Consider the following 72089-nt stretch of genomic DNA (forward strand, 5'->3'; position numbering starts at 1 on the left):
AAAAAACTAGCTGGGCATGGTGGCACGTGCCTGTAATCCCAGCTACTCAGGAGGCTGAGGCAGGAGAATTGCCTAAGCCCAGGAGGCGGAGGTTGCGGTGAGCCGAGATCGCGCCATTGCACTCCAGCCTGGGCAACAAGAGCGAAACTCCGTCTCAAAAAAAAACAAAAAAAAAAAACTCCGTCTCAATTAAAAAAAAAAAAATTACTGCAGTGTCTGATACTGCTGTAGGAACAGCCTGTGGGGTATGTGCCATCTTCTTGAATAGCGGATTAAACTTTTTAAAAAAGTGTTCTATATTGTTCTGAGCTAACTAGTAAATTGGGCTGTACGATTACAATGACTAAAACCATCTTGGGCCAACAGCAGATGGACTATGCTGACAACTTTACTTCTTTGTGCCTCAGTTTCATTATCTGAAAAATGGAGCCAATAATTGTGCCACCTTATGAGATTGTTGTGAAGTTAGATGAGCTAGTGTTTGTAAAGTGCTGAGAACAGTGTCCAGTGCAGAGTAGGATGCACAGACGTATGTGCTAAAGAAAGTAAAGGAAAATGAAGTAAAACAAAATGAAGTAAAAAAAGACACAATAAAATAAAGTGATACGAAATAAAATTATAAAATAAAATGCATTTAAGGCTGGAAATAGGCACTCCTATAAGGAGGAGTGTATGTTATTTCAACTACTTTCGTGTGTTTGAATGCATTAACTATTTTTAGATATTTATTGGTCTTTAATACAACTTTGAAATGGCTTCCAACTTCAAGAGTTTTATTGATACTCACCTACTGCATATGCAGATACCAGCAAAGCGGGTCTTGTTTGTGCTAAGTCTTTTGAGACATTTTGCAGGAACCTTATGTGCCCTTTTATGTGCAAAGGGAAAAGAGCACCAAGACTTTGAATCCCAACTATGTTCTTAGAATTTTCTATGAAAACAAGTCTGCAAGTGAGGGTGTTTTATCCTTATTCTGTAAGGCTTTGAGGTCTTTGAGGGTTAATAAAAACAAGCTCCAGTCACCCAACTAGAAGGGGTAGACTAGGATTTGAACCCAGTGAGGCAACTTCAGAAGCTTTGGCTTGTCTCGCACCAACAGACAAGCATTTGTATAACTGTTTAATGCACCAGTGGTATCATCACTGTTATTTCTAGCAACAGACTTCTTCTTACATTTATTTATGGGAAAGCATTTTTTAATAACAGTGGCAAGCAAAAGAGCAAGAATTAAAAACTGAGCTACAGTCTCTTCTAAAAACCAAATTGTCTGCCTCCTTTGGTCTGCGCTCCTTCCCAGAGCCTTCGTCTGTGTATGCAGCACTCAAACACAGTCATAATCACAGCAAAGACCCAGGTTTAGTTCAGCCTTTTCTACTTGATAGTAAACCAAGGTGGGTCATTTGAAGGGCTTCATACATTCTGAAGCCTTTGCTCCAATGTGTTTGTTAAAAAGAACATCAAAACCCCTAGCTACGTTGTTTGCGTGGTTGTAATTGAATACTGTTCAGCTTCTAATAGTTACCAACTAGAGCAGGGTACATACTTTTAAAAACTGCATCGGAAGAAGGAGTGAGTCTTCCGGGAGCCTTTCCATGATAGTAGGACACTGCATGTATCTGTTACGAAACCATAGACTTCCAAACACTTCAGAGGTGCTTTGCTTTTTCTTTTTTTTTGAGACGGAGTTTCACTCTTGTTACCCAGGCTGGAGCGCAATGGCGCAATCTCGGCTCACCGCAACCTCCGCCTCCCGGGTTCAGGCAATTCTCCTGCCTCAGCCTCCTGAGTAGCTGGGATTACAGGCACGCATCACCATGCCCAGCTAAGTTTTTGTATTTTTAGTACAGACGGGGTTTCACCTTGTTGACCAGGATGGTCTCAATCTCTTGACCTCATGATCCACCCGCCTCGGCCTCCCAAAGTTCTGGGATTACAGGCATGAGCCACCGCACCCCGCCTGTTTTTTTCAACATACTCAATGATCAATGACCGAAGCATTTACAGTATTTGGAAAATTCATTTCATTCACTGTGTGAACTAAATTTTTGTAGCCCCCCAAAGTCTCACCATAAAGCTTACTGACATGGGATATTTGACATTGCTATCTTTGTCTCAAATGCAAAGTGACATCATTCATTCATCCAATCTGTGCTTATTGACCACCTGCTTTCAAGGCACCAGGTTAGGACACTGATGTGCAAACTACAAAGTTCATGTGAGTTTCCAAGATACAGATTCTGATTTGGCAGGGTGGGGATTACAACGTGCAACATTCTTAACAAACTCCAGGGTCCAGGCAGATAGTGCTGGTTAGTGGACCGTGTCCCTGTAGTGCTAGAGGATGCTGATGGCAATGAGCCCACCGTTCCAGCTTGGGAGACAGAGAAGGAGCACGTAGGCAAAGGCCAAATGAGTCTACTTCAAAAAATGGCAAACGCATGAGAAACTAGAGAGAACCTGACTTTAGGGACGCTGGGCCTGTGGGATGCTCAGGGAGGGCCTCTGTCTTGGAAGAGGTGACAGTTGGACTGAGAGCTGTCAAATGAGAAGGACACAAACATGGGGAACTCAGGAAGACGAGCACTCCAAAGACTCCAAGGTAGAAATGGAGTTGCGTTTAAGGAACAAGGAAAGTCAGTGTGGAGAGAGTAAGTGAGGAGGAGAAGAGTGTGAAGTGAGATCAGAGACGGAGGAAGAAACAGGATGCGTCAGACCCCCTAGACCACAGTGAAGAGTTTGGATTTTAGTCCGTCCACACTGGGAAATCGGGCCATGGCTTTAGTAGGGCGATAACCTACTTGGTGGGCTTTTCTTTTTCAAGGAGCTCTTTAGATAGTGTATGGAGGGCAATTTCTAAAGAGGTAAGATGGGAAGCTCTACACTAAGTGGATGTCTGATGCCAGGGCCTAGAAGACAGATGATGGAGTTTGGATGGGATTGGGAGTTGCTGAGATGAGGACCCACAGGTAGATGGACATACACCCTGGAGGCTCGTCATTCTTCTATAAACTGACTGCCTTGGGTGCTGCCGATGTGTCAGTGCTGTGTCAGTGCTGTCTGCTGATATCCACCCAGCTCTGGGGAGACCCACTGTGCCCACAGAGGGAGACAAGCGAGAGACCCAGCATTAGAACTCCAGGACCGGGTGCTCCCGATGTACAATGCCACAGTGAGAGCAGGTTGTGATGTCTGTCCTGTGTTGGACACTGTGCAATCCATTTCCCTTGATGTATTGGCTATTATCTCACTTTACAAATGAGTAGAAAGTGGGAGTCGGGAAGGTTAAGTACTTTATCCTAGACTCGTGAGAGGGTAACCTGGGGCCAGTGTTGCTGCCTGTGGCTGGCTGACTCCAAAGCCTTTCTTATTTCTTGGAACCCCACACCTCTTTCCCGGAAAGCCTCATTTTTCTACTGTCCCACAGAAAGACCCGTATACTTAGTTACCATCAAATGTAGGTCTCTGCCCAAGGTCGCTGCCCATCTGTTACGAGCCATGTGCATGAAACTCTGCTTTCAAACTTTGTTTAGTTGAGCCTGTCATGCCAGACAAAAATTGTGTGACCTAGCTTGTAGTAGCTTTTGCCATGAAGGTATCATTTACTGGTGAGTGTATTTTACTGCACTGTTATAGATCTCTTCACTCAAGCAGCTGTCTAATATGTTGAATAGTCTTTCATCTTGTCAAACACTTCCATGCGCCTTTCTACAGCCTTCTCAGCCAACATGTACACACCTAATCAATCTAATGCCACTGTCTCCAGACTTTCAAACCCAAAAGCACTGCCCCAACCACTTTCTTAAAGAGACAATCCCTTTTCATTGAACTCTCTTTATAGCTCTCACAGAAGGGCTTCTTATTAGTGGATGCTTTCAGAGTGGCATAAAGAAAGAAGGAACTGAGATTTTTTTTTTATTGGTTCATGATATTTATATATATTTATGGGGTACATGTGATATTTTGTGACATGGATAGGATGTGTAATGATCAAATCAGGGCATTTAGGGTATCCATCACTTTGAGTGTTTATCATTTATGTGCATTGGGAACATTTTAAGTCCTGTCTTCTAGCTATTTTGAAATATACAATATATTCTTGTTTACCATAGTTACCCTACTCTGTTATCAAATATTAGAACATATTTCTTCTATCTGACTATGTTTGTACCCATTAACCAACCTCTTCATCTCCCTCACTACCCTACCCATGTACCCTTCCCAGGCTCCCGTATCTATCATTTGACTTGCCTGCATTTCTACTAGATCAGTCACGGAATCTCCTGCTACGACAGGAAGACACATGGGTTGTTTCTTCTGCCGTCTTGCGGGCCTACATGTATACACATTGATAAAGCAGGTTTTATCAGCATCGTCTCATGCATTCATTATTTTCCACATGAAGCCTAAGGTCTGCAGAGGAGGCACACGACGTCTTCCATCTCCTAACATCAGGACGCACCTCCCCTCTCAGTCCAATCTAGCACCTTCCATCTCTCCCATCACCTCGCTCTGTGCACTCCGCGATAGTAGTGGGCAGTATTGTATGCCTTCCTGGTTTGGCTGTCTTCCCACGGCCTATAATACCTGCCTCCCCGATCTCTCTGATGAGCTCCCTGATCAACCTCCAAATTCTGTGGAGACATTATCCTTCCTGGAAAGCCCTTTTTTGCAGTTCCCAGAATGCTCAACACCCCAGGGGGCCTTGCCTGCTCTTACATTATACATATTTATAAAATAATGATATATATCTTATCTGTCCCTGAAAGGCAAATTGCAAAAACAGCTCCCATCCTCAGCCCTGCCTGTGCCCACACACTTTGCTATATAACTTTGAAACACCTTCCCACTCTAACTTATGCTGGTCAAGGTCACCCTTGGCCAATGCGATGTTAGCAGATGTGATGCAAACAGAGGTTTGCAAAGCGCTCGTGCTATTGGGCTTGCCCTGTCTCTTGAGTCTCTGCCCTTGCATGAGAACACACTCAGGCTAGCCCCCTGAAAAATGAGACCAGAGCCCCCTCGTCCCATTTCCCCCACCGCCATCAACTTTTGTGAACTTTCAGACACATAAGCAAGGCCAGGTGAGATGAGCAGAGCCAACAAGCCAGCCCTCCTGCTGAGGTTCAGGAACAATCATTTCTTCTTGTTTTCTATTACTGAGGTATTATTGTTTATTAAACGGCATTATTATGGCTATAGGTGACTAATACACTCCCCTGTAAACATATATTATCCTAAATAGCAGACATTGAGTTTAAGTCATATTTATGTCCTCAGGTCCCAACACTTAGTAGGAATTCAATACATGCTTGTTGAATTGAAAGCAAAATGATTTTCAAATTCTATATACATGACAGCAGCTCTAAATCACTAATGCTTAATCTAGAGCTTTTGTTATGCAGCGAAAAACTTAACATCATTTTTCTCTTCGGACTCCAACTGCAGAATTTCCATGAATAGATCGAGCTTCGTTTGTGCCAGGATAGAGGGGAACCCCACTTTAGAACAATCTTGCCAATCTCCTTGCAGGCAGAACTCTCCTGTAAAAACCATGTCTGTGTACAAAACGTTCATTAAAACCTCTTATTTTTAGTGTAAATACATTACTCATATCACTTAGGGGAATTGTGTGCAGCGAACTATGTTGAAGGCAGAGATCACTCATGAGTTAATAGTTACCCCTAAACCAGTTAATCGAAATAGATTGTGAAGAAGTCAGTAGATAAAAATGATGGCTATTTAAAAAAATAAAAACAAAGCAAACACATGCACAGACACACACAAACACTCTCTTTCTAGCCCTGCGATTTAGTGATAGACTGTGGATTTCTCAATTGAACTTTTGTGTCTCAGTATGATATTTTCTGTTTAAATTTCAGATTTGCTGCAAATACATCCACACAAAGAAGGCACTGAACACATAGGTAGATGTATGCTCTGCTTTAGTCTTTCTCCTTAAAAAATTTATGTATGTAAATATAGAGAGAGACACACACACATACACACATATGTATTTGAATTAGCTGGGATGGAAGGAGGGAAGTAACTTCAACCTTTAAGCCCCTTTGACATTCACAAGGTGCTAAAAGTCAGCTGGGGTCTCAGCTCTGACGAATTTGCATCTCTTTGAATATGACGCTTGAAAAACCCCAGCGATAGATTAAATTTTGCCAAGGAGAAAATGAGAGAGAGGCTTCCATCTCTCAGGTCTGCTGGGAGGATCTTTATGGTTGATTTACTTTTTTTAAATAAATGTTTCTTTATGTGTTTCCCTCAGTTCCTGCCCAGGCTGCCTCTATCATACAAGCTGTAACTTCTGCCAGTCCTATCAGCCAGCAAACAGTAAGTCAACCTGGTTCCAAATACAAGGTGAAGGGATATTTCAATCTAAGCTGCATATACCTTCTGTGTTTTCTGATTAAAATTTGCAAGCAAACCTTGGAATAAACTCTACCTGACATGACTTCTCAAATAATTTACGCTCTTTGCAAACCTCGAATGTAGGGATTGATTTTGGTGCCTGTCACTATATTTCAGATGATCAAAAATGGATCAGGGCTTTTAAGTGAATTTAATGACCAAAGATGATTCTTTGAAAAAAAAAAATCACTGAGGGGAGAAGACAAAATTCTATATCTAAAGCTACAGAAAAGTGGTTTTTTTTTTCCCTTTTAAAAGTGTCCCACATTAATCATCAACAAATTTGAAAAATGCAGAAATAAAAAGAAGAAAAATTAGTCTTAAACAAATCAGAGAGATCCATTGTTATGCTTATGTTAACCCATAAGCATATTTTCTTCCAATCTTATCAGTATCTTTGAGTTTTTTTGATATAGGTAAGCATAGAAAGGAAATACAGCTTTGTTTCCTAATCTTTTTATCACTTGCAATAATAACAATGATGATAATTAATGAGAATAAAGATGGCAAGATCTGAGCGCAATTGATCAGGAAATGTTTAAGCTCTGTGAACAAATTGCCTTGCTTCATCGTCAAAACAACCCTACAGGATGGGTTTTTATTATTTTCCCTATGTTTAGCTGTTAAGCAATTTTCTCAAGGTCACATAATCAGAATGTTGTAAAACGGTGACTCAGACCTAAGAATCTTATTCCTAAAAGCTACGCCCTAAATCACTATGCCATGCTATGACATATGCTTTTTAAACATTATCATAAAGTCACTATATATATATATATATATATATATATATATACTATGTACTATATATAGTATATATAAAAATCACATGTGTGATTTTTAGTGGTTGAATAGTACATCAGGAGACTCCATTTACCATATATCTACATTTCATTCTATGCAGATATGCCTTGGGAAGGTGTGTAAGGTGGAAACCTTGTACTATAATGTTGTATAAATGACCCATTATCTTTCAAAGCCATTTCTTTATTTCTGGACATCGAGTGGTCTTGTTTATTTGTTCCTCTAGTCACACTTTTGGCAGAGTTAAAAGAGCACTACATATCTTATCAGATAGGCCTGGGTTTAGAACACAACTCTGCAACTTACCACTGGTGTTTTCTTAGAGAAGTATTTTAATCTCTCCATATCTCAGGCGAAATAGGGTATTGCAAAAAATTAAATAAGATGTCATGGGTGTTAACTGTTTAACACAGCTGCTGACACATGGGGAGTGGCGAATATCTAGTAGTTCTTTTCATGATTAATCATTATTTATAACAGCTCTAATGTTTTGAGCAATATTGTCAATTATGCGACTATAAATTATCTGATTCAATCTTCACATCAACGCAATAAAATAAACATTATTCATTGTCCTCAATAGTTGGAACAGTGAGAATCCCACAGGTTCAGTGATTTTCCCAGATGAGGCCTGCCTCAGTGCTACGGAATCTGATTTCAGAGGCCGCAGTCTGAGGCTCTTTGCTAGGAATTGAGGTCCCGTCACAAGTGGGTTAATGACTGCCAAGGAGTTTATGGGTAAAAGGGAGAACCAAAGAAACTTTAGTTAGGGGAACAGGTAAGATTGTTTGTCCAAGATCTGTCTGCTGAAGCTTATGACTTGAAGAAAGAGTAAGAATGGGAACTAATCATAGGGCTGTTAGTGGAATTCAGGTAAGAGATGAGGTAAATATGAGAAAATGACAATGGAGTTTTAGAAAGAAGTGAAGGGGACTTCACTTCCAAGGACTGTACTGGAGACGGAACTTGCAGGATTTAATGCCATCAGGAAGACAAGGAAGAAGAGACAATAACGTCCCGGTCTTTGTTTATGGAACAGTAGGTAACACCAATAGATTCATCAGGCAGAAAAAAGAATGGTTAGAGAAAAATGGCCAGTTTTGTTTTAGATAAATTGACATTGGGTTCTTAACTGACACCCAGATGGAACTGACCAGGAAGCAGTTAAATGGAGATGTGTGAAGCTCAAAAACAGAAAGCACACTGGTGATCTGAATTTGTGTGTTTCCACTGGCAGGGGCTGGGAATGTGGAGCTACGGAGTGTCAAGGGAGAATGTGAAAAGACGGGAACTGAGAATAGAACACAAGGAAAAAAGTCAGTTAAAGGATGGGCAAAGGCTATGCTGCACATTAGTCAGGATGGGTTAGGCTGTGCGGAGGTAACAAAGCACAACATCTGAGTGGGTTGGCACAACAGAAGCTTATTTCTTCCTTGTGCAAAATGTGATGAGGGTTGGTGGGGGCTCTTCTCTATTTACTGACTCAGGGAACCAGTCTCTCTCCATCTTGGGATACAATCCTCATTTTTTTTTTTTTTTTTTGAGAGGAAGTCTTGCTCTGTCGCCAGGCTGGAGTGCAGTGGTGCAATCTAAGCTCACTGCAACCTGCGCCTCCTGGGTTCAAGCGATTCTTCTGCCTCAGCCTCCCGAGTAGCTGGGACCACAGGCACATGCCACTACTCCTGGCTAATTTTTGTATTTTTAGTAGAGACAGGGTTTCACCATTTTGGCCAGGTTGGTCTCGATCTCTTGACCTCGTGATTCCCCCACCTTGGCCTCCCAAAGTGCTGGGATTACAGGCGTGAGCCACCGCGCCCGGCCGGGATGCAATCCTCTTAATAATTGGCTTCCAAAGCCCCAAGAGAGGAAAAGAATACACACAGACTCTTAACTGCTTTATTTTGAGGAGATACGTATCACTTGTGCTGATGTTCCACTAGCTGCAGTCAGAGCAGGCCATGGCCTGACCCCAGAGGAGGCGGGGAAGGATTGTGGGCACAGAAAGAAGACAGGACATGGTAGCTGAGCATGTAGCATTGTGACCGCCCCCAAGTGAGGTGGGTTCCCGAACTCAGTATGAATTGTAAGCCTCTATTCAGGCACAGTAAGTAAATGATGCCATAGCTCAGGTTGGGATGCCTTGAGACGTCACAGGTGCTGTGCGTTTGTGCTCCATGGGGAGGATGGCCAAGATAGCAGAGACAGGACAGAAGCTGCTAGGACTGTCCTCGCTCTAGAGGCTCTGCACACGGGTCCAACACAGTCTGCAGGAGTGGTGGAAACTTCTTCCAAGGCAGGTTGTCAGTAGAGCCCAGCAGTCTAGGCCACAGTTAAGCTCAAAATAAGATTTTAATTCTGACCGATTGATCCTGAGATGGCAAATCCCTAGAGCAAGCCAAGTTGTCCCAGGGTCACTAAGGAATCAGAGAGCAGGGCGTGGACATGAAGCCTGGAGCTCATTTGTCCTGAAAGGCAGAATCTTACTTCAACAAGTATCCAGTGGTAATTCCAACCATCTCAGACATGGGGGCTTGTGCCGTGAAAGCTTTGAACATCACTCACAGGGGCCCAAGGGATGATATGTGTTCTGCTTTCATCAGGACTGGATTGAGTTTTGAGCAGGGCAGAACGTTGAGGCTGAGGGAGAATCCCAGTGAGAGGGCCTGGGAAAGTTTCCACCTACACCTTCTTGATCCTCCTGCATCTCAGCTTTGGCTCTGGCTGGTCTCTGTTGCTGATGATTTATGCCCTAATCCTTTAGGTACTTATTCCTTGCCCTCTCTGGGTGCTGATTTTCTGATTCTGGAGTGGGAAGAAAACAGTGATGTAGGTGATCTGTGAGGTCCCCGGCCCGTTTAAATCTACTAATCTGTGATTAATTGAAATATTGTAAAATGCAGCACACATTAATGTATGCTGTTAGGCAAGCTGTTATTTTTATTAATCATAGACAGCTCTTTCCCACACTCCCAGTTAATGGGCACCGACTACAGGTTTAGAAATTCATTTACAAGGGGCACTTGGAAGGGGGACGCTGTATCAAAATAAAACTTCTCATGAAGTTTAATTGCAATTCATGGCCGAGTGAGGCAGAGCTGTTACCAAGTAAGAACAATTCTCTAATGCATGCCGAGTTTTAAAATAAAAGTTAACGCTGCTCATAACCGTGGCTGATGATACTAGGGAAACGCAATTGCTCGAAGCATTTGGAGGTAAAGAATTTCTTCTCCTTGCTCCAGCAGAGAAGCACATCATCAGAGCGTTTGTAGATTCTGTTTCTCCTTCCTGCGGAAAGGGTGGGTGTGGCCAAGTTCATTTCCAGCATCCGGGAGGCTTGGTGCCAGAAGCCCCCACTTTGCCCTTCTCATGTAGGCTGCAAGGGTAATATAATTTGTGATAAACAAATACTCTTAATTCCCTTTTACCCGCATTTCTCTTCTCATCACTCCCATTCACCCAGTTCCAGGCCACTCTGGTTTTAGGAAACCCATATTGCACCCTGGACTTCACGCTCCTGCGCTGTGTGTTAGCCAGTTATGCCTCAGCAAACTCTACTGGAGGAAGCTGGAGGCAGAGACTTCTGTAGAAGAGGAAAGTCCTAAGAAGAAAGAGAGAAGAATGAAAGGAAACAAGGGCAACCAGAACTGGCAACCTAAGGAGGTGCATGGTGAGTAGGAATGGGCACAGCACTTCCAAGCTTGCAAGGTCCTTGCCACCCTCCACCCCCAGCCAGCTCCTGCCCACCCCGTGTGGCCTGCAGGGCTGAGATGAGGAAGGAAGACACAAGACTGCAGGAGTTACACGACTTGCTCTAAGCCTCCCATCTACTACTTGAAAGATCTGAGCTTGCAATGTAGGGTCTTCACTGCACAGGCAGCCAATCCCCATTGCACTTATGTTCCCACCATTTCTCTCTCCACTCCCCTGCTCTGAGGCTTCCTCCCTAAGTGGCTTCTGCAGTGTCTGCCTTGGTTACTACTGGATGGCATTGCCCACATTCCCTCTGCTCTCTTCTTCCTCTGCTCTCTTCCTAGTAATGCTACTTACTGCCTGTTTCTATTTGCTGGGAAGTCTGAGGGGTGTAATGATCTTTAATCCTCAGAGCAACTTTACAAAGACCACTCTGAAGTGCAGAAGGATAGTGCACCTGGCTAGCTAGTAAGTGACCAAACCAGAATTTGGTCTGGATTCTGAGACCCTTCTCTTACTTGTACGCTACATACTCTCAAGTACTGAAAGAGAGGTGGCTTTGTTTTGTGACTTTATAAAGCGAGGACCCATCCTAGGTACTGTTTGTCTGGAGATGCAGGATTTGGACCAGATGGGGAAGAGGAAAGAGCCAGCGAGGTCTTGTGGTAAGAACACATAACAGGTACACAAGTCACAGCATACGGGGCAGGGCAGGTGTGAAGCACAGGGGAACAGGAGAGCAAAGCCAGGCGCTGGAGGTGAGGGGCCCCGGGGATCCCATGGAGAAGGAATGCAGAGGTGTACAGCACCACGGAACCTGGAGGGTCCAAAAAGGTGCTCAGTGAGGAGCTGTAGACTAGAAGGAAGGGAGAGGAAAATAAAGGAAAGGAAGGAAAGAAGGAGGAAGGAAGGAGGAAAGGAAAAAGGGAGGAAGGAAGATGGAAGGGAAAGAGGAAAAAAAGAGGGAAACGCTAAAAGGATGAAAAAAGGAAAGAAAGCAGAAGGGGGTATTCTTGTACCACACATTTATACTCAGGTGAGAGTAGAATTTTTCAGACACGTGAAGCTCATCATTGACTATAAGTCTGATTTCCTAGAAAAGCTATAGGGGCCTTTTTTTTTTTTTTTTTTTGAGACAAGTGACACAAGATTCCATCATAAAAAGGTAGGGTAGCATGTGCCTGCAGTCGTGCAAGTCATTTATCTCACTCTTAGTTCCATGTCCCCTGGGTTCTCTGGAGAGGCAGAAGGCAGCCACAGAGACAGCATGGAGGAGTGGGGTGAGCAACAGGAGAAAGCCATCTGGGCCCTCTCTTCTGACCTCTACCATCTGTACATCCTTCCCTGAGCAAGACGTGACACAGGACCTCTTAGAGGTTCAAGCACATCATCTGTATAAGAGGGCGATACAGTTTGGATGTTTATCTGCTTCAAATCTCATCTTTAAATGGGATCCTCAGTGTTGGAGGTAAGGCCTGGCAGGAGGTGTTTGGATTGTGGGGACAGATCCCACATGAATGGCTTGGCTCCATTCTTGCAGTAATGAGTGAGGTCTTACTCTATCAGTTCTTGACAGATCAGTTTGCGTGAAAGAGTGTGGTACCTCTCTCACCTCTCCTGCATCCTCTCTAACCATGTGACAAGCCAGCTCCCCTTCACCTTCCACCGTGATTGTAAGCTTCCTGAGGCCTCACCAGAAGTTGAGCAGATGCTGATGCTATGCTTGTATAGCCCACAGAAGTGTGAGCCAAATAAACCTCTTTTCTTTATAAATTACCCAGTCCCAGGCATTTCTTCATGACAATACAAAATAGATCAATACAAAGGGACCTCAATGCCCTTTGTGATGAAGGGCAGAACCCTGAAGTAGACTATTCCTGAGAGCCAGGAGGAAAAGCATTATCTCTTTCTACAGTTTCCAGGGCCTATACATATGCATTTCTGTGCTGCTCCTTAGAACAGCTCTGGGGTTTTGGCTGGTGAGGGATCATTGTACCCATGGTGGAGATGTCATCAGTGTGTGTCACTGAGACTCAGCAGGTGAAGTGAGTTTCCCAAAGAGCACACTCAGAAGAACAGAGCCTGGGCCAAGACTCACGTCTTCTGCTTTCTTTACATGATGTTGCCTCTGCAAAACTCATTCCTGTAAAGGCAATCCCAATTCCTCCCCACCCTGAATTTTATTTTCTAAGACATCCTTTATGGAAATCGGTCATTCTGAACATCTCTTTTGGCCTGTTCCTTTACTTTCAAACTATGCCTACAAGTCCCAAATGGTGCCGATTCTCAAGGAGAGAAATTTACTCATCATATTTAGAATTTTGAATGAACATTTCACATAGAAACCTGGCTGAAAACAAATATTTCTCTTGCCCATAATGCAAAACAAAGCTTGAGTTTAAAAATAAACACAGCACTGAAATGACAATTATATTGACAAGAATGCCATAAACAAGCCCAGATCCTGATCAGAAACCTCTTGCATGGCATGCCTACCTTTAACATGCGGCATTATACTTTGTCTCCCTATTTAATTAAAACTGTGTACCTAACAAGGACCATATTGTTAAAGGAGTTTGTTCTTGCAGTTGGCTTTCCATGCAGCCATCAAAACAGCCATGTTTCGAGTTGTATTCCCTGCCAGCTTTGCTAGATTTTGTATTTGTGCTTACAGAGTTTTTTTTTTTCCTTTTTCAACTTTTATGTGGGAACAAATACTTAACCCAAGTCCACCTTCTGAATCTCATTCTCACTAGAAATTCACCACGTGGGTAGATTTTTGCATAGCACCTATTTTAGGGGCTCTGCTGTTTCTATTCTGACTGCTCTTGAATTTTTCAACTGTTACTCAGATTTGCCATAGTTCCCCCCTTGACTGTTAAATTAATCAAATACTTCTCACCATGGCACTCAAGGCCTTTCTTGACAAGACTCTAGCCTGTATCTTTCACAAAAAGCATCTCACACACAGTCTATTAGCAAACATTTAGTCATTTATCCCACAAGTACATACTAAGTAGCTATTGCATTACAGATGCTGTTTTATTTGCTTCTACTATGTGCACCATGCTGAGAGGGATGCATTCCTTCTTTCTCAAGATGTTCACCGTGTCCTGGAAGAATAAAGGAAAAGGTAAGAAAATTGGGCTGCTAAACAGACCTTCAGAATAGAGGCACAGTGTCAGGTTGGCAGAAAGAAAGGATGAGTTTTTTACACAGGATATGAAAGCCAGCTTTTGGAAGGGGTTGGTATTTGCATGGGACTTGAAAGAGGAGCCATTCGAAGATAGACATAGAAGGAGTAGAACCCCCAAAGGGGACACAGTGTGAGTCCAGAGTTCATGGACTGTTTTCTGAGAATGTACTACCAGTAGTGTAGTACGTTTGGAACCTTAAAGGTATTTGGGGAAATACATTGATGAACCACATGTGAAGGGAATCTTGGGGCTATGAGTGCCACAGCAGAAATTCAGAATATGATTTTATCAGTGCAAGGGGACAGACTGAACTTTGGGGTGTCCTATACAAGAATCAATTCAGATTCCCCATTACTTTTCCAAACATGCCTGGCCTTGCGTGTTTCAGGGCTTCAGTCTTCCTCATCTCCTCTGCCTGGAACAGTATTCTTGTATTTCTGCTTATGAATTTCCATCCATTTCTGTATCTGCTGACTACTCCGTGCTTGGAGTTCTGAAGTGCTTCTGCCTCCATGAACATGCGTGTGTGTGTGTGTGTGTGTGTGTGCGTGTGTGTGTGCACTCCTCTTGCTTCCTGATGTGATTGAAAGCAGGTACAGGGAGTTAAAAAGCACAATCAGAGATTCCTCACCATTTCTAGTCTGCTAATGGCACTTTTGATTGTTTTCACAAACTCATTCTGTTTTCTTGCCTTGTTTGAAGCATATTCCCTGGTGATTTATAATATTTTTCATGAGCAGCAGAATAGCCACCTGTTCAGCCTGCCATCTTGAACTCATAACAAAAGTTCTTTAAATAGCTTGGAATCACCATTCTACTTTTCTCCCTCACATCAAAAAGGACAAAAGTCTTCACCTAACATACAATTAAGAAAATTGCATTTTTTCCCCTTCAATGTAATGACATTTCACAAAAACCACACACACACACACACACACACACACACACACACACACACACACACACACACAAATCCAACTATCCATTGACCTTTCTTCTATCCCCCAGGAAATTCCACGGTAACAAAGACAGAAAGCTACTCTCACTGTTTCTTACTGCTATTCAAGACCACTTTCTTTAATTTGTTCTTGTTGATACACAGAACCTGGTTCATGGGAGAGGTCAATTCATCCTTGTTGAATGAGTGACTACAGGAGTTTGTCACTGAGCCCTGAATGTGAGATGGTGTTGGTGATAGGGAAAGTCTCTTGCTCACCTTTGTCCTCCTGAGTTGGGATTGTATTGGTGATTGAATGTTGGAACTCTCAGCATTTACCTTGCAGCTGATCTAAGGATGCTGGTGATATTGTAACTGCAGATACTACAGTACCACCAAACACACAGTAGCACCACCATGCATTATCCCAGTTAATAGATCCTGTGGGAGGACAGCCTATTTATAATGAAGTCAGCTATGCAAAAATAAAAATAAAAATACTCTCTGAATCAAGTGGCAGGGACAGGCTTTCTAGACAAGATGCTATTTCAGTTGCTTCTGCTTTATTTGTTTGAAGATGCAATTTTAACAATGACCATTTGTTTACTACCTACTGTATACCACACACTGGGATATATACTTTGCCTGGGTTATTGTATTTGATTTTCACCAAAAGTTTAGGAAGTGGATGCTGCAATTATTTCCATTGTTATAGACATGGACATCAAATTGTGCAGAATTTAAATGGCTGTTCAAGGTCGTTCAGCAAGTATCACAAAGAATAGGATCTCAGACTCAGGCTTGAGAGTTTGAGTTCTTAGCCACTGCCCCCCACACCTCCCCTGTGCTGCTCAAAGTGCCACCCCAAAGGCTCAGGATCAAAATTGCTTACTCTGTATATTCCAAGGACTCTTTGCAGACCTGTTGGAGCTGAGACTCAAGCATCTAAGTTTTTACCGTTAGAAGAACAAGTTAATTGTATGCTCACCAAAGATTTGGAGCCATGGTCTTACCTCTTGAGAGCCCAGGGTAAGGGGAATCATCGACCTGGATGCATCTTGCAGGTAGGGAAGAGAGGTTTTCTGGAGAACAGCACACCTCTTTACATCATGGGCAGCAGGATGGCCTGGGAGCCCCAGGTAGGAGCTTCTCTGCCAAGAGTCAAGACTTCCCTGATTCCTAACCTAGGAATCTGGTGATGCCCCAGTTCTGGGTGGCAGAGGTTCAGATACTGCAGTCATCTGGACAGTCTTTTCTTTGAGTCATATGTGGTCTGGAAACAACTTTGTTAGGCAAGATCCAATGCTGATGATCTGGCCTGAAGCCCTCCCAGGCCTCTCATCTTTGAAAGTGGCCTCTCCATATCTCACATCTGGCACATCCTCCAGCACCTCCAGAGGGAAGTCTGTGTGGGCTGTGCCCCGTCCCCAGTAGTGAGAGGTGGATGTGGAAGTGCTTATAGTTACAGCCTGGCTCACTGTGGCTACCTGAAGCGTGGTGTGCTCACCGCATCCAGAGTGGTGGCTGAGAGTCCATCCTTGACCTCCGTAAGTAGACAGCGAACTTAAAAAGGCAGGCTTGGTCTGCTTTTTCCACCAAAATTTACCTTTCAGAAAATTAATCTTTCCCGTCAGTCAAGATTCTTTAGCAGCTTTTAATGTCCTAATTACTCTTAGGTCTTTTACTGACCTCCACCCTGTGGGTTTTATCAAGCTTATAATGGCCTTTGGAAATGTCTTTTTCTTCCCCTTCAACTTAAACCTCAAGATTAGCCTCCAAATCTTCTGCTTTTTGAAATTCCATTCAATATACAAAATATTTAGAGAACACCATGCCAGACTCTTATTAAGACACAGATCTTGTCATAAGAGCAATCATGTTCTAACTGAGAATGGGCAAAGTCTCTGAAACTATGAGCTGGCCTAGAATAATAAGCAAAGCATTGTGAGAAAACAGATGAAGCATTTATTTTATCAAGAGAGGGTTCTTAGTGAGTTGCGATCTCAATTGCATGAGACAACATTTTAGATAGCATTTAATGTTAGCTTTGTGTGATGTTGCCACTTTTCTTACTGCGTGCATTTTCCAAAAACCTAGAATGCTCCCTTTAGGTTGTAAAATTAACAGAATGAAGAGAGTACAGCCAGAATGTGGGCTACTTAAAGGAAATTACTATGCCTTACTCCTTGTCCTGTTACTGGACTAAACTCAGAGTTCCAAGGTATCAAACACGTGAATGAAGAAGTCAGGATGGAATGCTTCCTGTGATCGTAAATGACCCTTAATATTTGCAGTATACCTTCCAAATTTCAGAATCTTATCACATACTCTAGGATGTTTCATTTTTACGCATATTCTGTGAATAAGAAAGTGAAGTATTATTTTTATAATCAAATTCAACAGGCAAGAAGTCTGATATTTACCAGGTATTTACCAGCCCAAGCACAGAGACCTGAAAGAGGCCAGATTAAGACTTGATCTCTGATCTGCCTGGCTTTTGATTCTACACAAATCTCCCTATATCACCCAAGGCATTAGGGATGAGTACTATTGTTACTACAAGTGAATCTTTTTCATGAATCATTCATCTTTTTTCCTGAGTTGCCATTCATGGATTATTAGTCTTTTTACTATTTGTGATAATTAGCATATGGTAAAACCAAAAAAAATGTTCAGACAAAAGGAGTTCACTTGATTCTAACGTTTGATTTAAGAATTTATGTTTGGTGGGTGATGATATCAGGTTTGTCAGACTTTTCAGAGCCAGTAGGCATGGCTGATCATAAAACACCCTCCCCTCCTGACTTCCCGCTATCACAGGCTGCTGTCATACTCCTTTGTCACCGTGGTTTCTGCACATCAGGATTCTTCTCTGAGTCCTTCTCTTTTACCTGCTATCTTAAAGGTGGTGCTGCTCAGGTCTTGGTCTTCAGCCCCTTCTCTCTCTATGCCCTTTGTCTATTCCATTTCATCCAATGCTCGTGGCTTATTTATTTTTTTATTTTGAGACAGAGTCTCACTCTGTCACCAGGCACCAGGCTGGAGTGCAATGGCGCGATCTCGGCTCACTGTAATCTTTGCCTCCTGAGTTCAAGCAATTCTCCTGCCTCAGCCTCCCGAGTAGCTGGGACTATAGGCACACACCATCACGCCCAGTTAATTTTTGTATTTTTAGTGGAGACGGGGTTTCACCATGTTGGTCAGGATGGTCTCGATCTTTTGACCTTGTGATTGGCCCACCTTGGCCTCCCAAAGTGCTGGGATTACAGGCATGAGCCACCGCGCCCGACCTCTTGGCTTACTAACATTGATAAGCCCATGGGGTCTCAATTTGTATCTCTAGCATGAACTTTAGGCTGATGTATCCAAATGCTTCCTTGGAATCTCACAGACCTTCTTATTTCATTCAGTAAGAATGCACTCATTACTTATTACATGTTTGGTACTCTTCCGGGCATTGAGAATACAGGGAGGAAAAACCTTAAGGTAATTTATCTAACCATAACTTATTAAAGTGGAACTTGATTCTTCATCTGTGAAACCTGTTCTCTGGTCTGTCTCAACTTAACAAATGAAGTGCCATTCATCCAGCGTCTTAGATGAATGCCTGGGAGTTGCCACAATTCTTTCAATTCTTTGACTTTTCTAATCCAGTCCATCAACAAGTTCTGTCAGTCCTAATCTCAACGTTACTCTCAAGCTATTCCTCTTTTCTCTATGCCTGATGTAACCACAACTAGCTCAGGAAGCTCACCGTTGTCTCTTACCCAGAAGACTGCTGTAGTCTCCTGATTCCTGTCTGGGTGCTTCTGTCCATTTTGCAGACCACACGAAGAGTGACCTTGAAGTCTATCACTGGACCACGCCATTCCCTGATGAGAACCATTGGTGCCTTTTCACTGTATTGGAGATACAATTCAAACGGTCAGCATGGCCTGCCCATATGTCTTCTGGGCAATCTGACTTCTGGGCACATCTCCAAACTCATCTCACATTAGTCCCTCATCACTCACCACCCCTCAGTCACTGTAGTCTACGTACTGCTCCTTGAAGACACCAAAGCTCTTTCACATTTCCAGGTCTTCTCATACGCCATTCTCTCTGCCTAGACTATTCGTTTCTCTTCTGTGTGTTGCTTGGCTCTTTCTCAATCTTGGAGCTGAACTTAATGATCTCAGAGAGGCCTTCTTTGATTGTTCTTTTCTTTCTGTCCCACTACTTTATTCTTTGTAGAATTTAGCACAACTCATGATCATTTTACTGATATTTGTGCTTTCAATTTTTAAAATCACCTTTTTCTACTAATACATAGGCCCATCGCAGGCAGACTTTGTGTTATTTTGTCCACCAGTTTTATGCCTAGTGATTAATCCAATGCCTGATATGTAGCAGGCCCACAACAAAGACTTATTGATTGAATGAATGATTGTTTTGCCACATGATAGACTAGCAACGGAGACTTTTACTTAAATTTCGTCAGATATTTTAAGGCAACTTATTGACATTTTTTTCTGAGTAAAACATGAATGATAACTGGGCTCAGTGATATTCTTAATAGTCATGAAATAACCACAGAACAGTCTTCATCTAAGGATATGGTCCATAATTATTAATGTTGTCTCTCTTTCAGTCCAGGGTGTTACCTAAAGAGATGTTTAGGGAACTACTTTACATGGTTTCTGAGATTGCGTGTAATGACATCGATCATTTGCCTATGCAGATGTGATTTAATCTTAGTCACTGATCCTTTTCAGTCTCTCCTCTGTGCAAGATTCCATGGGCAAAAGTTGGACATCTGAGTCTTGAAGGAGCATCCGACCTGCAGAGAGCGACCATGGTGATTTCAGACCCAATTCAAGGGAGACAATGAGAATGCGGCAATCTTTGGTACAGATATGGAAACATATACATGTTTTGAAAACACAGAAACAAGAGACTTAACTTTCCCCTACGAAAAGAGGGACGGTAGTGGCATTTGTGTTGTGCCATGGGATGAAATAATATCAGGATGAGAAAAGGGGACAAGGGAAACCAAAAGAAGCCAGCTGCACTGGCATCCATGTCACAGACTGAGAAGTATATTCCGTATCTTTTCCAACTCCGTAATCCTGTGAGCCAATAGGACAGGGATTTCTCATGTTTTGTTATTTTTGTTGTTATCTGTTTACTTGTTTTGACCAGGGGAATTAAATATCAGAGGATCAGTGAGTTTTCCTAAGGACACTTGGCTCCTAGCAGTGAGAGGTCTTCAACCACAGCTTGTGGATAGAGGCTTCTGAACCCAGCTCCGTGTTAGCCTGTCCCATGAAGATATTGAATTAAATGGGTGGCCCCAGAACCCCCTTCACTTTTCTACTCCCTTCCACCAGTCTGAGAAACACTCTGTGATGAATCATTTCCAAGCAGAATGTGGGTCACAAACAGCCAATACTGTCACCTGTCAACACGTGTCCCAAACCCTAAGGGGCAAAGTTTTAACTTTTCAAACACTCTCAAAATCAGGGGAAATGTCTACAATGCCCACATGCTGGGCTCACTCGGGCTACAGAATGTAGTGTGGACTCTGCAGCAACTGGTTATTTCACAAAGCCACAGGCTTCTGCTCACCTTCCCTTCTGAAGTGCCGTGTATGCTGCCAGAACACTTTCTCTGGAATGGAATCATTTAAGGCTGTTGAAGACTTCTCTCTCCTAACTGGCTGGTAACCAAATGTTGGCAAGACAACAGCCGTCTAATGCAGTGCCCAGGGTCTCAGAGAGGAGAGGTAGGAGTGAGGATGACATCTAAGACTGCTCATTATTGCAAGCACCCAGTATTGAAGGAGGCCATCACTTGGATCTGGAACTAATGCTTTTTGTTGCAACATATTGTGCTGGCACTCAGAGGAGGCTGGCACTAGGCGAGACAGCATAACGATAAGGTGGGTGCCAAGTGCTTCTGTGAGGATGAGACAGATCCCCGTTTCATAGCACTGTCTTAATGGAAAGACCCCAAGTGCCCTTCCCTCCTCAATATACACATTCTGTCCCATGTATTATTCTCATCCTCACCCAAACCACCCAACCACCTTGTGCACATGTACACACACCCACTTCCCACTAAACTTCCTGATGGCAAGAGCAAGAACTAGAGAGGGGAGAGACATTCAGGGCCTGATCATATAAATATCACTACCTAATAGATCAATTCCAGAAAGATGACAGGGCACAGGCCAGATAGATGCCTTTGAGAGGCTGAGAAGAATTTAATTTCCTTGTCTAACCGAAGATCAGGCACTTTCTTTCTCCTCTCTACTAAAAAGGGCTGGGCATAGGTACCCCGGGTTCTCAGAGAACCCGCCAGCTGAGAGGCATCGGGTGAACTCTGGAGAAGATCAGACCTGTGACCAGTGAGTTATGGGCACCCAAGGATGGCTGAGATTCGACTTTACATCACTGCTTCTTCTGCTAGTGTGACTGCATCCCTCTTTGTCATCACTGACCCTCAGTTAACCTTGGCCTTGGATTCAGGTCAGCTACCCTCAATGGTGTGTGCTAGTGGTGCTCTGGGGAAGGAGAACCCCGCAGTGGTTCTGAGGAAAGACCAAGGTACACGGTTCTGAGGCAGAAGCGAGCTGAGGGTGGAGAAACCAGCAAGATCAAAAAGGAAGGGGAAGAAGAGGTCGTGAGAGCCTCGGCATCCGATGCTCGTGACTTAGAAAACTACAGAAGTCTTGAAGACGATTCCAGTGCTCCACAGAGCTCTGAGGGCCCGAGGTTGAGATGCAGGCTGAAGGGACGGGGCTGAGGAGGCTGTGCGACCCATCTCCAAGCAACTGGACACAAGGCCCAGCCCTGCTCAGCCGGGCTACAGACTCCACAAAGGCCTTGAGAGCCAAGTGGGGGGCAGGTGCTTGTGATATACCCTGGGCCACCCTCAAGCTTCCAAGTCTTCCAGGAGGCCAGTGCTGGCCACCTCCCAGCCTCTCTCTAGGCCATCAGCACCCCAACTTTCCAATGTCTTCTACTTGGTCTCGTGCCTCATTCAGTTAACTTTCAAGCTGAATTGGTGGTCCTGGGCGCTGAACCCAGGTAACCAGCAGAACAAAGCATTAGCTTTCACCCGATGGCAAATTGGAGAAGACGTATCCAGAGGAAGATCTGAATAGTTTCCACAAACGTAGGAGAATAAGCAAACCTAACAAAAGACTGAGCTCTGTGCGCTCTACAATGCAATCACGCATTCATTCGTTTATCCCGACTCACTCACCTACTCTGCCCCACCCCCTCTCACACACCTGCTCCCTCACTGAGCATTGCAGTCTAGCCTGACATCTCAATGGAGTTGGTTTTCTGGGACTCTTTCCTCTTTCACCCCAATCCTTATTTGTTCCTTGCTTCCTCTTCTTTCCTTCCCAATGGCAGTTTTTTTTTTCTATTTCAGAAGAAAACTTACAAAAATTGTTGAAACATTCACTACAAAGCAAAACCTTATTTTTTTTTTAACATTCAGCAGAGAGCTCCTCATCCCCCACCCCCCAAGAAAAACAGCAGCCATGTCAAAGACACTGCCTCCCCCTTTGACATTCATGCAGTGCTCCGAGTCAGCTGGGGTCTCCGCTCTGACAAATTTGCATCTCTTTGAATGTGACGCTTGAAAAAAGCCGGAGCCGCTAGATTAAATTTTTTTTTCCGTCGAGAAAATGAGAAAAGCCTCTATCTCTCGGCAGAGTCTACTGGGAAGATCTTTATTCTGATTCTTGTTAGAATTGTTTATCACCCTGACAGGCCAGACTCGGACGAGATAAAGGCTCCGCTGCATCACGGGGCCTGACAGTGGTAGGACATGCAGAAAAATGAAAGAAGCTGGAGAAAATATTATTAATAGATGCCGACTTGCTTTGCCTGCACGGCACGTCAGGGAAGGGAGAGGGGAGCCATGGCTTGATTGCAGGCCTATGAAGTTCTGTCCAAAAAAGAAGCTATTTTTCATTAAGTGATAGAAGGGCCTTTTTCATGTTCTTTCCTGAGGAGCTGATAACTTATGCAGTTTATTCTAACCCTGCTGATTTCTGTCAGGGGAAGAAAACTCCTGAAAGATGGCTTCGACGTGTCCTTTTCAGGGGAAGGAGGCTGGTTTGACAGACACACAAGCTGTCGGGAGGCCAGGACAGACTCAAGGTCCCCAGATTCTGGTCGGCTGTGTGTTTGTTGTTGTGTCTAGGATCAATGGGAAAGGGGAAAGAAAGACTAAGCCCAGAGCCCCTGAGCCTCAATGGGGGCTCTCTGCCTTGTGAATGTAAGGCTTTCTCATGTGGGTCTGTGTGTAAGACTCCCTTTCTATAAATACACCCTCTGTGCTTCCATACGTGGATGCCTTCCCAGTCACATTGCGGTTTACTGCTGTATCAGCCTGCTTGGGATGCCAAAGCAAAATACCACACTTTGGATGGCTGCAACAACAGAAATTTATATTCTTGCAATTATGGAGGCTGAAAGTCCAAGATCAAGGTTCTGGTAGGGTTGGTTTCTCCAGAGGCCTCCCACTTGGGCTTGCAAATGGCTTTCTCCTTGCTGTGTCCTCAGGGGCCCTTCCTCTGTGCATGCACACCCTTCCCGTCTCTTTCTCTTCTTGTAAGAACAGCAGTCCAATTGGGTCAGAGCTGCAGCCTCAGGACCTCATTTAACCCCTACTTGCCATCTTAAAGTCCATATCTCCAAATACAGGTACAGTCTGAGTGACTGGGGGTTAGGATTTCACAAAGTATTAATTCTGGAGAGACACAATTGAGTCCGAAAGAACAAGGCAGTAATTTCTTCCATCTTTTTTTTTTTTTATGAATTCAGGCAGTAGAATCTGAGAGTGGGCCCTGATGCCAAGGCAGACCTTGCAGCGTCCCTAAGGAAAGGCTTATTGTTAGCACTGGAAGCTGTGCAGATTCGTTTCAGCAACTGTACCCTGGCACCAAGGAGAAAGTCCTTGTGAGGAAGGTGGGGAAGGTGGCCTCTGACAGTCCTTTCTTCCTAATAGAACAGCTAGGGTGGGAGAGGAGCCATGGGCATGCCTCAGCACTTGGACTGAGCAGCTAAGTGACCCAGGGCAAATTGCTTAACCCTCTGTGTATTGGTTTCCTCTCCTGTAGAGATGGTAGCATTTCTGTTACAGCCCAGACTGACTGGAGACTGAATGAGGTGAGGGGTACGTGACAGCTCCTCATCTGAGCTGGAGGGTTGTATAGATTATAAGGAATAATTATAATTGCTGAGGGGTGGGCACATGGTGGGCCTTTCCACCTGGCAGGCTGCACTGCCGTGGGTAACCCAGTGTGGGCATGTGGACTTTGTCCAACTTTGGGCTCAGCCATGAGCCTATAAGGGATCTATCTCCAGAGGTTTGTGGGAACTGGTGACTTTTCTCTGTAATCTGAGTCCTGATGCCGACTCTCCTCCTTCTCCAACTCAGAAGCCAGAAGGCTGGCTGAGGGCTCTGTGAAAACTCAGCCGGACACCCAGCAACACCAGGGACATTCATCCATTTCACATTGCTATTAAGAACTGCCCGGGACTGGGTCATTTATAAAGGAAAGAGGTTTAATTGACACAATTCAGCATGGCTGGGAGGGCCTCAGAAAACTTACAATCATAGTGGAAGGTGAAGGGGAAGCAAGGTACTTTCTTCACAAGGTAGTAAGAAGAATGACTTCAGGACAAACTTCCAAACACTTATAAAACCATCAGATCTTGTGAGAACTCACTCACAGTATTATGAGAATAGTGTGGGGGAAACTGCCCCTATGATTCAATTACCACCACCTGGTCTCTCTCTTGACACCTGGGGGTTATAATTCAAGGTGAAATTTGAGTGGGGACACAAAGCCCAACCATATCACCAGAAAATGGCAAAGTTTACTCAGTGTAATAGTTTGAGGTCCGTGGGAAAAACTTCAGTGAAACTGGAGTTGAGCAATGTGGTTCGGGTATTTCCGTTTCAACAGGGTTCATGGAGCATCTGGGATGACCAAAGACCTTGTACATAAGGGACTAGACTTGTGTAGACAGGTGACACATTTGCCTTTTCTGTGTCATTTACTACTTTAGAACATGACTTAACTTTTTCAAGCTTCAGTATCCTTATGGGCCAAATGGGCAATACTGGAGAGACCTGTATTAATGAAGTGTGTACATTGCTTGGTGTGACCCCTGAAGTATAAGTGCTTAGTTTGCAGTTGTCATGATGCTGTTATTGCTGTTGACACCAGTGATGCTGAAGATGATTGATGACGATGGTGATGGTTATGACAGCAATGATGGTGATGATGATGACAATGATGACGGTGATGATGATGACCAGGATGATGGAGAAGATGGTGATGGTGATGATGAGAATGATGATGACATAATAATGACCTAGGATGATGACAATGATGATGGTGATGATACCAGTGATGATGATAATGACTGATGATGATGGTGATGACAATGATGATGATGAAGATGGTGATGGTGTGGATGGCCATAGTTTTTTGCCTGATAACCAACACATGCACAGCACTGAATATGTGCTGGACACAACCCTTGATATTTCTGTGCTCTGTGTCATTTAATTCCTAAACTTCATTAGTAGGCATCCTTATTATTCCACTTTAATGATGAAAACCTTGATGCTCAAGAAAGGTCAGTGACTTGTCCTGGGCCATACAACTAATAAGAAACTGCCATTGCCTGGGATGATGCTTGGCCTTGGTTGGAGAGTTGGGGAGGGTCTTTCATTTTACCACATGAAAGACCAGAAATTATCAAACATCCGTGATGGCAGTAAAATCCCAGAAGAGTGTCTTCATTTTATCATCTAGAAGGTAACTGGAATTCTTGACCAATTGGGTACAAAGTCACTGGATGTCATGTCGACTGATGGAAATCATTTCAGCCTTTGTAGACCCTAGTGGCTAATAAAAGGAGCAACACTTAAAAAAGAACCAAAATGTCTCAAGTATTTTCTTTCCTGGATTGACTAAATAGTTCCTGCAGGGATTAATCTTCACAGAAATATTTTGCTCATCCTTCAGTAAACAGGTTCAAAGTCACTTCCTCAATGAAGCTTTCCTTAAGTCCTCCCATATAGGGCACTTGTACAGTAAATGAAAACATGTAATATATTTGCAGGCTTTGTGGCAGAAAAGTATTGCAGCACAATGGAATCATTTCAGGACTGATGTATCTTCCCCACTTGACTCTCCCACTGGAGTGATGGAGGCCCTGCAGCACCCAGGACTTTGCCTGACATCAAGATGGTATTCAGGAAACATCTGTGAACAGAACCATGGAAATTAAACTGTCTATGAACCATAAATATATTGAATGAATCTTAAATCTGTAACAAGAAAAAAGTCATGATATCAATAGAGACCAAAAGTTTAATTTTGAAATATGTATTTTAGAAACAATACTAGAATTATATTTTATTTTATTCAACACAGTAATAGCTCATGCCAAGTATCAGGGTGGTGGGAGGATTTGGGGTGGGGTGCAGAGACATCTGGGGTGTGAGTTGTGCCCTGAGGGAGCTTCCTTCTAGAGACAAAACAGCCTCTGAGAGTTACTTTTTCTCTTATCTCTGAGAAACCTGAAGGAAGGGGTGAATCTTAGAAATAGGAGGAGAGAAGACATAGGACTGAGCCTCTGTGCCATAGGAGTGAAAGTTTAAAGAATGAGTGGGATTCTTTAAACTTCGTCAAACACTTCCAATATACGCAAAAATGCTCCAGAAAGAAGAAATGTGAACAAAGACCTGGAGGCATGGGGAGGATAGCAAGCTGAGGTCCATGGGTGCCAGGGTGAGCTTTGGGCTTGGTGTGGAAGATGGGATTCCAGCCGTGGATTTTCCCTTGTTCATCACAGCTCAGTTGACCTTTCTGGGGGCAGATTCTTTCTTTTCTTTTCTTTTTTTTTTTTTTTTTTTTTTTTTTTTTTGACTCTCACTCTGTCTCCCAGGCTGGAGTGCAGTGGTGCAGTCTTGGCTCACTGAAACCTCTGCCTCCTGGGTTCAAGTGATTCTTCTGCCTCAGCCTCCTGAGTAGCTGGGACTACAGGTGCACACCACCATGCCCAGCTAATTTTAGTATTTTTAGTAAAGATGGGGTTTCACCATGTTGGCTAGGCTGGTGTTGAACTCCTGACCTCATGATCTGCCCACCTCGGCCTCCCAAACTGCTGGGATTACAGACATGAGCCACCGTGCCCCACCCAGATTCTTTATCTCTAAAATGACCGCGATGAAGTAGGTAAGGGAAGGGTCTCTTCCTAGCCAAGTGAGTCAGATTATCTATGGTTTGCTTTTCTTTGATGGCTTCAAAATTAAATCTACTCATAACTCCCTTGAGAAACTAGTTGGAAAGAGTTCTGATGGTGGGATGAGGTCTACTTCTTAATTTCAACTTCTTCCTATGTCTTGGGCATGTTCTGTTCAGTTTAACAAACATTAATACGGTGATCACTAGGAGCCAAGCATTGGGAAACCTGGACACATCCATGATTATGTTGTAATAATAGTTTAAATTAAATGACTATGCTAGGCAAACTAAGATGTGGGATTGCCCTAGCCATATACCACATTAAACACTTGAGAAAAAGAGCTGAGTAAGAGACTCAAGTTCTGCTCTCAGAGAGCCTACAGTGCACATAGTTGGAGACACAGCCAATATCTATGTACTCTCTTATTTGTTTGCTGAATTGTTTGCTATCTCTCCAAGCCTCAGTTTCTGCATCTCTATGTTGGGCCTAGTACTGTCATCATTCTTGTAGGATTCCTTGATGTTGATAGATACTTCTAAGGATAATATATACACAATCTTTGCACAGTGGGTGGTACTGAATGAACATGCATTTGTTCACTACCTGGAGCAGTATTTAACATAAATAAAGTGTTCAATAAGTATTTGTTGAGTGAATGAATAAATGTTGACCGTTGTTTTTGTTGCAATTGTTGTCCATCCTCAGTCCCAAGGTGACTTTTATAATATGGTTTGATAAGTGTTATGATATAAACAAGCATAAGACCATCTACGGAAAAAAAAAATAGAATACTAAAATCACCTAAAGAGGAACTAAAGAAACGCCTTCTGGAGAAGAAGATATTTGGACTAGGGGTTGAACAATGAATAGCAAAAAGCAAAAGTTGGAGTGGGGAAGGCTGAGAGGAGGGTGAATGTGCTCTAGGAGGAGGTGACAGCATGAACAAAAGCACAGGGCTGGGACACAGCAGAGTATGTTTAGCAAACTACAAGTGTTGGATCTTAAATGCAGGACATGGGAAGCAGCTGTCAGTTCAAGAAAAGAGAGTTGATGACATGTTTTATTGTAGGCCATGGGGTTAGACTTTACCCTAAACAGGATGGGGGGGGCCACAGCAGGATTTTGAGCAGAGTACAGAGTAATAATATGGCTAGACTTATGTCTTAAGTCACCATGAATGTTCTCTTACATCTTCTATTATTAGCATCCTGTCTTGCATTTGCAGACAATAACATTCCTCCAGTAGATCTGGTCTGGTGGGTCTGTCCTTGAGAGTAGCTAGACCCTCTCTAGCCAAGGTGTGGGTCTGAGCTGGAGCTAAGCCAATCAAGTTTGTCCATGGATGTTGCATCTTAAGTAGAGTGATACCATTATAAATGAAATGGCTGGAGCCGGTTCATCCTGGCAGAGGTGCTTGGAGACATTCTGTGAGTTCCTGCTGCCCAGATACCCCACCAGTCCCAGGAATTTCTATCAAAGCTGCAGTATCCTAGGTGCCTGCTGCCACACAGACCTGCTGGGCTTACTGACAGTCTTGCTGAGATCTGCTGTCAGCCTCAGTCTCCCATCCTGCCTTCCAACCTTATGCTAGTGCATCTCATTGGTAGAGCAGGGCTGAAGTCAAATGACTAGAGACTGAGAAATGCAGTTTGTAGATTCAACCCTCTCTAATAAGTAAGAGAATATAGAAGAAAAACCACGAAGCTAAGATCCAGCAGGCAAATCTATGGCACACCATCCTTTATGACTTTCTTATAGAGGTATTTTATGCAGGTTTGCCCTAGAGGACCTATCGTGCTAATCATATACAAAGACAGATGAGGCCAAAGTCAATGAGGGCCAGAATAGAATGATCAAAACTAGTCAGGCAATTATCACTGGTATGTGAATCCCCTTAGTGCAATGATTATCTTTCTTATTTATTCCTCTAACCTGACTCCTAATCTCCTAAAATAAGGCTTCGATCAATATTTGTTGACCGTCTGACTGACTAATGGGAATCTTTTGTTCAATGATGGCTATAACTGAAAGTTGAAAAGTCTTCCCACTGGCAATTCTCACATGTGATCCGAAGACCTTTGCAAATGGCAAACGTTCTTCGATGGATGGCCACAATGTTCTATAAGAGACAGAGACCTCAAGTCTTATAAACCATGTGCTGTGTGTGGATTCCATAAGCATTCATTAAGACTGGTTACTGAAACAAAAAGTTCCCAACATATTTAAAGGCTCATTCACAATAATAAAATCCAAGACAGTTATATTTGGCCATCAGGCAGCTTTTCTCCATGTAACTATGCAGGAACCCAAGAACATTCTGCTTTGTGACTCTGAACTCCCCTACTATCTTGCTTCCTTCAAATGCATTGAGATGCAAGAAAAGGAACAACAGTATGAAGTACACTTACTGCTTTTTAGAAGACATGGCAAAAGTGACACTCATCACTTGGGCCCGTCCCATTGGCAAGAAGTAACCATGTGGCCAGGGAGACTTGAAACTGCGGAAGAGCTGTGTGTGGTGTACGCAGAGGAAGAAAAGGGGGCTGACTTCTGGGGAAGACCTGCCTCTGCTGCATAGTGTGCATGTGCATAGGTATGTGTGTCTGTGTGTGGTATAGTATTTTTTCTAAAATAGATTTGATTCAGTATTGCAAAAAGGGCAAACGCAGTTTAAAAATTACTTCAATGATAATTGTTTAATTTACTCAAGTTTCACAAGATCTCATGGTTGCTGCTGCTTTAGTGTTTTTCTATTTTTTTCAATTTATTTTTTTCTACTTATTTGTTTATTCCTGGAAGGGGAAGAAAAATATATGTTTGGGGGTTTACTGTGTTCCTAAATTTTACTCAGTTAGCCATACATACTATTTCATTGACTCCACTGGATAACTTTGTGAGTTAGGTTCGGTCACTCATCTTTCATAGATAAAAGCACCAAGGCTCACAGAAGTTAAGTGACTTTCCCAAAGTCTCAGGGCTGGGAAATTGTAAAGACACAATTTGGACAGAAGTTTGCCCCCTATTCATGCGGGCCACCTGCCTGCCAATGGGAGTAGGAAAGGCATTCACCATCAGAAATTCAGGAAGAGCTCTGAGGAGCAAGGACATGAGGAGGTATTCCCACACGTGGGTGGTGCTGTTTTTCATGTTGAATACTTAGGAGCATCTCCATTCTCATAAAGAAATGTGTTCATTCACAGTTTCCTAAAACACAGTATTTCTAGTTTATCTTTTATGTTTTCTACCATTGATAGTGACACAGACAAAGGAAATTATATTCCATTATTATAAGAAAACAAAAGAATAAACAGGGCACCACACAGTGATAGTCAGAAGCCTACACCAAGCCCCAACTGAAGGGAGATGACAGGTGTCTGGGGTCATGCCTGATGGGGAGTGAGTGTCCATGAGGTGTGAAAGGTTCCACCCCTGACAGCTCCAGCCACTGTAGCTACAAACAGAAATGGAGCTCATTGTTGCCTCATTTTCCAACTTCTCTGGAGAAGCTGAGACTGCAGAGATAGAATTCCTATTTTAAATATTAGATCAAATGAAAAAATAATAAGGTCGAACAAGTCACAGTCACAGACTGAATTCAGCACCTGGGACAGCAGGGGTGTGACCTCTGCTTTAGTTAATACTTTTAGGCTGTGGGTCCACAAGGCAGGAATTACTCACCCGCCATCCCAGCCTCTCCTCTTTGTGTTACAGACAAAGCTGCAGCACTGCCAAGGACATGGATCTCTCAAGCTACTGTCTGGCACGTTGCAGGAAGTAAGGGGCACGCCTAGCCACCATGCTCAGCCAAGACAAAGCACAAAGGCAGTGACACTCTCTCTGGACCTTGGGGAAAAACACAGCCCGCCCAGGCAGAAGATGTAAGCATTCCTGTTGCAGTGCAATTAGGAGCAGCAAAGAAACTCAGACATGTGCCCCTTCTGTGTTGGCAACTGATATGGCAGAACTACATGAGGTGCAAAATGCAGGCTTCGTGTGTGTGTGTGTGTGTGTGTGTGTGTGTGTGTGCGCGCACACTCGGTGCTATATGCTGCAGCCCAAGTTTCAGAGTGATTTCTAACTTGAAGCCGATGAGATGGGATATTGTGTCTTTTAAAAAAAATGTAACCAACAACAAACTTTGCTTGGTGTAATTTTAGCAAGGACGCGAGTTTGCCAAGGTGCAGTATGTTATTGTTGAGCTACTGTTTTGACAAAATAGTATGTATGTGTGGTTGTGTCTGTGAGCATAAAGGAGGCAAGCAAAAAGAAAATAAAAACTGATATGCACTTTTTAGGGAAGTGAATGCAATAACAGAGAGACAAGAAATTTAGATTAGAAAGCTGTTTGTCTGTAAAGAGGCACCCAAATACTCGTTAATTTTTAAAACATTTTTCCAGCAAGTGCCTCCAGAATTTACCCTGTGCGAGGCATCGTAGTAGCCCAGGCCATTCCAAGATGCATAGGATAACTTTCTCCTGTCCCATGGTCTATAGGGGACAATTATGTGGATCTGCAGAGAACTGTCCCACCATTCCATAAATCACCAGAGTGGCCAATATTTTATTATTATTATTAATGCAAATCTCTGCTGGTAGTGACTGGCATGGAGCAGCATCCTCAATAAATTAATAGGCACAGGGCAAGCTGTTTTGCACTAGTATTTCTTATTCTCATAACAATCTCAGATTAGAACATCTTATAAAGGAGGCAAAACTCAGAGGGAGGCACTGCTGCAGAGTGATTAATAGATCAAGGCCTGGTTCAGCCTCTGACTAGCTGAATGACCTTGGTCACTTTACTTAATCGTGTTTTTCTCCAGTGTGTTTGTCTATGATTTATGGATTGTAATAATGCTATTATATTAGTTAGTTTTGGTGCATAACAAACCATCACAAAATCCAGCAGCTTGTTACCATGCATGCATCATGACTCAGCTGGGGCATGTCTGATCTAGGCTGGACTCCACCAAGGGTTCTGATTTCAGGGGACAGCAGCTCTGGGTCTTATTCACACTGCCGGTCTCTGGGTTGGATCAGTGGCTCTGCTCCATGTATTCTGTAGTTTTGTGTGGCAAATGGGCTTCCTAAGCCATAGTCTACTCATGGCAACGGCAGCAATGCAAAAGGGCAGGCTCCATCTCACAAGTGTTTTTGAAGTCTCTGATGACATCACAATGGTGGTGGCCCATTGGTCAAACCAAGTCACATGACCAAGTCTAGCTTCATTCAGTAGAGAAGTAGACTCTACTTCCTAAACGCCAAGTGGGGAAAAGGATATATGTTTCTGAGCAATAATATAATCTACTAAGCTATCTTTACCTCAGAGACGTCTGGAGAATTTTCTCTAAAGAGTGATATAACATGCTTAATAAAAGCTTAGGACATACTGAGGGATCAATGAAGCTAGATAATTTGTGATTAGTAAGAATTTTCTTTATGTACGGATGATCCAATTGAGGCAAATGTTAGGTAACTTGTCTGGGATCACACGTGGTAAGTGAAGAACCATGATTTAAAATTATATTGTCCAAATTCCCATTCATTTTGATAGAAACCTATGGACTGCCAAGCACTATAGGATAGATTCTAAGGACCTGACAAAGGTAGGATATGCATGCTAAATATACAAGGTGGCACTAATTAGGAAGGCAGATTTTGTGACTTGCAAGTTCAGAGACCAAACCTAGGTGAATAAAGACCAACTCTAAGTCCCGGGGGTCTAGAGTAAGAAAATAAATCACTATGACAACTATGCATGGAGACTCCTGTGTACCAGGTCCAGGATGAGGAGAACAGGGGACTGGGCTCTCAGGTGAGAGCTAATGATTGTTCCTTTGCTATGCCTGCTCTGAGATTCTGCAGCCTGACCCACACACTGGCCTGGGGAGCATGTGCTGGTGGCTGGGGCTCTCCCTTCTCTTTCAGCCAGTGAGTGGGAAGGAAGAGATTTCCTCTAGAACCCTTCATTTGCTAACATTTATTTTCCTCCTCTGATCTTTCTTTTTCTCCCTTAAGGATCTTGAGTTTATAAGTATTAAATTTTTTAGAACTCTCTGAAAATACTGCATTAAATGCTGAAAAAGCTGATGGGTTCCCCGGGCACTTGGTGCTAATTTCTAGAATGCCCCTTGTATATTGGCTTAAATTACTTGCTTATATGTTGGAGTCCACTTCCTGCCTCTTCTCACTCTGTGCCCTCATTCCCTAGATGGTGAGCCTGTTGTAACATTGTACCCAGCATATGCCTTAACCAGGTTGCCCATTCAAAAGTAGTGAGTGAATGAATGATGGATGAAAAAATGTGATGAATGAATAAGTGAGTCAACCAATTATACATAAATGGTTATGTGAATAAAGGAGTAGATGGGTGAATGGGTGGGGGATGGAAGGTGAGGGGGAACATAAGAGAGTAGATGACACTTAAACCCCAATTACAATTAGTTGTCAACACTGCATTCTTCTGTTCTCACATGGCTAATGAAGACATATCTGAGACTGGATAATTTATAAAGGAAAGAGGTTTAATGGACTCACAGTTCTGCATGGGTGGGGAAGCTTCACAGTTATGTTGGAAAGCAAAGGAGAAGCAAAGGCACATCTTACATGGTGGCAGGCAAGAGACCTTGTGCAGGGGAACTTCCCTGTACAAAACCATCAGATCTCGTGAGACTTATTCACTATCATGAGAGCAGCATGGGAAAAGACTCGCTCCCATGACTCAATTACCCCCCACCAGGTCCCTCCCATGATTCTTAGGAATTATAGGGGCTAAAATTTAAGATTTGCTTGGGGACACAGCCAAACCATATCAACTACCAAGCACATCTTGGTCAAGAAGATCTGGTTAATTACATTCATTGCATCAACTTTAGCTCAGAACCTGGAGGAGGGAGGGGTCTTGCTTTTGTGTCAGTAGGGTTGTCTTGGTAGTACAGTTTTGAGGGAGATTATAAAATTTGAGACAAACTCCTGGCCTCTAATGGACTCCTTGGTAAATTGCTAATACAGCAAGGTAGAGAATTCAAGCATGGTATCTGACCTCATTCAGCTACAGTTTCTAGTTTATCTGTCAGGAACGCAAATGGGAACCTGTGTATTTAGGGGTGTTCTTGAGGGAGATGTTATTGAGGGGGCAGGGCATAAATTGTCATGCAATTCTAATGGAAACTTTCAGACCACTCTGCACTTGTGAGTCGACAGTGACCTCCAATGGCAGGACATGGCACTGACACACAGGGACCCCTGGATGGTGACTCCTGGGAGGCACCCAACATGAACTTACTCACTCTCTAGATTGGCTGCCACCTGAAAGACCTCTATCTCCTCTTACTTCCAATGGAACTCTTGCTTGTAGCTCTTTCTTGATTCTAGGCTACCTTAGACTCTCACTGACCTTAGACTCTCATTGACTTTGGTGTAGGCTACAGACAACTGGAAAGTAATCTCTGTGTTAACTCATCTCTAGCTCACCTGAGATGCTATTTTAACTGATTATGGGATAATGCTGACAATAAGTCATTTCCAACTATGCTGGTTCTTCGCAGTGTCCCATGAGCACCTTTGTCAGAAACAGTGATGAGAAGTTAGAGAGAGGAGAGAACACTAGAGTAGACTCTTGAGTGGTCCTGGAGACACATATTAGAAGAAATGGCATCAGAGCTGGGCTCTTATAAGTAAAGAAAACTTCAGAATGCATGGGTGGAGAGAGAAGGGATGTATGGCAGAGGATGGGAACCCATGAGCAACATACAAACTGAAAGAAGACAGATGGCTTGGGTTATGAGATCTTGAGAAGGCTGACATGGTTAAATCAGTTCATTCCCTGGACATGAATGAAAAGTCCAGAAATCATTTACAAAAGCATCCACCTGCATTTCATTTCCAAGTGATCTTTTGAATGCCCAACAGGATTTGATAGGTTTTGTGAACTCAGACAAGCTCCATCAAGCAGCAAAGGACTTGAGTGTCATATAACATAGCCTAGTGGAGTCTTCTCCAGTTCTGCTCATGGCCACTGACATGTCCTCAGCCTACAGCTTAATTCACTCATTCCTCGTGTCTAGGTGTTCCAGCCTTATATAGGAATATCTTCATCATGCTCTGCTTCTCATTCCATCTCTATAGTTGGATGTGGTCTTCTCTTCCTGGGGGATGAAAGATTAGCTGTACACATTTCCTTTCTCCAGGGCCTTTTAACTAATTACCTGGCTTAATCTACCTTTGTAATGTCCCTGATTGTTGGGAAAGGGGATAGCAACTTTAGTCCTAAGACATTCTAAGGACATACCTCTATCTGCATAAAGTATTTCTAACATGTAGAGGTTAAATAAATATTCTTCATCTAAGTCCTCAAATATGTGTCTACACCGATAGTTGATGTAAGAGAGCCATACGAAATATGACTAGAAAAGTAAGTAAAGGCTATTACTCAATTGCTAATGATAGGAACACATAAACTTTTCTGAGATCTGGACTCAGTAAATAGCATATAACATGGCATTCTAGAAGATTTTCTTCAAATGATAATCTGAGCATTTTCACATGGCATCATGAATTGTCAAAGTCATAACCTAGTCCTGATTTTGAGTTTTATCTGTTTCCTGTCTCTCTTCACTATTTCATTCTCACTTGAGCCACATGGAGATATTTATCATTCCTTGAACATGCTGAGACCTTGTATAACTTGAGTCTTTGTGATATTATTCTCGCAGCCTGAGGTGTTCTTACTCACCATCCCCATCTGGCAAATCCATTAGACCAAGCTCCAAAAGCTCATCTTAATATTTACACTCACTTTTAATATTTGGGCCATGGCAATGATCTGAGAGTATTTTATTGTGTGATACATGCCTGTCTTACTCACCAGTTTATGAGAAGCTTGAGAGCCGGAACCCACTGTCATCATGTTTGCCACTTTGCAGGTCCTCAGTAAATGTTTACTGAAGGAAAGAATGAATGTGCATATGAATCAATGAATGCCTAGGTGAGGCAGTCAACTAACATTAAAATGAGTAGATGAAGAAGTAAATTAACAGAGAACAAAGGAGTAAATCAACACATGAGAAGTTGAGCATAGCAATCAAGAGGACAAATGAATATGTGAATTAGTTAGAGAGAAAGGATGAATATATTAAGAATGGATGGGAAAGCCTCCTGGATATTCCAAAGAGGTTGGGAAATTTCTTTTTACATAGAAGGAAATATGGGACTGAATCAGGCTATTCTTGTCTGACTATCCCAACTGGTTCCTTCTTCCCTCATCAAATGACTAAGCCAAATATGAAAATTAGAATACCATGCTGACTAAGGTGAATGATTTGGAGTAATAATAAAAATGTGACATAAAAAATTGTTCCTATTATATGGAGGTATGGATAATACTAATTTTCTATCTTCCATTATTCTTCTCACAGGAGCTCATCAAAATAGCCACCCCAGATTCACCAATTTTCTCCAAAGAAGACAAAAATCTGGAAATTAGCTCCCAAGTTGGGAGCTAGAATCTGAGAGGTTCCTTAAAGATTTTTGTGATGGTAGCCCCAGGACTGCTCTTCTGGTTTTGTGAGAGGCTTTGGACAGTGTCTATCAAATGGGAAGAATTCTACAGTGCATTTGGAATCATCCTGTCTGCACCTGCATCCCTGCCCCTGTCAAGGAAACCAACACTTACTTTCAAGTACAGGAGACCCTGGCACCACCCCAAATCTCATGTGCTTCTCATATTGCAAAATACAATTAAAATCTTCTCACATTGCAAAATAACCTCCCAATAGTCCTGCAAAGTTTTAATTCATTCCAGTGTCTAGTCCAAAGTCCTGATTCTTATCTGAGACTCATCTTGTTCCACTATGAGCTTATAAAATCAAAACAAGTTATTTACTTACAGGATACAATGGCAGTACAGGTATTGGGTAAACATGCCTGTTGAAAACTGGAGAAATTGGCCAAAAGAAGGAGATAACAGGCCCCATGCAAGTCCTAAACCCAGCAAGGCAGTCACTGATCTTAAAGCTGCAAAGAAATCTCCTTTGATTCCATGTCTGGCATCCAGGGAACACTCGTCCAAGGCAAACTCTGCCTCTGTGGCTTTTCAGGTTGCACCCCCTTTGGCTTTTCTTATGAGTTGGAGTTGAGTGCCTGCAGCTTTTTCAGGCAGAAGATGCAAGCTTCCAGTTAATCTAATATTCTGGGGTCTGGAGGGCAGTGGTCCCCCTCTCACAGCTCCATTAGATGGTGCTATGGTAGGGACTCTGTGTAGGAGCTCCAACCACATATTTTCCCTCTGCACTGCCTTAGTAGAGGCTCTCTGTGGTGGCTCTGCTCCTGCAGCAGACTTCTGTCTGGGCCCCTGCAGGCTTAACACAATGTGGAAACTACCAGGGCTTATGGCTTTGGGCTCCAGAGTGGTGGTCCAAGCTGTACCTGAAACCCTTTGAGCTGAGGCTATAGCTGGAGCAACTGACATGCAGGGATCAGTTTTCTGAGGTTGAGCAGGGCAGCAGGTCTGGGACTGAAATCATTATATCCTCCTAGGCCTCTAGGCCTGTGGTGGGAGAGGCTGCCTAAATCTTTGAAATGCCTTTGAGACCTTTTCTTATTGTCTTGGATATTAGCATTGGCTCTCTTTCAGTTATGTGAATCTTATTAGCAAGTGGTTGTTCCACTATCTACTTGCATTTCTTCTTTACCACAAGTCTGGGCTGCAAACTTTCCAAACTTTTATACTCTGCTTCCGTTTTAAATATAAGTTCCAACTTCAAGTCATTTGTCTGTTTCTGTATCTAACTGTAGGTCATTAGAAGCAGCTAGGTTACATCTTGAATGCTTTGTTGCTTAGAAATTTCTTCTGCCAGATACCCCGTTATCACTCTTAAATTCAAACTTTCATGGACTATGAGAGCATGGATACAATTCAGTCAAGTTTTTTGTTAAAGTGAAACAGGAGTGACTTTACTCCAATTCCCAATAACTTTCTGATTTTCATTTGAAAGTTCATCAACCTGGCCTTCACTGTCCAAATCTCTATCAGCATTTTGGTTGTAATCAATTAACAAGTCTCTCAGAGGTTCCAAATGTCCTCTCATCTTTCTGTCTTCTTCTGAGCTCCACAGTCTCTTTCAACCTCTGCCCATTAATCAGTTCCAAAGCTGTCTTTATATTTTTAGGTATCTTTATAACAATACCCTACTCCTCAGTACCAGTTTTCTGTGTTAGACCATTCTTGCATTGCTATAAAAAATGCCTGACTTGGTGATTTATAAAGAATAGAGGTTTCATTGACAAGCAGTTCTGCAGGCTATACAAGCATGGCACCAACTGCTCAGCTTCCAGTGAGGGCCTTAGGAAGCTTACAATTGTGGCAGAAGCAAAGGGGTAAGACTGCATATCAAATGGTAAGAAAGCAAGCAAGAGAGAGAAGTAGGGGAGGTTCTGACTTCTAAACATCAAGATCTTACATGAACTAACTGAACCAGAACATATTTATCACCAATAGGATGGTGCTAAACGATTCATGAAGGATTTGCCCCCATGAACCAATTACCTCCAACCAGACCCCACTTCCAACATTAGGAATCACACTTCAACCTATGATTTGGAGGGGAAACTATATCACCACCCTTTTCCCTTAAGATCACATACTCACACCATTTGCATTTTCTCAATAGACTGAAGTGAGGATCTAATTGCTTTAAACTACTTGGAATTGCTAGAGAGTGATGCCTTTAATTTAAATGAGGCTGACTTTATAGATAGTTTGGAAGGGTGACCCTGACAACAGAGTAGGGGTAGGAACAGATGGGAGGGATGGAGTGCAGATTGAGGATGATGGCAGTGATCACAGGTGGGATGCTGAGGATCTGGGTGAAAGCTATCATAGAAGGCTGCATCAATGCTTATGCATGGGCAGGAACTGGGTAGGACTTACTGACCAGTTGGATCTGGGAAGTGTGGGAAGGAGGAAGGAAAAGTTTAACAGATGATGACATTACTATTCACCACCCCTCCTACCCAGGCTTGTGTAGGAAGGAGAATAACATCGGCATCCATAGGAAATGTGAGCTCTTCTGTCAATTTCACTAACTAAGTGTTTTTGCATTTTCCAATATTAGACTGTCCTAAGTCAGCCTGTAGTTCTCTTTCTAAGGCTTCTAAAGAAAGAGTCAAGTGTTTTCTAGTCTTTATATCTTTAATTATCTTATATTCACCTAGAAGCTTGTGATTAGCTGTGATAGATAGGTAAATGGAAATATATGAAATTGTTGCTGAAACTAGAGAACTCTTGGAGGAGCAATTTGTTAAGAATACAGGCTATGTTTCAACCTCAGGGTATACAAGTAGTAGAAAAATGTCCTCTATTAACGTTTTACAATTGTTTTTATAATTGTCACCTCTATATCATATAAAAAGTTTTATGGATTCCCACATAATAGTAATTATAGGTTTAGTGCTTCTTTAGTAATGTAGTTAAATTTGTCTGAATTTCCTGGGAATCCTAAGTGTTTGGGATTTGAAGTGAGCTGGCTTTGGATGTCAGCTTTGCCTCTTTCGAATTGGGTGACACATGCCAGCTGCTTCGGCTTTCACATTTTTAGTCTTCTTATCTATCAAATGGGAAAAATATAATCAGTTACCTCCCTAGGCTGCTGTGAGCATTGAATAAGGTCATGGGTATAAATACATATGCTAGGATCTGAGACATGGGAAGGAATGAATCAGCGCCTAGTTGTAGAAGTTACCAAAGAAGGCCCTTTTATGCATAATCTTCTTAAAACTAAATACAAATAAAAATGACAAGAAGTTTTGTGGATTTGAGAACCTCATTGTAAAGATTTCTTTTTCCTCTCATTTTTGGGCATCAAATCTATCACCAATTGAGAAACGCAGCCATAATATATTTTGTTGACATCAATTTTATACCATCAATTAAAAAATAAAGATAGATCTGTTTATACTTTGAAAACAGACTATGGGTATATGAAGACCGGATCACCGAACCTTGCCTCTAATGCAAAATTCAATTCTGATTCGGATTTTAAATGTCTCCAATTATCCAGTCAATATTACATGTATATTCAAAGTCTAGGTTTCATCTCATCTGGAGGTACACTTTTCAGGCTCACCCTTTATCTACATGCTTAGAGCAGTACAAGTAAAATTGATTCATAAGCTCCCCACATCAGAAGAAAATCACAGTCTTGTGTGTTTCCATCATCCAAACAGCTTTTTCCTCTCTATTCAGAGATGGAGACAACCTAATCACATTTTTCAGCATCTCCACCATGAATTTTGTTATAAAAAACAGAGTTTAAATTTAGAAATGGCCAAAACTTCCCACTTGCATGTCAGCCCAGAGTAAGACAACTTTAGAAGAGTATTTAATCATACACATAGTTGAAGGGTAAAATATCCAGTTGAAAATCTTCATTGTTAAGCCCACAATATTTACTAATATTTGAATACTTATATTGCATGGCACTTTTTTCCCCCTAAGTTGCTTGACAATGGGTACTCACCACTGATCTTCCCTTCTCTTAGATGTTTTCCTTCTGAATTAGTACTTCACAGGGATAAATGTAGCACTCATTTTGCCTTTCATTCATTTTTATTCTCTTAATAGTATGAAAGATAACATGGAGCATGTTCTGTGGACCAGGTGCTGTGCTAAGCAATTTACATGTATTACTGTGGGTAATTCTGTAATCTGACAACATCCCTGGGATGTAGAAACCATTATTATCTGTTTGAGAGGAGGAAACTGTAGTTCAGAAAAGTGAAGAAATGTATCCAGAGGAACTCAGATTAGAAGCAGAACTATGTACTGGTTGTAGTCACGTGTGGATAATGGAAGCCATTTTAAAATCCAGATTAAATTTGAATTTTGCGTTAGAGGCAAGGTTAGACAGTGTCTCAGTTCTTCTGGTTACAAACAAACTAACAATGGCAGAGGCTGGCTGTGAAAGACCAGCTACTGACAGGGGCATAGATTAGAAGAAGGCAGGATAGATATAAAAAGGAGGTTTATGGGAAACCATAACCATGGTAAGGTAGGCTCCATCATTCCTACTTCTTGTTGTTCACATTCTTCAGTTATTTCCTTCCCTAGAGTGTGTATGGGAGGGGATCCACATTCAAAAGGAGTCACTTGGTTAGAAACAAGTCATAAAATTTGACCTACATTTAACCAAAGTAAACAACAAAGTCAATTTGGGTGGGGTGTCTATTCTGAGGTTACATTATAAGACTATGGTACCTGTTTTGCTGAGAGGCACCCCCGCCCTTCCTGACTTTGAAGAAGCAAGCCGTCATGTTACAAGCTGCCTTTCAGAGGGGGCCACATGGCAATGAGCTGGGGGCAACCTCCAGCAGATAACTAATAAGGAACTGAGGTCCAGAGTCTGATCACCTCCAAGAAACTTGCTTGCAGCGATTTCTTATGGAGCAATAACTAATACAAGAAAAGCACACATTGAATGTATACCTCATTGGATAGCATTATAATCTTCTCAGGAGGGTTGTAGACTTGGAGTGAAATCGCTTTCATCAAAGTTGCCAAAGGCCACTGGACACATATCAGTAGTTAACCAATGCCCCCTGGGGGCATTTGTTGCCATTTAACGACTTTCTGTTGGAATATCTTCTCCTTTCTTTTTCGTGACACTCCTCACTGGTTTTCTTATTACTTCTCTGATTATTCCTCATCATCCTGGGATGGGCTTTCCTGCCAGTCTCTGGCATATGTGGGGTCTCTAAGGATGCACCACCAGCTCTGCTTCTCTTTCCTCAGATGTGCTCAAGGCATTCGGTGCAACATGAATGCTGATCAGCCCCAGATCCACGTGTGTGCCTTGAGCTCTCCCCTGAGCTCCTGACTCAAAGGACTAACAGATTTCTTGTTTTGGATGTTCCTTGAGAAAGCTCAAACTCAATCTTACTCTTCAGTTCACTACCACAAGGAGTGATGACTGCACTTACCACTTCCCAACCCTCTGACCAGCCACGTAGGTCACAATGCAGCAGTTGTCCTTGACATTCCTTCTCCTTGAAACATTAATTCACTAATCCTGTTAGTGTTAATCTCCGCAGTAATTATCAAACCCACACTGCTCCCCCATTCCAGCCCATGATGACTAATCACTATCTTAATCAGGTTTACATTCATTCCAAAGGACTATTAAAACATTTTTCTAGTCAATTTCCCCATCTTGTCTTCCCAATCCACCCCACAGGCTGCTGCTAAAATGACAAAAAAAAAAAAAAAAAAAAAAAAAAAAAGCAGAAAGACAGAAACTTCTCCATGAACCCCTGAGGCCTCTCTGCTTCTCTCATGTTAGGGCCATTGACCATGAAACTAATGTGAAACTGAGGATGTTCACATTATAGCTGTTCACAGGTGGAGCTCTTTCCAGCATCTCTTTCTCATTTGAAGCAAATATTTATTTTTGGATTCAACTGTATGTTTGTGACTCTGTATTGTTTTTCTCAAAAAGTGAAGCCATACATGCTGCTTATAATCTTTCCTTGGTTCTGGGTTACCTCTGAGAGGAAGGCCAAGCCCCTTGGTGGAACCTGGTGCTTACTTGCAGTATCAATCTCATCTTCACTTATCCCTGCCTCACATCTTATCACTGAAAACATAGAACGAGTTGCACTTTTCACTACATATCATGCTATTTAATGTCTCTGCACCTTTGCTTATGTTTTTCCTTTATTCTGCAGTCCCCAACCCTCATCACCTTATACCCATGCACATCCAGCCACAGCTTCTATTGAGTAACTTCCCCTCTTTCTACAAGACTCCACGCAGATGTCAACTGTCCAAGGAGGCTCCTGGGATGCCCTTTCTCTTCCCCAACAGGTCTGTGTGCCTTTTATTTGTGCTCTTACAGTACCTTGAGCTTTTCTTTATCATAACATTGACTAAGTGTCCTCAGTGCCTGACAGAGGGGAGACCTGCAGTGAAAGTTTGTAGAGCTGTTACCAAATTACAGTTCCGAAACCTGAACAGGTTACTGGAACTCTTCAAATTGCAGTCTTTTTCCTTGTAAATAGATAGGGTTCTTAAACTACCTTGATGATGGTGGCAAGATTTCAGTTAGATCATGTAAAATAAAAGTGTTTGGCAAACATCAAGTGTTGTAGTTGATATAAGTAGAAGTGTCAATATTAAAATATTTTGAGAACCACAGAAGCGGTCTACTCACATAAAGCTGAACATTTAAATAAAAATCAGACCCAGAAACCAAATAGGAAAATACAGTAAAAACTGTGTGGAAGTTAAAGTCATAGGTACTAAGGCTAGATGGCCCAGGTGTAAATTCTGGATCTGCCATTTACTAGATTTTATTAATTTAGGTAAATAGTCTCTCTGTGCCTCAGTTTTCTCAACTGTTTTGGAGATAATGATAGACTTGCTCTGGTGATTTAATGTATTAGTGCATTTTTAACTTTTAAAATAGTGCTTGACCCTTAGAATGAAACTTCAAACATGAACTACCTTGACTATTATCATGATTAACAGAATTTGAGAGAGACATAGCCTTTTTGATGTCACAGTAAAATCAAGCCTGCTAGTTTAGCCTATGGCTAAACTAGTTGAGCACAGGTATCTAAGCTGCATAATCCCATTGCTAATAAAAATTTTGTTCATACTTTTGTACACATAGATAATAATGATATAGTATAGAAGACACTAAGAAATCACCAGCAGGTTCAATCCCAGGAATGGGGGGTGCACAAAGCAAAATGCTGATTTTCTTATTTTTAAATATTTGAAGACTTCATATATATATACAAATTTAACAGTAAGTTTAAGAACAGAAAGCCAAGCACCACATGTTCTCACTCATAGGTGAGTGTTGAATAACAGGAACACATGGACTCAGGGAGAGGAGCATCACACACAGGGGACAGTTGGGGGGTAGGGGAGAGACAATAGGGATGGGGAGGGAGGACAGGGTGAGGAGGGATAACATGGGGAGAAATGCCAGATATAGTATGCACCTAAAGTAAAATAAATAAATTATATAAAATAAAATCCAAACAAAGCAAACTTGTTTGAAATTTTATCACACAGACTAGTGAACAGAAAATAAAGAACAGAAACACTGAGACAAAGATTTTTAGACATAGATGGAATTAGTGTCTCCCTATGTTGAAGCTCTTTTAGATTATACAATTTCAGAAAGTTCACTTACAGGAAAATACTATGGAGAGCTGTATGTAAGAGGCACCCCATTATCTACTTTAGTAAGTGGATGAAGAAAGACTGGCAAGAGGAACAGGGCAGAGCCAGTTTCCACCTCTAGTTGCCTGGGGAGGAAATAAATGCTGGTACAAACAAAAATGCTGCTAGGTGGTTCAGTAAACGGACTAGAATGCCAAGACTATCCAGATGCTGAAACTTAGGTGAAAGTGGGAACTCAGAGAGATCAACAGAACACAAGAGCCTCATTTTGTCTTGAATGCTCCTTCCAAATCAGAAGCTGAGCCCAATTCTCAAGGCCCATGGGATCCCAGCAGACCGGAGACAAAGACCAAGGCTTTCAGTAAATCTACATGTGCGTAAAGCAAGCTGGGAGCCAAAACATCTACATCTTCAGTGTAAGAATGAACTAGACACAAAAGTGCTTTCCTAGGGACTTCCGTGAAAATTGCCTGTCTTAAACCCTGATGTAAATTGAGAGTAAAACTAAAAAATATCTTGGAATATAATTTAAAATGGCTTTAGGCTGGTTATACACTCAGACACCTGGCAGTAAAAGACATACATCATTGTTGGAGAAAACCATTTTTAACAGCGACTTTAAGGAATGACTATGGATAACGTTTTCTTTAAATATGAACCCATTATTTTAAAAGATTACAAAATGTGAGGAGACAAAGCACTGTTAATAAGACTTTGCAAAAACAATAAAGAGAAAAATCAAAAGTAAAAAATAAATATTAAAATTATCTGACCCAGAGAATAAGTAGTTTTTGAAAATTAATCTACAGTGACAAAACCACACCAAACCAAACCAATCAATGGTTGCCTGAAAAGGGAGATACAGGAGGGGGCAGGAGGGAAAGCTTAAACAAGAAAACTTTAGCATTTGAGAGATACATTCTCTTGATTGTTGTGATGGTTTCGTGAGTGTTAGGACATATTAAAACATCAAATCGTACCCTTTCAATATGTGTAATTTATTGTATATTAGTTATGACTCAATAAAGTTGATTAAAATAAATATTTTAATGTGTTTTAAGTAAAAAAGCAGACACATTATTTACAAAAAATAATAAAAGAAAATAATGTTACTTCAGTGCTTTAGTTGTATAAGAAATGAACTGTAATTTTAATCACAACATATAAAAGATTTCCACCAACAATAAAAAAGAGAAAACGTGGAAAAGTACGAGATAAGATTTTAAAATGGTAAAAATGAGTGATCCGTTGTATTAGGAAAAGAACCAAGTACAAAAATAAGACTTTAAAGAAATAATAATAGTTAGAATTAAAGATTCAATGGCTGTTTAACAGTTGATAAGGCATGGGCAATAAAAGTTTAATGAACTAGAAAATAGATCAGAAGGAATGGTTCTAAATATACCTTAGAAAGACAAAAAAAAAAAAAAAAAAAGTAAGAGTGGTAAATATTAAGCACAGAGTAAGAAGGTCTAACATGTCCCATCAGTGTTCCAAAAAAAACACAGTGAGAGAATCTGCAGAGATGATATTTAAGAGATGAAGGCTGAAATTTCCCCACAACTGATAAAAAACATGCGTATGCAAATTCAGCAAGGAAAATAAATCTCAAACACTTTGAATTAAATAAATCCATAGTTAAACATGTCATAGTTAAAGGTGCAACACCAAAGACAAAGAGAAAATCTTAAAAGCAATGGGAAGAGAAAAAAGAGTGTTTACATGTGACATTTGGAGGCAAGTTGTCTTATTAGGAGCAATAATAAAAGCCAGAAGACAGCAAATAATAGATACCATAATACTGAAAGAAAATAACTGTCAACTAAGAATTGTTTACATCAGAGACAATGTATTTCAAGAATGATGGTGAAAGTAAGACAGTTTAGAAAACAAACACAGAGGTTGTTTAACCACCAACAAACCTCTAAAAAGCCATCATTCTCAGCAAACTGACACAAGAACAAAGAACCAAAGGCATGGGGTGGGGAGATTGGGGATGGATAACATTAGGAGAATTACCTAATGTAGATGATGGGGGGATGGAGGCAGCAAACCACCATAGCATGTGTATACCTATGTAACAATTCTACAAGATCTCCACATGTACCCCAGAATTTAAAGTAAAAATAACTAACTAACTAACTAAATAAATAACAACAACAACAACAAATTCTAAAGGTTGTTATTTAGGCAGAAGTCAAATAAATCCAGAAGAAACTCTTGGAATTCAAAGCAGGTAAAATAACCAAATGAAGTGGTATTGTGTGAAGACATCTAATCAAACATTGGCTTTATATCTGAAAAAATACCAAAGATGTGCAAAGATTAAAAATATATCAAAATACTCAATAACAATACACAGAAGTCAAGAAGGAAATACCTTGAGTTACCATTTCAAGCTCTTTGTATTATTTAGAAAAGAGGAAAACATATTAATTAGCTCTAGTCTATGACAAATTAAATACGACTCTCAGCATTTTTTAATATTAATTTAAAAAACATTGTTTATAGTGTTCAAACTAGGAAACAGTAAGAACAAAAGTGGAACAATTAATCAAAAAGTAGGCAAGAAATTAGACAAAGCAAATTTAAAAATCCAGGTTACTAGAACCTACAAAGTAAATTCATACAAAATAAATCCAAATGTAGAAATGATTACAATAAATGTATGTTATCAAATGCTTCAGTTAAAAGATGTAAAATTTCAGACTTGATAAAAAAATAAAGAAGAGTAAAAACTATATAAAAGAGAAATATCTGCAATGCAGAGGTACAGATACCTTGGAAACAAATGAATCGGAAAAGATATGCCAGGCAGTTCTACTCAGAAGAAAGCAAGCATAGCTATAGTTTTCAAAATTATTCTTTTTCGAACTTACATAGATCACTTAAAAAAACTGACCACATATCTAGAAAATCTACATTTTTGGACACTTAGATACAAAGCTCTAAACAATTCATATATTAAATGAGTAGTCATAATGAAAATTATAAATATTTAGTGCTGAACAACAAAAAAATCATTCAAAATGGATATGATACAGCTAAAGCAGTATTTAGAGAAAAATTCATATCCTTTAAAGATTATTCTGTAAAAGAAAGGTTAAAAAATAGCTTATTCTCCAACTTAAGCAATTAAAAAACAGCATAAACACAGGAAATTACACAAGTAGGAAATTATTATTTTAAATAAGTAAAATTAATAAAATTACTAAGAAACATGGAATATAGAAAGAACAGATGGTACAAGGAAAAAATAAGAGACTGAAAATATAACTACAAAGCAGAAGATATTAAAATCATAACAAAATACTATAAACAACTTTATATTGATAAGTTTTAAATATTAGGTAGAATGAAAACATTCTTAGAAAAAATCTAATTTACCCAACTGACTCAATAAGAATAAAGCAAATTATGATAGCCCTATCATAAGTGAGAAAACTTTAAAAAACTTTTTTAAAAAGTTACCATTTAAAAACCATTCCAGGCTCAATGACTTCACCATAAAGCTTTACCTGAGAGTCAGGTAATAAATAATTTAATTTTACACAGAGTTTACAGTTTACAGAACACAGCTTAACAAATTTGGTGTCCAGAGTAAACTTGATTTCCAAATCCCACAAGAACTTAATGATTACAGAACAATTTTCTGGTGAATATAGATGCAAAAATCTTTAAAGATTATTAGCATACAGGAAGCAACCCTGTATAAAAAAAGACTATCCATCATGCATAAACTGGGTCACTTTTAAAAATGAAAGTTTGGTTTAACATTAAGAAAATAAAAAATATCTTATACCCCATTAACATAATACAGAAAAATTATATGGACCTCTTAGGAGTTGGCAGGAAAAACATCTGAAAACACTTGATGAAAATCGTATCTACTTAGGAGAAAATTCTCTTAATAAACTAGGAAGAGATGAAAATTCCTATCACAAAGCCTTTAGCACACATTATCCTTATGGCTGATACACTGACACACTCTCTGAAGGTCAAAGACAAGAGTACCTATGCTATCACCAGTCCAGTCATCATGGTATCAGCACTCCCATAACAAACAGTTCAGTTGAAAAAGAAAATGTACAAGGTTTCAAAAGGAAGTAACACCTCTAACATCTTTTGTGAATAAAATGATTGCCTTCATAGAAATTCTAAAAGAAACTAGGGATAAATCATTTGGATTAGGAGACAGTTCTCTCCAAATTGATTTATAGATTCATTGTAATTCAAATATTACCCCAATAGGCTTTGTGAACATGTGGGTATGTGTGTGGAAACTGATCCATTTATGGGCTTGCAAATGACAGAAAAAAAGAGATTCTTCCAAATGAGAAGAATAAGGTTGGTTGGGTGACTTTGGCAGATATCAATAATTACTTGAATGATAGTAATTAAGACCATTTTATATTGTTCCTGGGTTAGACAACCCAACCAATAAAATTGATTGAGTCATAAATTGTGTGTGTGTGTGTGTGTGTGTGTGTGTGTGTGTGTGTGTGTAACGTATGAGCAGATGTGGCATTATAGATGAATGGCAAAATAATGAGTGGACTTTTAAATACATGATACAGAACAATTTGTTATTTATGTAAAAAATAGAGTCCTACCTCACAGTGTATACAAAAATGAATTTCAGATTAAAGAAGACTTATGTGTGAAAAACAAAATGGCAAAGTAATAAAACATAACATAGGGTATTGTATTAATTAATTTGTGTGAACAGAGTATTCTTAAGGCACAAAAAGCAAAATCCATTTAAAAAGATTACTACATTCAAAAGACAGCAAAATAAAGGAAAATATAGACTTGAAAATGGAAAAACATTCAAAATATATAATTGAAATTATATATATTGGTTGGTATACAAGATAAATAAAGAACTCCTATTAACTTATCAGAGAATTACTAACAGAAAAATGGGCAAAAGACTTGAACAGGCACTTCACAAAACAGGGAACTCAAATGGCCAATGACAGATGAATAGGTGTATGATCTCACTGATAAATAGAAAAATACAAATTAAAACCATGATGAGTTACTATATCATACTCACCAGATGGGCAAAACTTATATCTGACAGTAAAAACTTTTGGCAGTGATAGAGGGCGAGGGAGACTGACATTTCTCAAGAGAGTGCAAATTGGTGCAATTGCTTTGGGTAACGATATGCTGTTACCTAGTAACATTGAAAACACACAGATCTTTGATCTCAACACTTCCTTGCTCAGATATACACCCCAGAGGATCTCCTCTACATTTACATCTGGAGACAGGGAGAAGAATGAGTCCAGAGGAGTTTGCTGTAGCAAAACACTGAAAACAACCCAAATGTATACCAGTAATAGAACAGCTAAGTACATTCTGGAATTGTCACACAATACAATATTGTTCAGCTGTGAAAATAAATGAAGCACAAGTACATATGATAACATGGATAAATCTCAGAAACATAATATGGAGCCCCAAATCCAAAACAAACAAGCAAAAACAACAACTGCAAAGTAGTGCATGTTGTCAAAAGAATGTGTTCAGTATGATTCCATTTATATGAAGTTTAGAAACATGCAACCATGAAAACAATAATTTTTAGGAATACAAACAAATGGAGAAGCTATAAAGAAAATGAGTGTGTTGGAAACACAGTGAGGGAAGGAGCCAGGATGGGGGACGGAGGAGCATAAGGTTCTAATTCTTAAATTGGGTTACACAGGTGTTTTCTTGTATTTTTAATTTTTTTGCCTTACATATATTTCAGAAGAATTTGTGTATGAGTTCAATCATTTATAAAAAAGAATTTTATGTATCTTTATAATATAGTTAAAAAGCAGACATGTGTAGCTGATGATGGGAATTATTCCAATATTAATGAATATGCTGTCAATGTGGGTAAGAGAGGAGATCACTTAGATCTTAGGCATTTTGAGACTTCCTGAAGGAATGAAGATTTAAAGGAGGTCAAAGCTTTGTTGAGATGAATTTCATCCATGGTGAGGATGAAATTCCAACTTTGGCAAGGAAACACAAAGTGCAGTTTTTGAATTAGGGAGGGTGGACTTTGAATACATTAGTACCTTAAATATGGCATTTCAGAGTAGTTGAAGTTTGGTCAGTCTAAGAATAGGTAAGCATTAGATGGTATGTAGTGTCACGTAAGTGTCCATACAATACTGTGGTTAATAATGACCTTGAGTTTGAAGTTTGAACCCTCTGCCAACTTTGTAGCTGTGTGACCTTGGAGGAGTCATTTTATTACATCAAGTCTCATTGTCTTCTTCTACATGACAGAGGTAAAAACTATGCATGCCTCATAGTGTTGCTTTAAGAGTTAAATAAAGGAATGCATATAATGTGCCTGGAGTGGACTAACCAACACTGTATTGTATTGTGATTGAGGTTACTGCTAGGAGTGACAGATAGAAAGACGAGAAATGCCAGGATTCACAGGTGTGAGGATCCAAGTGAGACAGGAGGGACATCTTGTTCTGGGAACCAGAGCATTGGCCAGCTGGAGTACCATGGCCCTATAAGGGACAGGGGATGAGAGGAGGATGAGAGGGATGAGTAGGAGCCTGATCGTGTCAGGCTTTATGTGCCATGCCAGGAATCTTGAACATGACTTGCAAATGATGAAGGCCACTCCTTGAAGGGTATTTGGCAGGAGAGTTGCACTCTCATGGAGGGGATGAGTATGATCTGAAGTCTATCCATGCGCCTTTGGGGCTGCATCCACCCAAGTGACCATTTTATTGTTAGAAAAATCCCTCTAGCTTCCTCCTTGTGGTGGGAGGCTAGGAGGGGACCAGATAGGGACTGATAGGACAGCCACGTGGGAGGCTGCCACTGCCGTCCCCGCACAGATTATCAGAAGGCCCTAGACGAGGGTGGGGCCTGGAAGGAATATGAGCCACACAAAAGCAGCGTCTCTGACAGGATCTTTCGGTGGTGGCTTAATCTCAGAGCTTATTTTAAATGCCAAAAGGGAAATGGGGCCACACAGGGAGTGGGATGGTGGGGAGGAGGCAGAGCTCAGATCTTATCTGGACTCTTGGGCTGTCACTGGAGCTGCTCAGAGCAGGTGCTTCAAAGTGTTTGGCGTTCCCCTGCATTCGGGCCTGTGTCGGGTACACACACAAAGTGGGCATGCATTATTCAGGTGGCATCGCGTACTCTGTGCAGCTCGTCAGAGCTTGCAGCATCGGGCCCTCCTTCCCAAAAGCCCATTGTTGAGAATTATAAACAAACAGGATGGACGCCTCTACAGTCACTACGCTGCTGCTGGCAGAATCTGCAGTCATAACAGGAAATCATGCACTTGCTGCAGAAAGAATTTATTCTAAAACGTAGCATGAATGTCATTGACCTAAATTCCAGTGCCCTAACCTATACCTACAGAACTTTTCAGCAAAGAAATGCTAGTAAGAAGCAGATTGAAAGGGTCTCTAACTATTTCTTTCTTTGATGAGAATCCATAGCCATGAATATCTAGTGACCCTGAAACCTATTTCCAACTTTGCAATCAGCTCCCCAAAGGTTGACTTAAAGGTGTGGATAAAAATGATGCAAAGGGCTTGGAGAGAGCAGAAGGTGTTGGCTTTCTGCTAGTGAAAGCTGATGTCATCTGTGCTGCAACTGAGTGTAGTGATGGTGGCACCCAGTCCCACCTTACAGGGACCTGCCTGACTGCGGAGCTGAAAGGGCAGTGCAGGGCACTTCAGTCTTTCAGATCAATTACTAGTTGTTCTAAAGGAGTTTGGCAATGCTAATTAGGTCAGCATCATTTTCTCTTTAACAGATAAGCTCATCTAGATGTAGTAGCCAAATGACTTGCCCATGATCTGGAGCTCAGAGAGTTTGCTCAGCTGGCTCCTTTTCCTCTCACTCCAAAAATGCATCATCTCAGCATCTCATTCATTCATTTATTAATTTACCCCCTTAGTGAATACTAAATATTTATAGAGTGTCTACTACATTCAGGCATGGTGCTGGATGCTCAAGATGCAGCACTTAAAACACTGTAATCCCCTGTCCGTGAAATGGTCACAATCAAGTAAGAGCAGATAAGTTAGCTACTAGACGAGACACAGTGTAATAAGTGTTGCAGTAGAGTCATTAGGGGATTCCAGAGTAGACTCCCTTAGCCCAGGCTGGGATATTCAGAAAAGGCTTCCTGGAAGAGGGGGCATGAGTGTGGGTCCATAAAGGGAATTATCTGGATTTAGCAACAGGAGAGGGAAACAAGGATGCTCTGGCCAGAAGTATTTGTAATTTGTAATGTCATTTGGATTGGAAACAGCATAGGTCTGTCCAGCAATCATTCATTAGTTGAGTTGGGGGAAGTGTATACCATTGACTCTGGCAAGAGCTGTTAACAATGGTGGGTAACATACTAAACGCATACCAGAGGTGTTCTAACCACTCCATCTAAACAGTTAAATCAAAAGAACCAGTCTATAAAGTAGTCGCTAGGAATCTCTTTTAAGATTTAGGAAACTGAGGCTGGTAGAGCTGAAGTGACTCGCTGAGTCACATGCCGAGGTAAGTGGGAAAAATATTTAAAATTTGGGCCCTAAAGTCTAGCCAGAGTGTTTTTTTGTGCAGAAATTCTGATTCCTCTTCTTTTATCTCATCATCCAGAGAATAACCAATCTGGAATATATGTAAGTTACTGTCTGAGAGCTGGTATTATTGCAATCGCCTCCTCCCTTTGCTCCTGGGAGGGCGTGCTGCTGGACAAAGCATGGGACATTGGCACAGGGGATACTGACATTGCATCAGGAGTGAGAATTCTGAGCACACAGGTCCCTCCACAGCTCAGAGTCTCTATACTCATTTCCCTGCTAGGCCATGCCACCCTTCTGTGATGAAGTGAGGAGAAAGAGGTTCATTGGATTGTTTTCAAGAAGTACCTCACATGTATGCAGAAGGAAAAAGCTGGCCAAGGTAAGGTCAAGGAGAGTCTCTGCTTTTCATTTTAGTACAGTGAGTCCTGGGGAAAAACTGGTCTTGCTGCAGCAGTGAGTTGGGACCTTAGTGTGGTTTCACTGAGAAACAGGAGGTAGCAGGGCTCTGCTTGTCTTGAAGACCACTTTGTGCAGATACAGTGTTCAGGCCAAAGTTGAGGTCGAGGGCCTTGTGTTGGCCAATGCTGTGCAAGGGGCCGTGGTCACCACGGCAGGTTGCTGGGTTTCTCAGGCTTGACTGGAGTTCTAGTCCAGCTAACACCAGCTGCGTGATTTCATATGTGGTGACCGACTCTCATTGACCCCCTCCTAGAGGTGAGAAGTGGGGCTGAGAGAGCAGGTAGGCAACTTGCTATGGGAAGTAGAAAAGTTTCTTTTTAAGGTTTCCTTTCTTGTTAAATTATAAGCATGCTAATAACTTTGTGAAGCCCTATCCTTTGTAGCTGTTAGACATGCCATGCTTGCAGGCACGTAGTACATTCTATGTCCTTGTACTTTAACCAAGATATCTGCGCTGGATGTGCTCACAGGCATGTCCCAGCTCTCTGTTGCTTTTATCTGTTTTTTAAAAAGTTTTAAGTTGTTAGCCAATTGGGTTTTAGTTTAGACTGTAAGGTCTGGCTCCAGCCAACGGATATCAGACATAGCAGTATGGCCGACCCCAAATGCATAATAAATAAATTTGTGTTTCCCTTTGTTCTTTCGTACTCTCATGGCACGATGGCTAGTGAGAGCACCCTTCCTGGAGTCCCGGAAGTAAAAATTACTTTGCTAAAAAATCCTTTGTCTCAGTGCTGATTTTTCTTTGTGGCACCGATCATGTGTTTCCAACACTTGCCAAGGTCACACTGTCAGCAGGAGGCAGAGCTCAGTTCCAGCCAAGGTACTGTCAGGATCATTCTGTGGATGTTGAAAAAAAAAAAAAAAACTCTCTGTGCCTCAGTTTCCTCACTTGTAATGAGAAAACTATCTTCCTACCTCAGAGAGTGGCAAGAACACCTGAGCGGAGAACGTGAAGTTTTCCAAGGTCTCACCGACTCTGCAGATTCTGTCCTCTGTGCCTGGAATATTTGCTCCTTAGGCTTGCTTTCCACTTTCCCACCTCCCCGGCACCTAATTCATTCCTGTCTGTTCTTTATTTCATTTTTCTATCTGTTCTTGAGCCCAGATTCAAACATCATTTTTGGAGCAAAGCTATCTCTAATCTCCAATTGTCCGTATTCAGAACAAAGTCCTCTGTGATATTTGTTGCAGCTTGAGATTAGAATGCACACCTGTGTGCTTGTTTGATTACCATTAACCCAGCAAGTCTTTGTGCCCTATGAAAGCAGTCACCATGGCTAACATGTGCTCCCCATTGTATTCTTGGGCCAAACATATATAGAAAACTCTCAATAAGTAGGGTACATTGCCAATTGCACAGACAACCCCGACTTTCCGAAAGGCTGCAGAAATGCAGTAGCAGCTGACTTGTTGAATGAATGCATGTTTACTTCTCTCTGTAACTGCCAGTCTCCGTGAAGAGGGTTTACCAAATCCCTGGCAGTTTCACCTTATCTACTTGATGCTGTTGTCCCACATGCCTGTTAAAATATAATATTGCACTCCTAACGAAATGATTGTATTCTGCATAATGCACCAGTAATTAACCTTGCAAAGTTACTTTCAAATCGCTCATGAGTGTTCACTGCTAGGTGTGTGCAGCTGCCCCCTCCTCCTCTGTTTATATCTGCATAACTGTGTGTGTTGGTTGTGCTGTTTTAATTCTCCCTCTATATTTTGACTTTATTAATTGATTCCATCTGATTACATTAATCATGAGTAATTGAGATGTAAAATAGTTTTCAGCTGAAGTTTTTCAAAAATCCTTACAGTAAAGAGAAGGGGACCATTCTCTAGTGGCCAATTGGTGCTGGAAGCATTCATTGTTTACCTCCTGTTCACTGTGTGATTCGCGGAATTCCAGATTTCTAATGCTTCATTGATTTACAAAAAGCATATTTTTAATTATAATGTTTAGATTAGTTTATGATTCTTTTAATAGGATATGGTACCTCAATGAGAGATGAGGGCAAAATCCCCAACTTTATCTGGCACAAGCTAAATTGACTTGCTGAACTACACCTATAACGTGAATCTTTAGGTCTGGTTCTTTGGTCTCTAATTTTAAAAAATTTTGGTGAGTGAATGTTTAAATACACAGGACCACTTGGATAGTCTGCTTATAAAATGAAAGGCAAATGATATATAAGCATAAAGAGCAAAAAGCTTCTTTGTGCTATATCGGAATCTTCCCTCCAGAGGTGACCAATGGCCAATCTTGTGTCTTCAGGCTTTTTCTTACATGTTTTTGTCTCTAAAAACATTTATTTTAATTTAATTTTTACATAATTGGAATTCAACTATGCATTTTATATCACAACTAACTTCAACCAACAGACTTTGGAAAACTTTTCATGTGAGATCTATCTTTTCTAAGCTGTCTGGTATTCTATATTACATGCATGCTGTGATACATTTAATGAAGTTTATTCAGCTTGATAGCAATTGTTCACCTGTTCACTGCGACACTGATAACCACAAATTTGTCACGAAACATTTTTGTACATGTATCATAATATATAGGATAGGTTCCTAAAAGTGGAATTCCTGGGTACTTTGTCCTGCCTGTGTAATGCACATTTTCATTTATTTTGCCACACAGACAAGTAGGAGTTTGCTACAATTACTCAGTTTCCTTAGGCCAGTAGTTCGTGAACACTCCACAGCAATGCTGTGACAAATTCTCACATGAGGCTAGGGGCAGTGGTTCATGCCTATAATTCTAGCACTTTTGGAGGCTGAAGTGGGTGGATCGCCTGAGCCCAGGAGTTTGAGACCAATCTGGGCAACAACGGAGAAATCTGTCTCTACAAAAACTTCAGGAGGCTGAGATGGGAGGATCACTTGAGCCCAGGAAGTGGAGGTTGCAGTGAACTGAGATTGCAGTACTCCACTTGAGCCTGGATGAGAGAGCAAGACACTATCAGAAAAAAAAAAAAAAATTCTCAGATGAGCCCCCCACCCCCAACCATGGCAATATATAATTTATCTACAAAGCTCACCTGTTTTCACCAGCATGCCTCCATTGCTAATCGTAAACCTTCTTTCTAAACTCTAGTTACCTCTGCTGGACAGGTACATCTCCTCCAAAAGAAGGAAAAAATTGACAATTTCTATTTAACTTTGTTCTGGGTTAAATTGGTAGGAATGCTAATTCTTACTCATTTAAAGGCATTTTCTTTCTTTAAAAGAATTGTGAAAGTGAACAGAAGTCAATGTTTCTGCCACATTTTCACGGGAGAATTACCCTCTGGACTGTGTAGTACAGTACTTATGATCAAGAATTTAGGATTCCAATGGACTGGACCTCCCTTCCTTAGGACACTTTGGATAAGCCATTCTGTATCTTTGTGCCCCAGCTTTGCTGTCTATAAGGTTGCTGCTTCCTAAGGAGTACATAGGTCACATATGTCAGGCATGCTGTACAGCAAACACTATGATTGCTGATATGTCGGTAGCTGAGAAGTAAAAGACAGAGCTTGAAGGCTTGGCTATGGATTCAGAAAAACCTGGAGTCAAAATTTTGCCTGGCAGCTTTTAAAGTAGATGATCTTAGGCACCTTAGTAATTTTCAGCTTCCTGGTCCCTGAGTAGAAAATACAGCAGTACCTGTCTTGCAAGGTTGTCATAAAGGCTGAATAAAAGGGGCTAAATAGGGCCTGGCAAGTAAGCAGTCAGTGAATGTTAGCTGTTATTATTCCTGTTATTGAAATAGTTAGCTAAAAAAATATTCCTGTTGTTCACTTAAGATGGGAGATCTTTCTTGAGGCTCAACGCTCAAATACATGGACACTCCACAAATGAAGATACATCTCGTTCTCTACCCCACAAAGGACCAACTAGCCTGGGTGCTGAAAGTTCATTATTTTCTAGGAGATTTTTATACAAAAATCTGTATGATGTGTTTTCTCTGGAAAAAGAAAAGAACTTCCTATTCCTTCTGATTGATGGCAAAATTCCTTGAGAGAATAACACAGTAGAAGATGGCACTGTGGAAGGTGACCCTCTCGCCTCTGGGGCTGGTGGGTCAGATTGGCTTTGCCACCTCCACTACAAAGACCACAGCTTTGCTGAATTAAAAATAAAGACGTAAGCCAGTAAAACCAAAGTGAATGGAGCAGATTGCTTAACGTGACTTTCCCTTATCTGCACAACACATGCGTAAGATAATGCCATTGACATTTTTGTCAAGGAAATGATTTGCGGACCCTTAGCACCACTTTAGATGGAAGTCAGGGGGAGGAGGCATGGCAGTTGGTGTGCCAGAACCCAGGCATTCGATGATAAGGCAGACACGGGGATGTCTTGCATGCTCTCCACACCAAGTGAGTAATTGCACTTGGCTCTCTTGTTTAACTACTTGGGAGACAGGGAATGGTCCACCCAGTTCTGGGAAAAAAAATGGAATCACTCATAAGCCATAGAATGATAGCAGTGAAAAGGAGCTTGAAGATGATCTCCTCTTTTTGTCTTTCTTATTATAGGTGGTAAAACTAAGAAAAGGGACTAACTCATGATCAAAGAAAGAGGTAGCATCAGGGCAGAAGGCTAAATCAAGTGTCCTCCAGTAAAGGAAAGGTGCTCCTATTGAAATATCAGGGTGTATTTTGCCTAGGAAAGCTCTCTTCTTCTGTAAGCTGAGAATATATTTTACTTCTACTTATAAGCCCTCTCTGTAGTTATGGCTGCATCTTTAGTTCCCAGTTGCTTGGTTTGAGCTGCAAGTGTGCTTCAGTTAAGCAAATTCAAAGAGAGTCCTTTACACCATTATTTTGGTGAAGTATCCAAGTAATGGTATGGAGAGAAGAAGATTAATTTCTAGTAGTTCCCAATGGGCCACAGCATATTGAGTCTGGAGAGGGAAATCAAAATCAAAATAAATTCACACCTAGACCCACATGGTGGAACTGGAAAATGGTGAGGACTAAGTGAATTTCAAAAGCAATCACTTGGAAAAAACTAACAATTAGGCAACAATAGACTTCTTGTCTTCAATACCAAGGTCTGAAAGGCAGCAGAATAATATCCTTAAAGCACTGAATGAATATAAATTTCAACCTAGTTCTATACCCAGTTAAATGCTGATTCAAGACTAGAGTTAGGTGTTTCAGGCAAAAAGGACAGCTAAGACAGGGTATCACCCAAGGACTTCTGCTGGAAGAACTGTCAGAGGACACTTGTGTGGAAGGATACTCAAACACAAGAAGGGGAGAAATTCAAAAATACAATGCTAGGAAAATAAATTTTCTGATCGTACATACGGATTTATAGCAAACAGAGTAATTATTATAGGTATGAATTTGAATAGATTTAAAAACAAGAAAATACTAAAATATTGGACAACAATACCATGAAAGAGAAAAAAGGGAATTAAATTCTCAATAGTCCTTGTAATATTCAAGAGAACAATCATGTTGATTAGACTTCATTAAGTCAAATATGTATATTCCCCTTTTATTTTCAGTTGACACATAGTAACTGTATGTATTTACTGGATACAGAGTAATATTTCGATGTATGTATACACTGTGTAATACTCAAATCAGGGTAATTATATACTCATACCTCAAACATTTGTCATTTCTTTCTGTCGGAAACATCCAAAATCTTCTCTTAAGCTTTTAAAAAATTCACAATAAATTATTATTAACTATATTCATCCTACAGTCCTATAGAACACTAGAAATTATTCCTCATATCTAGCTATAATTTTGTATCCATTAATCAATCTCTCTCTATCCTTTCCTCCCCAGTACTTTTCCATTCTCTGGTAATGAAAATTAACTTGCTACTTCTATGAGAACAACATTTTTAGTTTTCACATATGAGTGATAACATGCTGTATTTACCTTTCTGTGCCTGACTTATTAACACAATGTTCTCCAGGCTTATCCATGTTGCAGCAAATGACAGGATGTCATTCTATTGTTATGGCTGAATAGTATTCCACTGTGTATATATATGCCACATTTTCTTTATCCGTTTATATGTTGATGGTCATTTAGTTTGATACCATATCATGGCTATTGTTAATAGTGCTGTAATAAACATGGGAAGGCACATGTCTCTGTCATACTGATTCAGTTTTCTTTAGATAATCACCAAGTAGTGGAATTGCTGGATCATATGGTAGTTTCACTGTTTGATTTTTGAGAAATCTCCATACTGTTTTCAGTAACAGCTATACAGATTTGCATTCCCATCAACGGTTTCTGAGTTTCCTTTTCTCTGCATCTTTGCCAGCATTTGCTAATTTTTGTCTTCTTGATAATGGCTATTCTAACTGGAGTGAGATGAAATCTCATTATGATTTTGATTTGCCTTTCTTTAATTAGTGATTGAGGTTGAACATCTTTTTCATGTACACATTGGCCATTTGTATATCTTTCTTTTTGAGAAATGTGTTATTTGGATCCTTGCCCATTATATTGTATTATATTTTTGATGTGCTGTTAAATTCAGTTTGCTAGTATTTAGTTGAGGATTTTTGCATCTCTGCTCGTAAGGGTTATTTGCCTAGTATCTGTGTCTGGTTTGGGGATCAGGGTAAAGGTGGCTTCTTAGAATGAATACAGAAAATTACCTCTTCTTTAACTTTTTAAAATAGTTTACAGATAATTGATGTTAATTCCTTAAAAGTTTAGTAGAATTCAGCAGTAAAGCCATCTGCTCCTGGGCTTTTCTTTATCGGGATGCTTTTTATTACTGATTTAATCTTGTAACTCATTATTAGTCTTTTTAGGTTTTCTAGTTATTCTTGGCTCAATCTTAGTATGTATGTGTGTCCAGTAATTTATTCATTTTCTCTAGAATTTCCAATTAGTTGGCATACGGTTGTTTGTAATAGTCTCTGATGATTCTTTATATTTATGTGTTATCAGTTAAATGTCTCCTTTTTCCTTTCTGATTTTATTCATTTGGGTCTTCTGCATTATTTTCTTAGTCAAGCTAAGAGTTCTATCTTTTCAGAAAACAACCTTTTGTTTTGTTGATCTTTTGTATTTTTTCCTCCATTTCATTAAGTTCAATTATCATCTTTACTATTTCTATCCCTCTACTAATTTTGGATTTGGTTTGTTCTTGATTTTATCATTCTTTGAGATGCATTTTTAGGTTGTTAATTTGGAATCATTCTGCTTTTTAGATGTAGGCATTTTTTTGCGTTAAATTTTTTTGTTAGTACTACTTTTGTTGTATCTCACAGATTTTGATATGTCGTGTTTATTTTCATTTGTTTCAAGATGAATTTTAATTTCCTTCTTAATTTTTCACAGAACCATTGGTCATTCAAGAGCGCATTATTTACTTCACATGTATTTGTACAGTTTCCAAAATTTCTCTTGATATTGATTTCTAATTTTATTCCATTGTGGTCTGAAAATATTTCAAGTTTTGAAAATTTGTTGAGACTTGCTTTGTGGCCTAACATACAGCTTATCCCTGGTAATGATGCATGTGCTCATGAGAAAAATGTGCATTTTGTAGCTGTTGTATAAAATATTCTGTAAATATCTGAGAGGTCCATTCAGTCCACAGTGCAGTTTAAATATGACTTCTATTTGTTGATTTTCTATCTAGATGATATTTTCAACGATGAAAGTAAGTTTTTGAAGTCCAAAACTATTATTACGTTGAGATCTATCTCTTTAGCTCTAATAATATTTGGTTCATATATCTGGGTACTCTGGTGTTGAGTGCATGTATATTTATAATTATTATATTATCTTGCTGAATTGATCTCTTTATCATTTCATAATGACCTTTGTCTTTTTTATGTTTTTCTGATTTAAAGTCTATTTTGTCTGATGTAAGTTTAGCTACTTCTGCATCCTTTTGGTTTTGCTTTGTGTCAACTATCTTTTTTGATCCCTTTACTTTCAGTCTACAGTGTCTTTACAGATCAAGGTGAAGTGAGTTTCTTGTAGGCAGCATACTGTTGGTTCTTCTTGTTTGTTGTTTTTTCTTGCTTTTTAATCCATTCAGCCAGACTGTATTTTTTAATAAGAGAATTTAAACCTTTTATATTGAAGGCTGTTATTAATAGGGAACATATTTCTATAATTTTGTTTTTATTATTTTCTGATTGTTTTGTATACACTTTGTTCCATTCTTTCTCTCCCATTGTTTACCTTTGAGATGTTGGTGGCTTTCTGTAGTGATAATGTTTTAGTCCTTTCTCATTTGTGCTTCTGCTCTACCAGTGAGTTTTATACTTTTGTGTGTTTTCATGATGGAAGATACGGTTCTTTCATTTCTACATTTAGGACTTCCTTAAGCCTTTTTCATAGGGTACATTTAGAGGTCATAAATTGCCTCAGTTTTTGATTTTCTGGGAAATGCTTTATTTCTTCTTCATTTTTTAAGATTAGGTTTGTTGGGTACAAAATTCTTGGCTGATAGGTTTTTTTCTTTCTTTTCTCCTTTTTTTTTTTTTTTCTTTCAGCACTTTGAATATATAATCCCATTATTTCTGACCTGAATAGTTTCTGCTGGGAGATCTGCTGTTAATGTAATGAGGATTCCATTCCATGTGACTTGACCTGCTTGCTGGTTTTGGAATCCTCTCTTTGTTTTTGACTTTTGACAGTTTAATTAAAATGTGTCTTAGAGAGGACCATTCTGAATCTAATCTATTTGTGAATGTTTAAGTTTCCTGTATTTGAATGTCTGTATCTCTCCCACAATTTGGGAATTTTTCAGTTATTATTTTATTAAATTTCTTTCATATGACTTTCCCCCTTTTTTCTACTTCTGGAACTCTCAAAATGTAAATATTTCTTTACTTACTGGTGTCTTATATGTCACATGGGCCTTTTAAATAAATTCTTTTACTTTTTTTTTTTGTCTGACTAAATTATTTCAAAAGACCTGTCTTATAGTTCAGATATTCTTTTCTCTACAATTGATCTAATCAATTATTAAAGATTTTATTGTATTTTTTGTTCATTGAATTATTCATCTCTAAGATTTTTATTTTTTAAATTATATCTATCTCTTCACTTAATTTTCTCATTCAGATTGTATTTTTTTTTATTTCATCACATTTCCTTTCTCTGTTATCTTGCATGTTGCTAAGTGTCCTTAAAAATCATTATTTTTATTTTTTTCAGCCATTATATATATATATTTTTTTTTTCAGAAGCTGTTACCAGAGAATTATTGTGTTTTTTTTGGAGTTATGTTTCCTTGTTTTTGTTTGTTTGTTTGTTTGTTTTGTTTTTGTTTTTTCATGTTTCTTGTGTCCCTACATTGATATCTTTATATCTGGTATAACAATTGCTTCTTCCGATTTTATAGAGTAACTTTCATAGGGAAAGATTTTTTCCTGTAGACATATCAATAGTGTTGGTCTGGCAGCATTCTTTAACTTTGATTCTGGGTGAGCACCGTAGTACAGTCTCTATATGCTTTATTTGGATAAAGAAAACCAGTATGTTTGCAGATTCCTCAGTGGCTTGAACTGGTTGTTTGTAAAGGTTGTGATGTAGTTTTTCTGGGAGGAGGGCAGGTCCTCAGACCCCCAATGAGTGCAGATGGCCATGTAGTGGCCCCACCACTGGAGGAGACAAGTTTTCTGGCAGTAGCAGCAGGGAGTTCTGGGTAGAGCAGTTCTCAAGCCCCTAAATGGTATACACTGGTGTCATTGGTGAGGGTGGTGGGCTCTGAGTGAACTGGTTCATGAACCTCTAGTTTTTAGGCCCCTGGGTGGTATATACAAGTGTATATGGCAATGTCAAATACGTCATTTAAATATAATATAAAGGAAAACACAGATAAAAGAGGAGATAAACAAAATAATAAAAAAAATTCAATGAACTCAAAAGAAGGGAGATTCTAAATTTAAAAAATATCAAAGAAAATATGTCAAATAGAAAAATAAAATTATTGAAATAAATTTAAATTTATCATTAATTACAATGAATGTAAATAAGTGAAACTTGCTAGTTATAAGAAAGACATGTATATTGAAGTAAAAGCGAAATAGTTTTCAACTATTTTCTATTTGCAAGAGGTATACATAAAACAAGGAAATAGAGGTGTTGAGACTAAAGAGTGTTGTTTGTTTTAGACAGGTTCTTGCTCTGTCACCAAAACTGGAGTGTAGTGGTGTGATCTTGGCTCACTGCAACCTTGACTTCTTGGACTCATATGATCCCACCTTAGCCTCCCAAGTAGCTGGGACTACAGGAGTGTCCCACCATGCTTGGCTAATTTCTTTTCGTATTTTTTGTAGAGACAGGGTTTTGCCATGTTGCCCAGGATGTTCTTGAACTCCCAGGCTCAAGCAATTCACCCCCTGCCTTGGCCTCCCAAAGGGTTGGGATTACAGGTGTGAGCCACTGTGCCTGGCTTAAAGATAATGTATAAAAGGACAGAAAAAGTGAACAATTTAAGTAGAAAATCCCAGGAAATTTACAAAATATTCCTAGAAATAATAATCGAGTTCAGCAAAATTATAGGATATATTACAAACATTAAAAAATTAATTACATTTCTATATATTATCAAAGAACATATGGGCACCAATATTTGAACATATAACTTGTAATCATTTCAAAGATTAAAATTACTTAAATTTAAAATGAATAAAACATATACCCAATGTGTATAATGAAAACCATGCAACACTAATAAATAATAAGAATTCTTTAAAAAATTGAGAAACGTATCATGTTTCTAAGTTGGAAGCATTAACATAGTAGAGATGTCAACAATCCGCATATTGGTAGATAGGTTTAATGTGAATTTTATAAAAATCCCAGTAAGTTTTTTTGTAGATATAGACAAGATTATTATAAAATTTATATAAAAAAGAAGGAAAGGAAAAACTAAATGTTTAAGAGAAAGAATAAGGAGGGAGGACCCTGTCTACCCAGTTTTAAGATGTTTTTACACAGCTACAGTAATCAAAACTGTGGTGTTGGAATAGAAATAGACACATAGATCAATAGAAAAGAATTGAGAACCCAGAAACAGAACCACACACACGGCAAATCATTTTTGACAAAAATGCAAAAGCACTTCAATGGAGAAGGATAACCTTTTCAACAAAGGTTTAGATCAACAAAGGTGTAGATTTAGATAATGTCAACAAAGGTTTGGATTTAGATTATTCATTTCTAAATCTAATGAGGACTCATGGAGCAACTGGACATCTCAGTGGTGGGGGGGAAACAAATGATCTAAATCCCAAATGTATACAAAGCTAAATTCAAAAGAGATGAAGCACTCACATGTAAAACCATAAATGTGTCAGAGAAAAACACAAAAGAACATTTGTAGTATCTAGAAATAGGCAAAGACTTGACATCAACACAGTTCATCAAGGGAAAAACGAATATGTAGAATTTCATCAAAATTAAAAGCTTTTGTGATGTTAAAGCCACTATCAAAAATATGGAAATACAAACTTCAGAATAAAAGAAAATAATTACAAGTCACATATCTGATAAAGAACCATTATTCTGACTATATAAAGAACTCTCAAAACTCAATAATAAACAAAAAGCTCAAACAGTCCAACTGGAAAATAAAGTCAAATACACAACAAAACATTTTACTAAGAAGGATAGAATACAGCAAATAGTCACATGAAAAGATAGATGTTCCATGTCTTAGCCATGAGGGAAATGCAAATTAAAACCACAGTAAGACATGGGGCTACATATCTATCAGGATGGCTAAAATAAAAGATAGTAACAATATCTAATGCTGTTGAGGGTGCAGAGAAATCAGATCACTCATACATTGTTGGTGGGAATGGAAAATGGTATAGCTGCCATGGAAAACAGTTTGTCAGTTTCTTAAAAATTAAATATGTAATTACCAGATGATCCAGCAATTACAGTGTTTAGTGAGCAATTTATATCAGAGACATGAGCAATTTATATCACAAAAATGGAAACTTAAGTTTACACAAAAATCTGTACACAAATGCTTATAGCAGTTTTATTTATAGCAACAAAAAAATGAAAATTGCCTGGATATAATTTTATGAGTAAATTGTTAAACTGTGATCATACTACGGAATACTACTCAGCAGTAAAAGTGAACTAAATATTGATTTATACAATTACCTGGATGGATTTCAAAAGAATCATGTTGAGTGATTAGAGTCAATCTCAAAATGTTATAGACAGTATGATTCCATTCACATTCCATTCTTGAAATAAGAAAATTGTAGAAAGGGAGTAGCGAGCAGTGGTTACTATGGGTTTAGGAGGGGTGAGGGCGGAGGAAGATGGATGTGCCTACTAAAGGATAACCAGGGAAAACCTCGTGTTGATGGGAGTGTTCCTTGTCTTCACTATGCCACTGTCAATATCCTGGCTGTGATATTGCACTCGAGTTATGCTAGATGTTAACACTGGGTAGAAACAGGTAGTTGGTACTCTTTATAATTTCTTACCACTTCCTGTGAATCTATAATTATCTTAGAACAAAAAGTTCATTAAACAAACAAGCAAATAATTTTCATCTGTATTCTATTTGTAAGGGGGACACATACAAATGACACAGCAAAATTTAGGATAAAAATATTTTTAAAAAGACGGTAAAAGTACAACCCAAAGGAAAGCTGGAATAGCAATATCAATACCAGACAAAATAGACTTTGAAACCAAAAAGCATTTATCAGGCAAAAATTTATTGCGAATCATTCGAGCAGTAAAAGTAACAAGCTTGATCCAATGACGTGTGTGAAAGAGGAGAGTAAGGGTGACAGAAAACTTAGAGATAGAAGTGGCCTTGTTTAAGAGTATGCATATGCAGGCATTTTGATCTGCAGATGAGAAAATAAGAAAAAGCTCAACCATGCCGGCTTCTTGTTTAATCATTACTTTCTTCGTGAGCTACTGAACTTATCTGTAGCTGTCCTGATGGTCCATTTCAGAGGCTTCTAAATGCTTGACTGTAGATCAGAGGTGGTTGGAGAGGTCGTTTTCACCAGTCTGCAGTGAAATGAGAAAAACAAGAGACGCAGTCATGATTTTGATGACAATAACTTTCTTTGTTTCAAAGAAATGCTTTTGTCCCTGTGCCTTTAAAATGGCCTTTCTCCTATAAAATTATGCTGCTGATGTTACTATGTTTATTATTATTGCTATTCTAATTTCTTTAATGGACAAGATTCAAAATCTGCAATACCTAAAAAAAATTGCAAATGGCTGTTGACTCTTGTTCTTCACAAGTCACCTTAGTGCAGACATGGGAGTCTGGTGTCAGGTGACTGGTCCACCTTGCACAAGCTCACATCACTCTTCATGGTCTTCGTAATGATCTGAGGCTGGTGTCTTTATTCTCCTCATTTAACAGAAGAGTAAACTGAGTCTCTGACAATTTTGTTAAGTACTGATGTCTTAGATTTTTATTTATCATTTGACTCCAAGTTCAGATCACTTTTTTTTTTTTTTTTTTTTTTTTTTTTTTTTTTTTTTTCAGAAAAATTGTACTCTCTTTCCATTACCGAAGTCATGGTTGAGTGATGTTTCTCTACACGTTGATGCTCTCCCCATCTTGGGGTCGGAGGTCCTGGCTGATCCATAAACATACACCTAATTTAGGAAAAGTGACCGTATTTACTTGGGGGAAGAAAGTTTTGAGCTCTCTGCATTAGGATCCTGCCAATATGTCCTCTCAAATTATGTGCTTCTTGAGAGAAGAAGGTTGCTTTAATAAAAATAGATTCTATGAGACATGTTATTCTTCATAATTGGACCAGAGATCACAAGGAAGACACACTTACAAGATACTCTGAAAATGAACGAACAAATAATAGAGTAATCACCAAATCCTTATTACTTGAAGCCTATCCGCGCCAGGAGGCCCTTTCTCCCTTGATGATCAGGCCTGACCCCTATTAATTTTAATAGGAGTTAAATAGTCGCATCAAGGGAAGTATCAGGGAGTGCACTTGCAGCAAAGCAACCCCGGAGATTAAGACTTTTGGCTTTCTGCTGAAAATGTGACACTTTGCCTGATGCTTATCTGCTTTTAATTGTGTGTTGTGTGTATGTTTTTCTCCCTTCTTTTTGCAGAGGAGGCAATTTGCAAATCGTTGCTATCTGCCTCCTTACAAGGAAGAGATAAATTATGAGAGACTGCGGCGTTTGGCCTGTTTGATATCCTTTGCTGATAAATTGAACTGTAGCTTCATAATTAATACCCAATCTTTTCTGATCGGCTCTATCACACTAAAGCTTGGGGGTATCTGACTGTAATGAAAAACCATTGTTGTGATGCACCTTGCTCTTTTTTCCCTTTTTATCCCTTTTGTCAAAAATATGCACAGAGGTTTTGTTGGACAGAGTCAGAAAGATCTCTCGGTTTTATTAAGCAGCGTCATCAAAGATTCAGCAGAAACAGACTTGTTTCTGTGAGCTTTGTAACATGTAAGTGACATTTCCCTGCGTTTAAATATGGCTTTGTTAAGCTGTGCGTGCAATCAGAATGCAAAAAAAGCCCTACTGTTAGAACCTGAAACCAAAGAGAAATAGATCCTCCTTTAGTTTCACTTTTGAAATAGGAAGTCGAGGGAAAGTCAGAATCAGAGAAATCAAATTAGATTTAAAATTCTTGTGAACTCTCGGAATGCAAGATCAGGGTAAACATTATTTTCTGAACGAAACAAAGCAAGACACTATTTAATAAGATATTTTTGACGGATAAGTGAGACTGCACATTTGTGTAGGACTTTACAATGTGGCAAAGTAGTTGGAAAATTAGTTTATCAGCTCTCCAACCTTCTGACTTAGATGGGGTAAGAGTTTTAGAAATCAGGCCATTTTACAGAGAAGGAAACCGGGGCACAGGAAGTGGGCATGACTTCTCAAGGCAGACGTGGAATCAGAATGTCGGTCTTCTGCTATCTGCTGCAATTTTATTTTTTCACAGCAGGAGACTCCCCAACATTTTGTGGTGATTTATAAGTCAGTATGTAGATATGAGGATTTTAGCCAAAACAGAGAAGAGATAAAGCCTGTGCCATCTCGTTGGCTAACCATCCGCAATTGTCTTTCACGCTCTCTTTCTGCAAAATCAGTCATGCCAGGGGCTTTTTTTTTTTTTTTTTTTTTTTTTTTTGTCGAAGTTTCACTCTTGTTACCCAGGCTGGAGTGCAATGGCACAATCTCGGCTCACCGCAACCGCCGCCTCCTGGGTTCAGGCAATCCTTCTGCCTCAGCCTCCTGAGTAGCTGGGACTACAGGCACTCGCCACCATGCCCAACTAATTTTTGTATTTTTAGTAGAGACGGGGTTTCACCATGTTGACCAGGATGGTCTCAATCTCTTGACCTCCTGATCCACCTGCCTCAGCCCTGCAAAGTGCTGGGATTATAGGCATGAGCCACCGAACCCAGCCTGGCTTTTTGAGTATCATTCCTCTCACCTTGTGCTCACTATTCTTGCTCCAGAGTCTGACTACTAATTTTATTCCTGCCTCTGGATCACAATTACTAGCCATCGCTGTTACCAGCCAAGTCATATTCCCTACCCATAGACAGAGGCCATTGCAAATCCTCCAGGCCTATTTTATTGATATTGGCTATCATTTGGTTTTATGGAGTCTCTACTGTCTATAGAATAAATAACAGATTTCTCTAGAATTTTAGGGCTTTCACGATTTGTTGTTAATCTGCCTAACACAATCTCACTCGTGAAGTAAGCTGGACAACTCTGATGTTCCCGGTATACAGACTATGAAATCAAAGCTCAGACAGAACTTGTAACTTGCCTGAGGTCACACAGCTAGCACATAGAAAGCTATGACCTGAACCTTTATCTTATAAACCTAAGATTTGTGGTTTGTCTTTAAAAGGAATAATGTTTTATTACCATATACTCAACTATTAACAAATGTTCCCAATTTTAGGCATTCTTGCAACTGATAGGTTTAGGATGAAACCCCAAAACATTGAAAGAAATAAAGCTATTTTTAACATAATAGATTTAACAGATAAAATAATGTATTAATGAACAACTCATGAATTTATTTTGTTTTTATTTTCAAAGGAAGAGGTGAACACTATTTTGAAACAGTTATTCAATTTCTATCTTTCTGTCTATGCCTTCTATATATTTATCAGGGGAGTAGGAAAATATAGGCATTCTCTCCTAAATCATGTGTCTTCTAGTTTAAAAAGTGAGTATCTTCTTTCCAAGATGATACCTCAACTGAACATGGATATGAAATTACTGGCAGATTTGTCTACCCACATTAATTGCCTTCAGAGTAAATTATTGTCCACTTACTAAATTAAGAGTAACTTTATCATTTTTCCCCATTGCCGACCAAATTTTTGATTGTTTTTTCCTGGATAAAAAATATCCCTAAGATTCAGAGTATTGAAATGGTTTTATTAAGCTTATAGCCAGTAAAAGTGGACCTAGAGTACAGGTCCTCAGACGCTGAAAGATGTACTTTGTCCACCATATATAGCTAGTGGTTACATGTGGAAAGTCTCTAACACCAGGCTAAGGAGTTTGGAATCTTGGCTATAGGGTATAGAGTCCAATGAAGAGTTTTGTGTTGGGAAGTCATTTGATGAATGTGGAAGCTTGGTTCAGAGGCACTGAAAAGTTTGTGGTAGGTCAGTTTGGAAGTAACCAGGATCTGATTCACAATAATAACAATGGGAATAATCAGAAAGAGGCAGATGTGAGAAATATTTGGAGGAAGGTACGTGCAAAGAAGTTATAAAAGGCAAAAAGGAAGGCTGAGAGTTGTGAATGGCTTGGAATTACATATAAAAGATGAAGAGCCAGAACAAATGGGACATAGGAAAGAAAATTACATGCACAAAGGTGCATGCTTGTGGGTTGTGCATGGTGAATGAAGTTTGCATTGCACACAAGTGAATTCCCTGGCGGTGACTATAGGTAGTTGCTAACCCTGGAATCAATATTGTTCTCTGAGATTTGAAATAATCAAATCCACACATAATGGGTGAGTTAGCCCTCTGTGGGCCAACCTAGCAAACAATTTGTAACTGTGCATTGAAGTGTGAGTACAGCTTAAATCTCAATCTGGAAGGTCAAGAAGAATGTCTGAGACTTACAATCGGAATGAAGATACTATTAAGAATTGGGTACCTGCCAGGTGTGGTGGCTCACTCCTGTAATCCCAGCACTTTGGGAGGCTGAGGTGGGTGGGTCGCCTGAGGTCAGGAGTTGGAGGACCAGCCTGGTCAACATGGTAAAACCCCTTCTCTACTAAAAATACAAAAATTAGCCAGGTGTGGTGGAGAATGCCTCTAATTCCAGCTGCTAGGGAGGCTGAGGCAGGAGAATCGCTTGAACCTGGGAGGCGGAGGTTGCGGTAAGCCGAGATTGTGCCATTGCACTCCAGCCTGGGCAACAAGAGCGAAAATCCATCTCAAAAAAAAAAAAAAAAGGGTACCTTTGTTATGCTTGTCAGGAGAAAACCCTTTGTGAGGAGCCAAGGACACGAAAATGGGATATCTAGTCATCTAGACCTGACAGTACTCAAAAAAGTGTCCAAGTAAAATTAGTCCCTCACACAGAGTTTTTCTGGTGGCGATACAGGTGTGGTGTATCCTAGCCAGATGTCGGAACCACATTTCCACTTTCAGGGCCCTGATGCCATGCTCACTAAACAACCTTAAGCCTCAGTGGCTTTCTTGGTATATCTACCTACAAAGAGTAAAATATTTTGTTCCACATTAGTATTTTGAGCATTTTGTCAAACTGAGTCAAATAACATTTTGAAAGCTATACACCTGACTTTATGAGCTTAGTTACTATCAGTCTGGGCATGAGACCATTCTGTCAACCTGATTGAGTTCTTGAATGTGCAAAGATGAACAGAAAATTCTGGTTTGGACCACGGTGTATTTATGATGTGCTGTTTCTAGAAATATTTTTCTGTGATTATATGCTTTCCTTTCAGATGGTAACACTATTTGAACACCTGATTGATTAAGAATAGGTCACCTCTGTGTGAGTTTCTGTATGGACCCATCTAGGTCATATATGCTTAGAGAATGAATGAATGAAAGTTTGCTCACCTTTAGCTTATGAAGGTTCTATTTTGATGCCATCTATTTTTCTTTTTGTGAAACACATTCTCTAAATGTTTTCTCCCACCAAAATCGGTATTGGTAGAAACGAGAGTTCTTATAAACATTTCACTGTGCTCAAACCACAAGGCCCTTTATTAATGACACTTCCAAGCTCTGTTATTGTGCTCAAATTGGCAAAGGGGAGTTTTGTGCTCACAGAATGCAATTCAAGAACCAATAAAAGTTGATTACATACATATGAAATGTATGGACTGGGGGTAGGAGTCTTGGATGGCTTACAAAGCTAGTGTCATGTTTCATCTTCTGCGTGGGGTTTATGGGAGGCCTGCACAAAGCCACAAACATCCACATTGTCCCTTTCACTAAACATCATGTAAACAGAATCATGTTCTCATTCAAAAATACATCTACAAGATCATAGTTCAGAGAGAGGTCTAGATTTTATATCAATTTTAGTTCCAACTGGAGAGTCTTGCAAG

The sequence above is a fragment of the Saimiri boliviensis genome, chromosome 2, assembly GCF_048565385.1.
Source record: "Saimiri boliviensis isolate mSaiBol1 chromosome 2, mSaiBol1.pri, whole genome shotgun sequence".
Lineage (NCBI taxonomy): Eukaryota > Metazoa > Chordata > Mammalia > Primates > Cebidae > Saimiri > Saimiri boliviensis.